This window comes from Pan paniscus, chromosome 9, assembly GCF_029289425.2.
Source record: "Pan paniscus chromosome 9, NHGRI_mPanPan1-v2.0_pri, whole genome shotgun sequence".
NCBI lineage: Eukaryota > Metazoa > Chordata > Mammalia > Primates > Hominidae > Pan > Pan paniscus.
Window position 1 is genome coordinate 57,487,741 of NC_073258.2, and position 72,089 is coordinate 57,559,829.

The window sequence follows — 72,089 nt, forward strand, 5'->3', positions numbered from 1 at the left end:
AGTGAATGAGAAACATTTGGCTGCTTGAGATAACAAGAGTTCTAGAAGCAAGGAGCCAGCAAGTCTAGCAGACACGCAAGCCCTGCCTCAGCTTCTCTCTCAACACTCAGCTTTTCTCCGAACAAAGGACTATTGGTAAAATTTAAACATTTCAAAGCAGTGACACTGTGGCTGCAATACTGAATTCCTTTGTTCAGTCCACTGCATCTCCTATTCTACAATAAAACCCTTTGAAGGCATACCCTGACATCTGGTAAGTTCAAAAGAATGTTTTCAAAAATGCTGGACTTACGGTTCTTACTTGTAAGGGAGGAAAGAGCCAGAAAGACAGAATGGAATTCAGTGAAGAAAGAACAAACAGTTTCATCTGGGAAGAATGGTTTCAGACAGCTTACCAATCTCCAGTCTTGCTCTCCTCCCCTGTCCTTACTTCCTGAGTCAGAACAGCAAGATCTACACATAAAACTAATCAGTTGCTGCTAACTTCCACAAGGTGAGAGTGCTCTAACTCCTCTAAGCTATAGGTTTGGACCTTAGGGTGGGCTCCCAGAAGGTTCTACTTGATAGTTGTGTGGGTTAAACCTGACATTCCATGAAGTTATAACTAAATTCTGTGTTTTATTTGACTGAATATTTTAAAATGCAACTACTGCTCGAATTGAAATTCATGCTTGCAGAGTTCCATGTTTTCACTGAAGAGAAACTGAATGGTAGAAGAGGAGAGACAAAGAGATTAGGCTAAAGCAGATTTTACTAACTTTAATCAGACCTGTTCCACTTTTTTTTGCTCATGTCCCACATTAATTAGATTAAATAGAGGACCAGTACTTATCACTGAAATGTTTGAAAATCACAGTGTAATGATCTGTATTCTATGGGGCAATATTAGGAATAAACAGTAATTTATATGTGATGTAATAAATGCTCAATGCTTTTAAATGCCCTCTAAACTCTGTTATTTTCACAGTGATATCTTAAAGGAAATAAAACTTATAAAATTAAATATTCATAATCCCTCTATATTGACATAAAACAAATATTTTAGTAGGAATAGATGCACATGTTGGTAATCATTAAGCTTATATTAGTTTGGGAGTTTTTCTTTTTTCTTAAAAAATAAAATTACACATTTAAGTTGAAATGTATGTAAATATTTAAAAGAAAAAATAATACAAATTTTGTCATAAACCAAAGGTCAAAAAATCATAAAATCTATAAATATTATTTTATTAATGAAATTCCAGACAAATCTCTGCACATTTGGTGGTAAGGGTGTTCTTAATGATCATTCCTACACCAAAAGAGATAGCATTATTTAATAATGTCATTGATTTTGAGCCGTATAAATATACCCATTAAACATCAATGTATCAGTAACTCAATCCTTTGTTAGCTGGGTCCTAAAAATGCCTGCAGATAAGCTAATGCACTGTTTTGTCAGATAAAGTGTGATGAAGTGGAAGTCAGAATATTAAGGGAAAGTGGTCTTAGTTGGTCATGGTTAATATATCTTTGCTTTGGGAATTTTCACAAAGACATATTACTTGTGAGTTTATTGTTAAATCCCTACCCAGAACGTGCAAGTGAGGGAAACTAAAATTTAAACTACAGTAGCTTCATGCTATCTCTATCTCACTTTTTAATAATATCACAATTCCATGAGAATTCTTTGGAAAATATGGAAGTATACTAGAAAAAAAACTGTGACGCCACTGTGTAGGTGAAATAAAGTCTAACATTTCCATATTAATAACTATATAATTTTGTCAATTGATGTGTTCCAAACATTATTGATATTTACAGTTTAACTTACTTCATAATTATATGTGTATTTAATATGGGTCCCTTCTTTTGATAGAAATTTTCTTGTTTTTTTTTTTTAGTTTTAGGATCAGATGTAAAAATAATGTTTATTACCTATCATGAATAACACCTTTTGTCTACAAATGTTATAATTTGTTTAGATGACATTACATAAAATCTTTTAACAACTGCTCTGTTTCTTCCTGGAAGAGATAACTGGACTAAATGGGCCAAAAGAATCTAACAGTGCTTACTGAATTCATTCTGATGGAAATCACAAGGTGGCTTGAGCTGCAGCTCCCCCTTTTTTGGGTCTTCCTCATCATCTACGCATTCACAGTGATGAGCAAAGAGTGCATAATCATTTTGAACAATGTGGACTTGGGTCTACACAACACTTGTGTATTTTTTAAATCAGGTACCTGAATTTTATTCATCTTGGTAATTCTATGGTCATTTATCCCAAGATACTGGTAAACTTTGTTGTGGCTCAAAATGCCATTCCCTGTTATGCATGTACCATGCAGATGGCTTTCTTCATTATGTTCATTATCAGTGAACTTTTCGTCTCATCAGCCATGGCCTATGACCACTATGTGGACATCCATAGCCTTCTGCTATAAAATGTTATGTCTCAGGAACTTTGTCATGTGCTGGTGGGTATTCCATACCTTTATAGTACCTTTCAAGCTCTGATGGTTACTATAAAGATTTTTATATTGACCTTCTATGGCTCCAATGTCATAAGTTATTTCTACTGTTAAGATGTTTCTTTGTTAGCCATGGTGGACTCAAATGCATGAGGAATAGAAATGTTGATCACACTATTTTCAGTACTTAATTTGATATTCTTTCTTCTGGTAGTCCTAATGTCCTCCATGCTGATTCTATTAACTATTTGTTGAATGCATTCTGCAGAGAGCAGTAAAAAACTTTCTTCACGTATGTTTCTTGTCTGATAGTGGTGGTTGTGTTCTGTGGGTTTCTATACTTTATGTACTTGCAGCTCAAATTCAGTTCCTTTTTTTTTGATAATAATAAAATGACCTCCATGTTTTCCTCTTTAGTGATTACCATGCTTTACCATTTGGTCTGTAGTGTAAAGAACAAAGGGAGTAAAAAAAATGCCTTCTATAGTTTTTTTATGAAGCAGTGAAAACTTTGTAATTTAATGGTCAATATGGAATATTGTTCTAGGAAGCTATGATAGAGGCAAATGTCACTAATGAATATTTCTAGTACATATAAATACATTATTTTGGGCTCCACAGCAAAAACTGGGTATAACACACACAAATAGGTTTTTCCTTTTCTTTAGGCAAACCAGTCTTCAAGTTTTATATCTCAATTAAATGTGAAGTTCTTATCAACATCTCTTGCTTCTGATTCAATGTTTTCTTTAGTTATTGTATAGAAGCTCATATTCCTTGCCATATAAACACTTATTAAACTCTACATCAATAAAATATGTGTTCATTTCTTTAAAAAAGGTATCTTCTCAATATTATTTTCAAAAAATAAAGCAACAATTTAAATTATGAGAATAATCTGCAGGAAGCATATATTTGGGTGATTTTTATTAAATTAATTCTGACAATTTCTGCCTCTTAAATGGATAATGTAATTCATTTACACTTAAAGTAACTACAGATACTGATTAGTCAGGAGAGGGGCAAAATGATTGATCAGACAAGCCAAGAAGTTCTGCTCCCGTTGGGAGAAACTAAATTATGAGTAAACCAACATAATATGAACAGATCTTCAGAGAGAAAACACCAAGAGTGAATGGAGAAGTAATGCAGGCTCTGAGGTTGAAGATAAAAGAAGCTGGAAACCCTGAGTGGAATACTTGAATGCTAGAGCTAGCTCCAAGTCACCAAATAGCTCCTGGGGAATGGATGAGAGAAAGGACTGTGGAATGGCTCACTCTCACTGTGAACCTCTGAAATCCTAGCTACAGGCAACCCCATCTCATGATGAACATTTGAGCTGGCAGGAGAATCTATCCAGACAGTAGACAGAGACAAGGCTTCATTGGAGTGGAGCTGGGGGCCTTTGTGCATGGAAGAGCTCCAGTGGAACATGGCCATATGTGTCCATCCCCTAGGGCTCTAAATCTCCCTTTGGGAAGCTCTATCCCCAGCTGACTGCTAGGCTCGGAGAAAGCAGAGCCAACTTCCCCTTGGAACTGGGGCCTATCTGTTCTGCAGAAATTTCCTGCCTTCTAGCCCCTCCCATGGCCCCTGCCTGGCTACTCCACAGAAGTGTATGCACAGTGCAAACTCTGTTGCCCAGCCTGGATGTTTTGCTCTATTTCAGTATGTAACTGGTTGGGTGGGAGCATTTTGGATTCTCTAGCACACTCAGAACCCAATCCCTAAGGTACAGAGAATTAAGCTGTGAACCAGTTCTGGTGCCCCAGGGCTAAGGCATGCAGGTTGGGAGCGCCAATCCAAGATCTGTGGCTTGTACTTGTCTGGGAGAGGACCCTACATTCTCAGAGGACTGAGAGGGTTGAGATGCACAAGTTCATAATCTGGCATGGTGTCTTCTGCAGAGCTGGTCTTGAAAGGAGGTGGACTACCTCCCTAATAAAGCTTCTGCCCAAGGGAGTCCTGTGGCCTGGAACACCTAACAAAAGAAATGCAGGTGTGGTTCCAATAATCAGAAGGGGCTCCTCTAAGGTCCAGGAGTGAAGCTAGTGAGAGGGGTCACTTCTCTCCCCTCCACACAGCAGGCACACACAAGAAAATACAAAAGAAGCCATGCAGCTGAGTCAGAGCTTATCTACTGGCCATTACTCCTAAGCATCATCTCCTGGATAGCAGCCCAAACTACAACACCAAAAATATTTTGCTATTATACCCTCCTGTGAAACACAGGGCAAGCATGTAGCCACAAATAAAGACTCTGTACAGAGCCTTGGCCCTCTGAAAACATCTAGAAACAAAGCCAACCGACTATACTCAATTTACATCACAATTAAAGGAACAACAGTCTTCCCAGATGAGAAAGAATTAGCACAAGAACTCTAGGAATTCAAAAAGCCAGAGTGTACCCTTACCTTAAAGTGAGCCCACTAGATTTCCAGGAATGGTTCTTAACCAGTCAGAAATGAATGAAATGACATGCATAGAATTCAGAATCTGGGTAGCAATAAAGATGATCAGGATTCAGAAGAAATTTAAAACCCAATCTAAGGAATCCAAGAAATTCAGTAAAATGGTTCAAGAGGTGATACAGACATTTTAAGAAAGAACCAATGTGAAGTATTAACAGCAGAATAGATCGAGCTGAGGAAAGCATCTTAGAGCTCAAAAACCAGTTCTTCCAATCAACTCAGTCTGAAAAGAAAAGAAAAATAATTTTTTTTTTGAGACGGAGTCTTGCTCTGTCACCCAGGCTGGAGTGCAGTGGCACAATCTCAGCTCACTGCAAGCTCCGCCTCCTGGGTTCATGCCATTCTCCTGCCTCAGCCTCCTGAGTACCTGTGACTACAGGCTCTTGCCACCATGCCAGGCTAATTTTTTGTATTTTTAGTAGAGACGGGGTTTCACTGTGTTAGCCAGGATGGTCTCGATCTCCTGACCTCGTGATCCACCCGCCTCGGCCTCCCAAAGTGCTGGGATTACAGGCATGAGCCACTGCACCCGGCCCAGAAAAGAAAAATAATTTTAAAAATAAACAAAACCTCTAAGAAATATAGGATTATATAAAGAAACCAAATCTACAACTTATTAGCTTTCCTGAGAAAGAAGGAGAAGGAATAAGCAACTTGGAAAATACATAAGAGGACATAGTCCACGAAAATTACCCTAAACTCAGTAGAGAGATTGATATGCAAATTCAAGAAATACAGAGAGCACCAGATAGATACTGTACAAGAAAACCATCCCAAAGGCTCATAGCCATAAGATTCACCAAGGTCAATGCAAAAGGAAATAAATCTTAAAGGCAGCCGGAGAAAAGGGTCAGATAACATGCAAAGAGAACCTTATCCGCCTACCAACGGACCTCTCAGCAGAAATCTTAAAGGCCAGAAGAAATTGGCGCCTATTTTCAGCAGTCTCCAAAAAAAGAAATTCCAACCAAGATTTCATATTTCACCAAACTAACTTCAGATGTGATTGAGTGATAAAATCTTTCTCAGACAAGGGAATTTGTTTCAACTAGACCAGGCTTACAAAAAGTCTTCAAGGAGGTCCTAAACATGGAATCAAAATAAGGACACTTATTGCACTTAAGCAAAAATGCACTTAAGCATACAGCCCACAGACACTATAAAACAACTACACAATCAAGTCTACATAACTACCAGCTAAAAGCACAATGACAAATTAAAATCTCACATTTCAATACTAATACTAAATGTAAATGGGCAAGCTGAATAAAAAGACAGACTCAACCATCTCCTACTTTTAAGAGACCTATCTCACATGTATTAACACCCACAGGCTCAAAGTAAAGGGACAAAGAGAGAGCTACCATGCAAATGAAAAAAAAAAAAAAGAGAAGGAGTCACTATTCTTGAATCAGATAAAATAGACTAAAACAATAACAAGGACAGAGACAGATATTACATAATGATAAAGTATACAATCCAATAAGAAGACTTAACTATCCTAAACAAATATGCAGTCAACTTTGGAGAACTGAGATTCATAGAACAAGTTGTACTTGACCTATGAAAATATTTAGCCACAAGATAATAGTGGGAGACTTCAACTTCCCACTGATGGCATTAGACAGATCTTTGAGGCAGAAACCTAACAAAGAAACTCTGGGCTTAAACTTGACACTTGACCAACTAAATCTAATAGACATCTACAGAACACTCTGCCCAACAACCACAGAATAGACATTCTTCTCATTGACCATATGTTCAGTAATAAAGCAAATCTCTACAAATTCGAAAAATCAAAATCATACCAAGCACACTTTCACACCACAATGCAATAAAAATAGAAATTAATATCAAGGACATCCCTCAAAATAAAAAAAATGACGATTAAACAATTTTGTTCTGAATAACTCTTAGGTTAACATCAAAATTAAAATTAAGGCATAAATTTTAAAAATGTTTTTCAAGTAATGAAAATAGGGAGACAACTTACCAAACTATCTGGGATATAGCTAAAGCAGTATTAAGAGGGAAGTTTATAGTGCTAAATACCTTCAATAAGAAGTTAAAAGATCTCAAACTAAAAGTCTAATTTTGCACCTACAAGTACTAGGGAAAAACAAACAAACAAACAAAAAACAGAACAAATCAACTCCAAAGCTAGGAGGAGAAAATGTAGAGTAGAACTGAACAAAGTTGAGACACAAAAATTTACACAAAAGATCAATTAAACCAAGTGTTGATTCTTTGAAAAATTAAACAAGATTGATAGACCATTAGCTAGATCAGAGATAAAAATTTGATATTACATTGTTCCCATAAAATACAAAACATCCTCAGAGAAAACTATGAACTCAATGCACACAAATTAGAAAATCTAGATGAAATGAATAAATTCCTGGAAACACACAATATCCCAAGGTTGAATTAGGACTATATTAAAACCCTGACTAGACAAATTTTTAGTTCTAAAACTGAATCAGTAATAAAAAAAAAAAAACCTGCCAACCAAAAAAAAAAAAAAAAAAAAGCCCTGGATTAGATGAATTCACAGCCTAATCCTACCAGGTGTACAAAGATCTGGTACCAATTCAACTGAAAATAATACAAAAAATTGAGGAGGAGAGACTCCTCCTTAACTCATTCTATGAATGCAGCATCTTCCTGATGCCAAAATCTGGCAGAGACACAGCAAAAAAAGAAAACTTCAGTCCAATATTCTTGATTAGTATAGATGCAAAAATCCTCAAAAAATATTAGCAAATTGAATCTAGCAGCATATCAAAAAGTTAAAACTTCATAATCAAGTAGGCATTACTCCTGGGATGCAAGGCTATTTCAACACATGCAAATCAATATATATGATTCAACACACAACCAGAATTAAAAACAAAAACATACAATCATCTCCATATATGTAGAAAATGCCTTTTATAAAATCCAATATCCCTTCAGGATAAAAACCCTCAACAGACTAGGCATTGAAGGAATGTACCCGAAAATAATAAAAGCCATCTGTGATAAACCCACAGCCACATCATACTGAAAAAGCAAAAGCTGGAACCATTTCCCCTGAGAACTGGAATAAAACAGGTATGCCCACTCTAACCACACCAATTTAACATAGCACTAGAAGTTCTAGCCGGAGTAACCAGGCAAGAACACCAACAAAAAAAGGCATAAAAGTAGAAATAGAAAAAGTCAAACTATCTCTTTTCCCTGATTATATGATTCTGTATGTAGAAAACCCTAAAGCTTCCACCAAAAGCCTCCTAAATGTCCAAGCTAAGAGTCAAATCAAGAACACAATCCCATTTACAGTATCCACAAAGAAAATGAAATACCAAGGAATCAGCTAATGAAGGAGGTAAAAGAACTCTACAAAGAGAACTACAAAACACTCATGAAATGAATCAGAGACGACACAAACAAATGGAAATACACTGCAAGCTCATGGACAGGAAGAATCAATATTGTTAAAATGACCATATTGTCAAAGTAATTTATGGATTCAATGCTACTCATATCAAAATACTAACATCATTCTTCATAGAATTAGAACAAAATATTCAAAAAAAAATCTAAAATTCATATGAAGTCAAAAAAAAGCCAAAATACACAAAGCAATCCTAAGCAAAAAGAACAAAGATCACTCAACTGAACTTCAAACTATAATGTAAGGCTACAGTAATCTAAAAAAGCATGATACTGTCACACACACAGATCACTGGAACAAAAGAGAAAACTCAGAAATAAAGCCATACAACTACAACCATGTGATCTTTGACAAGGCTGACCAAAAAAAAAAAAAAAAAAAAGATGAGGAAAGGACTCACTATTCAATAAATAGTTCTGGGATAACTGGCTAACCATATGCAGAATATTGAAACTGTACTCACTACTTTTCACCATACGCAAAAATTAACTCAAGAGGGATGAAAGATTTAAATGTAAAATTTCATACTATAAAAATCCTGGAAGATAACCTGGGAAATAACCTTTTGACCTCAGCCTTGGAAATTAATTTTTGGATAAGTCTGCAAAAGCAATTGCAACAAAAACAAAAATTTGACAAGTGAGACCTAATTAAACTAAATTGCTTGTGCACAGCAAAATAAACTATCAACAGTATAAACAGACAATCTTCAGAATTGGAGAAAATATTCATAAACTGCATCTGATGAAGGTTTAATATACAGACTCTATAAAGAACTTAAACCAACCATCAATCAAAAAACAACCCCATTAAAAAATGGGCCAAGGACATGAACAGGCACTTTTCAAAAGAAGACATACAAGTGGCCAACAAACAGATAAAAAATGCTAATCATTACTAATCATCAGAAATGCCAATCAAAATCACAACAAGATACCATCTGACACCAGTAAGAATGGCCATTACTAAAAAACAAAACAAAACAAAACAAAAAAACAGAGGCTGGCAAGTCTGCCAAGAAAAGAAAATGCTTATACACTGCTGATGGGAATGTAAATTATTTCAGCCACTGTGGAAAGCAGTTTGGAGATTTCCCAAAAACTTAAAACAGAGCTACCATTTGACCCAGCAATTCCATTGCCAGCTATACATTCAAAAGGAAAATGAATCATTCCACCAAAAAGACACATGCACAAGTATGTTCATCATCACACTATTCACAATAGCAAAGGCATGAAATCAACATACGTTCCCATCAATGGTGGATTGGATAAAGAAAATAAGGTACATATACACCCTGGAGTACTATGCAGCCATAAAAAAGAACGAAATCATGTTCTTTGCCACAACATGATGCAGCTAGAGGCCATAATTAAAACAGAATCAGAAAACAAAATACTGCGTGTTCTCACTTTTAAGTGGGAGCTTAAACATAAACATAGGAAAGATAGGCACTGTGGACTACAATAAGGGGGACAAGGGTGTCTGTTGAAAAACTACTTATTGAGTATATGCTTGCTTATGTGAGTGAAGGGACCCATACCCCAAACCCCAGCATCATGCAATATACCCATGTATCAATCCTGCACATGTATCTCTGTATCTAAAATAAAAGTTGAAAGTTAAAAAAAAAAAGTAATTACAGATGTTGGAAGACATACTTTCTACTTATTGCCATTTTTTTCTTAGATGTAATATTTTTGTTATTATTTTTCATCCTTTCCTCCATTTCAAGTTCTCTTTGAGTTTGTGTTTGAACTCTAAATTATGCATGGCTATATCAAATGTCCATAAGGCTTTTCAAAGAATGACCTAAGAATTTTAAGCTGAACAATTCATAGGTATCACACTGAGAAGGAAGATATTCTAGTTACAAAAAAGCTGGAACGTATCATCCTTGATCAACAACTGGGCACCCACTAGAGATTTCAGAGACAAATGTTACTCCAAATGCTTCTGAGGGCTTGAAAACAAGTGTCAAATACTGCTGACTAATCTTTGTTTAAAACATTTAATATTCTTTCAAAAAACAATGCAAAAATATACAGCACTGATTAACACAAAATTCACAATATTCAGCATCCAATCACAAATACTAGACATTTGAGAAAGCAGGAATATGTGGCCCTATCTTGAAGATAATTCAAGTAGATATTGAAATGGTATAATGATAGAATTAGCAAGCAAGGGCTTTAAGACAACTGTTATAAATATGTTTAGTAAACTAAATGATTTAACAAAAACATTAACACAGTGAGAAAAAAGTGAAGATTTATGAAACAACATATATGGGGCTTCTAGACATAAATATACAGTATTGGATATGAAAAATATATATTGAGTGAGAACAATGGCAGATTATGAACTGAACAAAAGATGACTTAAACAGTCAACAATGAAGACTACTGAAAATGAAGCCAGAGTAAAAATATACTGAATGAAAACCATGAAAATAGTCTTAGTGATTTGTAGAACAATAACAAGTTATTTAAGTCATGTTTAATTTTAAGTCTAAGTGTATAGAAGAGATTATATAGTGCAGAAAATACACAGTAAAAAATATTGGCCAGAATTTTTTTCTAAATGTATTTTAAAAAAACCAAAATCCTAGACATACAAAAAGCTAAAATAATTCCAAGTAGGGTAAATTGAAAGGAAATTATGCTAAAATGCATTATAGTCAAATTTCTGAAAACCAATAACAAAGAAAAATTCTTAAAAACAGCCAGAGATAAATGATACATCATAAAGAAATGAAGAAATTATTTGCCACTGATTTCTTGACATAAACAATACAATTAATAAAATATTATCTTAGCTTAATATAGTTTATAAGAAATTGTTTTATGTCAGTTTATAATCATATATTCAACAAAATATATGTGGTCAATGGATGTATTATCAAATATTATATAATTTTTTTCAAGAAAGTCATTATTTCACTTACTTGTGACTTGTTGGGGATTATATATGTAATATTTGCATGCAATGCTGAAAATGGCATTTGTGATTTCCAGTCTTTAGTGATATTGCATAATTTATTTTTTCAGTTAGACAAAGGCATAAGTATTTACGACTTTTTCTTAATGGAACATTCGGAGAATAATCAACAGATATTCAAGGCACTTTCCCTCAGGTAATTACGTAGAATTTGTTTAACCTTGAGTCAGGTTAACATTTCAACACAATGAGTCTCAAGGGAGGAGAAAAAATTTAAATCCATTCTGTAGCCACCTATGAGGCCTAAAGCAGTAGAAAGCAAAGCAGATTCTCCATTGAGGTAAGCGGAAATATTGGTCTTAGAAAATTTCAAAGGGTACATCCTTAAAGTAGGTTGTCACCAAAAATCTTGAAGGGTCCCATTCTCTGCAAAACTGTTGCCTCCCTTGCAATATACTGTTCTGTCATCAATAGGACAGATGTGCAGACAGACCTGTTATACAGTCTCCAATACTCGGGGCTGGTCATTATTTATGCTACCTTAGCTTTCAAATTACTTCATGCTTCAGTCATCTATTTTAACAAAGATCTTTATCATTATTTACCTTGTGTCTTTCCTGTCTCATTCTCACTTCCTAACAATGAAGGGTATCCCTAATGGAGAAGTGGTGTGTTAAGAGTGTTTATGAGAACATATTCTGAAGGCAGAATGGCTTTACTTGAATCCTTACACTACAACTTATAATGTGAAAGATCTTTGTTAAATTATCCAACTCTTTGTGCCTCAGTTTCTTTTTCTTTTAAATGGGGATGATATTACTGCCTACTTCCTAAAGTTATTGTGTAGATCATATGAGTTAATATGTGTAAGGCACTTGCAAAATTGCCTAGCATGCAACGGATTTCTTTAGGTTCTTGATATTCATTTGTATTTCTCTATCCACTGAGCCCTTTTTTATGATTCTCTCTTAAATGTTCATGAATTATAAGAACAGCCAGGTTTTTTTTTTTCCTGTAGAAGGATGTATAATTGGGGGATTATACATCCCCCAATTGCTCACTAGAAGCAGCAATTCAATAGGCAAAAAGTTCAAATGCAGATTAAGATATTATTAAAAAAATTCTCAAATCATGGCATAAAATTTCGTTTTTGGTAAACAAGCTGAATTTATAGACAGAAGTATTGACATGTATATAATGGTCAGAGATTTCCTACTGCCCTATTCACATCAATAGTTTTGAAAATCTTGTCTTGCTTCTTTCAATGATCAGCAAAAATGTAAAGTTTAATGTATAGATGTTTGTTTTACAAATTACCTGAAAATTGTGGTAAGCAGAAACAAAAGTGGTAGCTATTTTTACATAATTAAAATGACTCTGGGTCCAAAAAGTAGGTCATAGTAGCTACATCAAAACAACAACTTCAAAATATCTTGCCCCTTTTAATTCACACTTTACCACAGTTTTAATGAATGTGACTGTAGCTTTGTGTGGTTTTGACCTGATGGGAAGAGGAGACTCTATTTAGAATTTGAAATAAAGGAAATACCTCTATTGCTCATACATCAAATTGTTAATTTTCTTAGAAGATAATGTTTCAAATATAATAAATATTGATTTTCTAGTTTGCACAGTTACCAAGACGAATCATATGGTGAAACACAATCACACGGCAGTGACCAAGGTGACTGAATTTATTCTCATGGGGATTACAGACAACCCTGGGCTGCAGGCTCCACTGTTTGGACTCTTCCTCATCATATATTTGGTCACAGTGATAGGCAATCTGGGCATGGTTATCTTGACCTACTTGGACTCCAAGCTACACACCCCCATTTACTTTTTCCTTAGACATTTGTCAATCACTGATCTTGGTTACTCCACTGTCATTGCCCCGAAGATGTTAGTAAACTTCATAGTGCACAAAAACACAATTTCTTACAATTGGTGTGCCACTCAGCTAGCATTCTTTGAGATTTTCATCATCTCTGAGCTCTTTATTCTATCAGCAATGGCCTATGATCGCTACGTAGCCATCTGTAAACCTCTTCTGTACGTGATCATCATGGCAGAGAAAGTACTTTGGGTGCTGGTAATTGTTCCCTATCTCTATAGCACGTTTGTGTCACTATTTCTCACAACTAAGTTATTTAAACTGTCCTTCTGTGGCTCAAACATAATCAGCTATTTTTACTGTGACTGTATCCCTCTGATGTCCATACTCTGTTCTGACACAAATGAATTAGAATTAATAATTTTGTTCTTCTCAGGCTGTAATTTGCTCTTCTCCTTCTCAATTGTTCTCATATCCTACATGTTTATTCTAGTGGCCATTCTCAGAATGAACTCAAGAGAAGGGAGGTACAAAGCCTTCTCCACCTGTAGCTCTCATCTGACAGTGGTGATCGTGTTCTATGGGTCATTGTTATTTATGTACTTGCAACCCAAGTCCAGTCATACTTTGGCTATTGATAAAATGGCCTCAGTGTTTTATACCCTGTTGATTCCTATGCTGAATCCGTTGATCTACAGCCTAAGGAACAAAGAAGTAAAAGATGCTCTAAAGAGAACTTTAACCAATCGATTCAAAATTCCCACTTAATATCTTAATACTCAGTTGCATAGTTGGATACAATAATCTGTTTAGTACTCTGTCAAACCAATTATAACATAAAAAAAGTAGAAATACTCTATCTGCTTAGATTTTCCTCTTTTTCTGGACAAAACATGTCCTCTTAGAGCAACCTGTACTCTTTGCCACCTCAATGGAATAAATAAATACTATATTCAGGTAATATATGTCCTAAGCAATTTTCGAGATCATACCGGAACCGCTACTATTTATAAATAAGGCAAATTATGTCAAACTTAGAGTTGTAGAGTTAAAATGAAAAGCTTATATAGTTCGAACAGAGTAAAAATAACCGGAAAATTAGTAATAGATATTTCCCAGCAGGCACTAGGTATTAAATGTAAATAAGATTGAACCATGGAGAACATGTAGGCTAGATAGGAAGAAAGAAAGTAAGTAAATATGTGATTATAACACAACATGAAAAGGCTGTTTAGCCTGACCAACTTGGTGAAATCCCGTCTCTACTGAAAATACAAAAATTAGCCGGGCACAGTAGCATTCACCTATAGTCCCAGCTACTCGGGAGACTGAGACAGGAGAATTGCTTGAACCCGGGAGGTGGAGGTTGCAGTGAGCTGAGATCACGCCACTGCACTCTCCAGCCTGGGCGACACAGCCTGACTCCATCTCAAAAAAAAAGAAAAGAAAAGAAAGAAAAGGCTGTGTAAACATTAAAGCTAAGAACACAATAAAGTATGCTATCTCAGAATGAGGTTTTTCAATCAGATGAAGTTAGTATTGTATATCTTAGGGATAAAGTAGGTTTTTGATTAGGAATGATGAGAAAAATATTGGATTATTCTAGATCCTCCTTGACAGATTCTAGCACTATTGCAAACACTGGTTTATGAGAACTTCCTGATAAGCTGATTTAGAATTGGCAACCTGAAGATAAATAAGTTATCTCGTCATCTACTGTAATGGTAGCAATATAGAATTTTGAAAAATGTATGGAGATAATAACACAGATTAAAAAAACTTACACACTCGAGGGTTAGTTTCATCTTCATTCCTGTCTTCTTTGTCTCCTTCATGAGCCTGTCTACACAGTGGCATGGAATGTATTCTACCATAATGCTGCATCTACATTGTGTACTTTCACTCAGCAAATAAATTCCTTACATCTTGGTGTTCTTCCATTGTTTCGATGGGCCTCTATTTTTTTCGATTTTAAAAATATATACACTTTTCTAATTGTGTCTGTTTCAATTTAATCTAGTGTTCAAAGTAAAAATTGTGAGGAATTGAATCAGAAAATGAACCAAAGTGTCTTTATCCAGATCCATTTCTTTCATTTTTTCCTCTACTTTCACTTATGATGTATTTTACTTCATCTAAACATAAACTGAACATAGTAACAGTAATACAAAATTGCATTACCCAATCATATCAAATTTGTTTACTTCTGATTTTGATAACATCTGATCCTGCTCATAAGCATATTGATTTTTAGGAATCAATTTTACATTTGCACTGTAACATTTTTATTTTTTGAGACTAAGTCTCGCTCTGTAGCGCAGGCTGGAGTGCAGTGGTGCGATCTCAGCTCACTGCAACCTCCGCCTCCCGGGTTCAAGCTATTCTCCTGCCTCATCCTCCCGAGTAGCTGGGACTACAGGTGCACACCGCCACGCCCAGCTAATTTTTTGTATTTTAGTAGAGACCAAGTTTCACCGTGTTGCCCAGGCTGGTTGTGAACTCCTTAGCTCAGGCAATCCACCCACCTTGGCCTCCCAAAGTGTTGAGATTACAGGTGTGAACAACTGTGCCCGGCCTCATAGTAGAATTTTATATTATAATGCACAAATATAACTCTTTGGTTTTGTATATTTTCCCTTCCCAAATTCTACAATTTCTATCCCTTTCTATAATCCACAACTAAAATTAAATAATATTAATAGCATTCTGTAATACCATCCACACAAGAAGGGCTTTTAAAAAATCATGCTATATTATGTTCTCTGCAATTTTTTTTTACTTTAGAATTCATCAGCAGAATTTTTCTTGACCAATAAAAATTCTTTTTAAAAAATTTTTAATATCAGCATACAACTCTGGAAAATAGACAAATCACATTGTACTTAGCCATTCCTTGATTGATGAACTTTGGTTGTTGACAGTTTAAGTTATTTAAACTGCCACCTAAAACATATGCTGTAATAAATATTTTATGATTATAAAATAAAGTACTGGTAATTTTTATTTCTCAAATAAATGTATATGGTTATTCCACATTCTAATAATGTGTTGTTGGGTAAATATTTTGCATACATAAATTATAATTTTAAAATATTTTAATGAGAATAAATGCCATGCAATGTTATTGTTTTCTAAGTGGTGTTTCCTCTTTTGTCCATTTTTTTAATGAAATACTAACATTTTAAGAATGAAGTACTAACATTTTTATGAATACTAACATTTACTAATATAATTGTGTGATTAAAAATGCAGAATGACAATAATAGGTGTCTAAAATCAGCTATTTGATGTCATAGATAAAATATAGATGGTTTTCAAACATTACATTCTTTTCTACAAAAAGTTTATAATATTCCAGACTTAGTTGGACACTGTTGTTTTCCCTAATAACCACAAAACACACATTCTGCTTACAATTATAATCATGAGTAGTTGAAAAATAATGCTGCCAACCTATATAAAATTCCTTTAGTATTTATACATTCTCAAACTTCTTCCCAGAGTTAAAACCTTGAGCTTTATTTGATTTATTATCATTCCATGTCTAATTAATGACTTGGTACACCAAAAGCTTTTACCAAGGATATTTTAATATATCTGTACTTACTAATGTTTACATGACAAGAGTTGAAAGGTCCTAATGACTGGATTGTATCTCAGGATACATACAATTATTTTTTTTAATATATGTACACAGTTTTATATATAATGCAGCATCAAATATGGGCATTTTCTCCTATTTTACACACTCAGATATGTTTAAAACACTTCTTAAGGCTACAAAACAGAACATAGAAAAACAAATAAGAATATCTTCAACACTTATAAAAAGTGATATGATAAAGAATATAAAGTACTAGTTTTCTTTCAACACTTCAAACATACGTATATATACTTTTTTTTACAAATAACATCACAAATGATCACATATTCACATGCTTTTAAATATTATTTATACTCAATTTGAGGCTATTATCATTTTTGATACATAACATTTTTGTAGCTCTGAAACAATGCGAAATTTTTAATCCATTTCAGTAAGTAAGTAATTTTAATAACTACCACCAAAGGTGACTGTTTTAAGAGTGGACAGGTGTAGACCTACCCTCATGGCATAAAAGTAAGGTTCCCCATATCTGGCTTTAGATCTGCTTCTATATGACACAGAAAAAATTCAGAATAGCCAAAATAATCTTGAGAAACAACAAAGTTAGAGCACTCACAATAGCTACTCCATGGCCTCCTATAAAACTCCAGTACTGGAGATAATGCAGCACTTTATAAACATAGATAGATAGATTCACGGTACAGAATAGAGTCCAAAACACATGTACATATGGATGTTTGTTTGATTATCTACTAAAAAGCCCACTTAATTTATATGGGACCTTAGACACATATAAATATCACCTACAAGGCTGTAACTAAAAGGCAATCAAACAAAAATATGATAAAATATATTCCACATAGTAAGTATTAATGGTCAATATGCACATGATAAAGAAGCCCAACATCCTCAGCTATCAAGGAAATGGAATTACAGTAACAGTGGGATACTATTTTCCATCAACTAGTTTGAGTAAGATTTAAAATATTTCATTACCAAGGAGTGAGTGTCAACTTGATCAAGAGTATTAGCTCCTGAAATTATCTTACTTGCTGATTACCATGTACAATGGTACTTCACTTTGGAGAACAGTGTGGTGATTATAAATAAGGCTAAATGCATTACTACCACACGTTTCCAGAGTTCACCTTCTGGATGTTTATCAAAGGGGAATGAAAACATGTCTAAAAAATGTGTACATTTGTGTTATTGATAGCTCTATTCAAAATAGTATAAAATGGAAATATTTCAACTGTTTGTAAACAAAAATGTAAATTGTGCTATATTCCTAAAATAGAATACTACTCAGCAATAAAACAGAATGAGCTATTGCTATATACAGGAGCACAGATGAATTTCAATAGCATTAACCAGACACAACCTACTATATTATTCCTTTAACATGAAGTTCTAGAACAGGTAAACTAATATATGGTGATAAAAACCATAGCAATTTCGAGCATGTGAATTCCAATGAACTAAGGTTTTGCTACCAATTTCAGCCATTTACTCTCCCACTAATTGGGATTACTTTTTAAAAGAGGTCTTTTGCCCTGACATACAAGCTTTAGAAAATCTTAGAAGAGGGGTGGTTGCATGTCTTAATGCTGGGAAGCGGCAACTTTGGGTGGAACTTACTGAAATGGATTAAAAATTTTGCATTGTTTCAGAGCTACAAAAATTTTATGTATCAAAAATGATAATAGCCTCAAATTGAGTACAAATAATATGTAAAAGCATGTGAATATGTGATCATTTGTGATGTTATTTGTAAAAAAAAGTATATATACATAGTTTGAAGTGTTGAAAGAAAACTAGTACTTTATATTCTTTATCATATCACTTTTTGTAAGTGTTGAATGTATTCTTATTTGTTTTTCTATGTTCTGTTTTGTAGCCTTAAGAAGTGTTTTAAACATATCTGAGTGTGTAAAATAGAAAATGCCCCGTATTTGATGCTGCGTTGTATATAAAACTGTGTACATATATTAAAAAAAAATAACAATTGTATCCTGAGATATAGTATGGAGGAATTTACTGCAAAGAGACATTGGGGAACATTTCGGGATGATTAAAATACATTATTTAAATGTCAACTATATATAGTTGGCATTTTATTGTATGTAAATTATTGAACTTTTAACATAAACCAATATAATATGGCCCTTTTATTTATTTTTCTAAGTTTATTGAGTTATAATAGGCAAAACAAATTGTATATATGTAAGGTGTACAACATGACAATTTTTTATTTTGTTTTATTTATTTATTTATTTATTTATTGTAGACATGGGGGTCTTGCTATGTTGACCAGGCTGGTCTTGAACTCCTGGGCTCAAGCCATCCTCCTGCCTCAGGCTCCCAAAGTGCTGAGATTACAGGCGTGAGCCACTGCACTTGGCATCGTGATATTTTCATAAACATATATATTATGAAATTATTACCAAGATGAAGCTAATTTACATATCTATTATCTCAGGTAGTTAAGTTTTGTGTGTGTGGTAAGAACATTTAAGACCTACTGTGTCAGCAATTTTCAAGTACACAATACAGTCTTATTAACTACAATCACCATGCTGGACATTAGATCTCCAGAACTTATTTATCCTCCATAATTTACATTTTACACTTAACTTACATAATTTACATTACACACTTACATTTAACATACTACATTACATAACTTACACTTTATACTCTTTGATCAACATCTCCAAGTGGCTGCTACTCCTCAGCCCAAGCAACCACTTCTACTGTCTGCTTCTATGAGTTTGATTGTTTTAGATTCCACATAAAAGTGTGACCATAAAGTAAAACATTACCCTTTTAATACTATCTTTAGTATTAAGCCTCTCAGAAGCTTTCCTCAAATTTCTATATAATTTACATAAATAAAATTTTTAAAGAATATATGATTATATACTAAACATATCCCAGAGTTTACTTAACAAATTTCTACACTGTGTAGTTTTTATCTCACTGAAAAAATAATCTTATGAAGATTTTATTTATATATTTAAGTAACTCATATTACTTCTGTAGAACAGATTTCCAGAAGCGGGTTTTCCTCCCAATGAAGATTCCATCTTTTCAGCTGTTTTGGGCCTAACATAAGAGGTTTAGAATAATTATGTTCCTCTGTTCATGACAAATTTTCATTATTCAGCCAGCAAAACCTCTTTCTTATTCATGTTTTATTCTTTCTTGTTATGGACTGGATGGTCTATCTCAAAATTCATACGTTAAAGCCTTAATCACTAGTGCCTCAGAATGTGACTGTATTTGGACACAGAGCCTTTAAAAAGGCAATTAATTTAATTAGGGTCATTTAGCTGGGTCCTAATTCAATACAACTGGCATCCTGATAAGAAGAGAGATTAGGACAGAGAGAAGGAGATATACCAGGCACATAAACAGACTGAGGGACAACTATGTGAGGACACAGTGAAAAGGTGGCCCTCTGCAAGCCCAGGTGAGGGCCCCAGAAAAAACCAAACCTGCTGAGACCTTGAGCTTGAACTTCTATCCTTCAGTACTGTGAGAAAACAAATTTCCACTGTTTAAGCCACTCAGTCTGTGGTATTTTGTTACGATAGTCTTCAGTGTACCTTTCATCTTAATTTCTTTACCCAGTCCCAACCACCACCATCGGGAAACTGCCACAAAATAACTCAATGTGAATCTGTTTGTTTTCTTGTGCTCTTACAAAGCATACAATAGTTTTCTATGTCATGGATTTATACTGTACATAAATGTCATCATGCTGTATAACCCCATTTTCTGCTTTAATTTAAGGCCTGTAGAAGCAGATCTTTGGATCTACAAAGGGGACTTAATTCCTAAATATGATAATTTCCCCAAGGCATATTCCTTTCTAAACAATTCCATTAGTCATTACATGGATAAAAATGCATACATGCTAAATGTTTAGTGTTTCAAAAAATGCCTTTGTTCATCAGGGAATTTATGTTTTATACTTTGAAATAAGAGTTAAAGGGAGACAACACAGATAGTGACATAATAAATATATTATTTATAGATAACAGGTTTTGTAAAGCTGTGATACCATCAGCTTCTAGCTCTTACATATCTCATCTTGCAATAATGAATCTCCGAATGGAAGTGAATTACTTTAAAAGATGCAGTTTAACCCCCATGTCCCTTAGCTGTAATGAACTTGAACTCACTTCAATAATACAAAATAAACACAGACTACCAGAAGGACTCATGGGGTGTCTGATTGACTTTCTAGAGGGAGACCTTGTTAAGAAACCGGTCCCAGGAGGCACCTTCCCCAAAGACATGAAAGGCAATGTGTAGATACTAGAGTCACCTGTGCTTCAGAGTTAAGGTCTCAAAGGCTTTTAAAGCCCCACCAACTCTCATTGCCAGTCATGTATAGACTCTAAGAACCTGAAGCAGATTCTCCTCTAGAGGTGGGTGGAAAAGACTTACCTTATTTTTGTATAATGACCTTTTAAAGATCAAAACCATACTTAAAATGAGCCAAGGTATGGTTTTGGATCTTTTAAAGCTCATTATACAGAAATATGATAAGATAAATAAGTTTGTTTTTCAGATTTATAACTGTTTTTAGGAATAGAGGGCATCAAATATGATCAAGCTATTTACGTCTCCAAAATAGAAATGGCATCATTATGTCTCATGTACTTAAAAAATTATGTCACTACTGAAACTAGGAATTTCTGCTCATAGAGACTGTTTATATCATGGTTGTATTATTGCAATATTATTTACAATAAAAATTGTATATTGTACAGGATAGCCTATGAGAGAAAACTGGATAGACATCTACCCAAAGTCAAAATGATGCCCCTTTTTGAGAATACAAGTTTAGAATGCAAGTATTCTCAGAAAAATTATCCATTCAATGTGGTAATGTACAAGCAAATATATATAGAAGCATAATATGTAATCCACTGCAATAATGGAAAGTGTTTAGTTAAATCATCTATCTTATCATAAAATAAATCTGTTAGCATTTTACTTCAGAAGAAATTGCAAAGAAGAACTTCCTTTAGACATCAAAACAAAGGATTTCAATTTGCAGGAAGACATTTCCAAAAGCAGGAGCAAGACTTTAAGATAAACTACCCAACCCTAGATTCCTGGTGTAATGGGACAAAATCTCTATAACATTATCAAGAGGAATATAGAAAAAAACTCATTGCCTGGGTTGCTCTTAGTTCAACTAACCTAAAATAGCATGTTCAAAAGTAAGTTTACTTTCTTTTCATTCTCCCTGAGATTGTATAACAAAAGAAAACCCTAAGTACAATGAAAGTATTTCAAAAACACACTTTTTAAAAGGCTATTATTGCTGACTAAAACTAGTAATAGGGAATAAATATATATATATATTTAAATTAAAGGCTATTATTGTTACCCATTAGCCGTAAAACACTGTGCTAAGTTAAAGACAACTCATTGAGGACCAGGCACGCTAGCTTACTACTGTAATCCCAGCACTTTGGGAGGCCGAGGCGGGTGCATTACCTGAGGTCAGGAATTTGAGACCAACCTGGTCAACACCCCGTCTCTACTAAAAATACAAAAATTAGCTGGGTATGGTGGCACCCGCCTGTAATCCCAGCTACTAGGGAGGCTGAGGCAGGAGAATCACTCGAACCCAGGAGGCAGAGGTTGCAGTGAGCCGAGACCGTGCCATTGCACTCCAGCCTGGGTGAAACAGGGAGACTCAGCCTCAAAAACAAACAAACAAACAAACAAAAAACTCCAGCCTGCCTGGGTGACAGAGTGACTCCATCTCAAAAAAACAAACAAACAAAAGCTCATCTATCTTTCTATGCTCTCAGTTCATTTGCATTTTTGAAAAGATTGAACATGCCTAGAGAGTAATCAGAAATGACATTTTTAAATACTACAAAATTAAAGTTAATTAGCCTCATTTGATGCTACCCTCATTTCTGGTTTTTAAATGTATGGAGCCACTGCTACAAATGGTGGACAAACTTTGCAGAGAAGATTCTGCTTCTCACTAAAAAGAAAGTAATCTCAGAAGAATCAATACCAGTGAAGATATGGAAGGTCAGAAATAAAAATATGCCTTTAATGCATGTTTTGTAGGGTAAATGACCAGAAAAGTCATGTGAATCTGATGATAAATGAGGTAAAAGCATATTTCAATTATTCTAATGAATACCTTGGATAACATAACCTAATTGCACAAAAATCCTTAATGACTGGCATTTCTACCAGTACAACCACAAAGAATCATAACGTGGTGAACCAGAAAGGATACAATAATTAATGAAAGTATTATAGAAGCCTTGCTCTAAGGAAGTAGAAGAGAGAGGTGCATAGGATGGGAAAGTATTCATAGAAATTAGCAAATAGTGCAATCTTGAGATTTAAAAGAGAAAATTATAGGATGAATATGACTTTTGTGATTAAAAATGATTTTTTAATAATTAATTATTGAATTTTCAGGTAAATCATAAAGCCAGTACAGCACTAGGTTTCAGCAGAAACAGAGTATCTGATACAATCTGTAAACATTTATATTGGCTGATAGTTGGCATGTTTGCTAAGGGGGATAACAAATAGACTGAAAGCTACAGACAGAATATTAAAATTGGAAACCCAGGGAAGGCAAGGTAAGAAAAGGGCATGGGAGGGGACACAGAAGCACAACTACCTGTGGTGTAGTGTTTGGAAATAAAAGGAAAACTAGAGTCTCAAAACCAGGATTGATCTTCAGTGGGAAACGATGCAAACTGAATGAAGAATAAGTTAGGAATTTTGATTATAAGTTTTTATAAAATTTTGACATATGAAAAATACTTTATCATTGTCTAGATTGATGTTTCTCAAGCCTAAGCACATCAATATCCTCCAGACTTAAATATTAGCTTGCTTAAATTATTATTTAAATGTTTCATAAGCACATAAAGTTTAATATGTTCAAAATATCACTTTGCTTACTCCATCTTAAAACATATTGTCTCATATTCAAAAATGGCACAGCTGTTACCCCAGTCAAAATAAATCCCCCATCTGTCATTCTCTCATATATAAGTTATATAACTTATTATATAAATTACATTGAGGAGGTCATCATCTTGTTTCTGCTCCTGTCAGTGTTACCATGTTTTGATCATGAGTTTCTCCATTTTAGCTGAAGCCCACGTTATCTTATACCAGAAACCCCATATCAACCTCTAAACTCATTTTTTGTGGTTATTTTAAAATTTACATTCTTGCCCTGCCTCGAGCTTTTTCAATCCTATAATTCATTATCTTTATAACAACAAGAGTAATCTTTTTAAAACTTAAAGCTAATAATGTTTTTCACCTATCTTAAAATTTTGTCATGACTTACAATTCAAGGCCTGCAGGTCTCTGTCAAGCCGTGGGTGCGGGCCTCTCTTCAGCAGGACGGAGTTTGTTAAAGTTGTTAAAGAGTAAGGTCTACTTTAAGAGATATACCAAGTGAAATTTAGAAGACGACGAGAGGGTAAAACTGATTACAATGCTCGGAAACGCTTGGTGATACAGGATAAAAATAAATACAACACACCCAAATACTGGATGATAGTTCATGTAATAAACAGATATATCATTTGTCAGATTGCTTATGGCTGTATAGAGGGGAATGTGATAGTCCGCGCGGCACATGCACACGAACTGCCAAAATATGGTGTGAAGGTTGGCCTGACAAATTATGCTGCAGCTTATTGTACTTGCCTGCTGCTGGCCTGCAGGCTTCTCAATAGGTTTGGCATGGACAAGATCTATGAAGGCCAAGTGGAGGTGACTAGTGATGAATACAATGTGGAAAGCATTGATGGTCAGCCAGGTGCCTTTACCTGCTATTTGGGTGCAGGCCTTGCCAGAACTACCACTGGCAATGAAGTTTTTGGCACCCTGAAGGAAGCTGGGGATGGAGGCTTGTCTATCCCTCACATTACCAAACAATTCCCTGATTATGATTCTGAAAGCAAGGGACTTAATGCAGAAGTACACCGGAAGGACATCATGGGCCAGAATGTTGCAGCTTAGTCGCGCTACTTAATGGAAGAAGATGAAGATGCTTACAAGAAACAATTCTCTCAATATATAAAGAACAGCGTAACTCCAGACATGATGGAGGAGATGTGTAAGAAAGCTCATGCTGCTATACGAGAAAATCCAGTCTATGGAAAGAAGCCCAAGAAAGAAGTTATGAAGAAGAGGCAGAACCATCCCAGAATGTCCCTTGTTCAGAAGAAAGATTGGGTAGCTCAAAAGAAGGCAAGCTTCCTCAGAGCTCAGGAGCAGGATGCTGAAAGCTAATCCAAACAATTTTCTATGAGGATTTTTCAGATAAAGACAATAAACTTATGGACAGCAACTAAAAAAATTAAAAAATAAATAAAATTCAAATAATCATTGTGACCTAATTCTTCCTTATTATAATCTATTCACACTGTCCTTCCCCCTCAAAAACTAAATTATTTAAGTTATTTTCTACCTCATACCAGTATTTTCAGCATATACATTCTCCACTAGAATCCTTTAATGTTCTTACTACGATTCATTAAACATCTGTTTCTTTCAGATCCTTTAGGTCTCAATACAAGTGTCACCTTCTCAAGAAGGCCTCAACATCTTAAAATAAAAGTCAAAGAAAAAGAAATTAAAAATAAAAAAAGAAACTGCTAAAATCAAAAAAGACCTTCCCGTAACATACCAAGTGAAATATTCTCCCAAGTTATCATAATGTATCTTCTTGTTTAATTTCTTTATTACACTGATTGAAATGTGCAATAATCTTGTTTCTACGTTTCTTTACCAGATTTTTGTATGCTTCCTATCATTGGAATAGTAGGTCCGTAAAACAAGGGATAGCTAGTTTATCTGAAGTTTGCACGTTACCAGAGTAAGGAATTCAATAAACAGGTGGTAAATAAATAAATAAGAAGATTATTTTTAAAAACAAGAAAAAGTGTGATGTTTGGTTTGAGAATCAAACTGAGATCAGATATTAACAATGTTAGGAATTATTTTGGTTCACTTCATTCTTTTTTCACACTGCAGAATAGTTTTCTATTTTTCTTTTCATTTTATCTTTATTTTTAGAAGGAGAAAAAGTTTAAACAACTCTAGGATTTTAAAATTCAGACATTTTTAATGATATAGTATTAACTCTTTGTAACTTAACTCCACATTTTTAGATAAGGGACTATGACAGGATTTCTTTGGGCCAGGTGTTCACAACAGGGGAACTATAAATTATAGCAGAGACTGTAATTGGCTTAGTTAGGGGTGGAAGATCATCTTAAATATAAAGAACTCAAGGGAAATATTTAGCCATATTAAAATAGCATTTAAATTCTATGTCAAATATGAGCATTGTAGTTATCACAGAAAGTCTATAAAATAACAATATTTACTCATTACAATAATAAAAATATAAAAAATATAAAAAAGATGAATAAAAAGCAACAAAAGAGCAGATATACTTTATAAGTGGTAAAAATAATATCTAATTATATAAATAAAAATTGTGATTAAATATAAAATACAATGTGAAAACTATGAGGAGCTGTACAAACTTGTGAAACAGAACCAACAAAAGACATGAGAAAGAAGGAACAGGAAGTAGTATCCAGTAAAGCATAATGCCAAGAAATTACAAAAATAATAAAATTTTCACCAATATTATATATTGAAAGCTAAAAAAAAATTGACACCTGAAAAATAAATGTGAGGACATATCTCCATGTATTTTAGTCAGAGTTAATTTAAAAAAGAGAGAAAAAGCAAACAGACATGGATGGTAAAATGTATGAGTTAAATGTGCATAATACACATCATACAAGGATGAAATGATAAAGAAAATGGGTCAGGATAGTACCTAGAATCACCCATTTCTAAGAAAAAGCAAGAAGTCTCAAATTTAGAAATTGGATTATTTGCAGACATAAAATGCCCTCAAGCCTTTCTCATGCCTAATGCAAATGATATAAAATATTAATTGTGGCTTCAAATGTTTGCAAACTAAGAATATACTCATAATTCAATAAGACTGTGAGGAAGTAAATCCTCAAAATGTTTCATGATGCTGGATCATCTATTTAATTTACTATACATTTCCATACTTGATCTTTCTGTCTCTGAAATAATTACCAAGTTTACTTATTAGACCTAGAAGCTTGAGTTTAATAACTGAGTTAGAGTAATACACAATTCAAAGAAATGTTATCAGGGAATTGTCCTAGCCATATAAGGGCAGTCCTACAAATAATTCTTTAAAGTTTTTAACCTCTCTTTTCCCCCAAACAGATGAATTTCCAAACTCTGACATGGCTCCTGAAAATTTCACCAGGGTCACTGAGTTTATTCTCACAGGTGTCTCTAGCTGTCCAGAGCTCCAGATTCCCCTCTTCCTGGTCTTTCTGGTGCTCTATGTGCTGACCATGGCAGGGAACCTGGGCATCATCACCCTCACCAGTGTTGACTCTCGACTTCAAACCCCCATTTACTTTTTCCTACAACATCTGGCTCTCATTAATCTTGGTAACTCTACTGTCATTGCCCCTAAAATGCTGATTAACTTTTTAGTAAAGAAGAAAACTACCTCATTCTATGAATGTGCCACCCAGCTGGGAGGGTTCTTGTTCTTTATTGTATCTGAGGTAATCATGCTGGCTTTGATGGCCTATGACCGCTATGTGGCTATGTGTAACCCTCTGCTCTACATGGTGGTGGTGTCTCGGCGGCTCTGCCTCCTGCTAGTCTCCCTCACATACCTCTATGGCTTTTCTACAGCTTTTGTGGTTTCATCTTGTGTATTCTCTGTGTCTTATTGCTCTTCTAATATAATCAATCATTTTTACTGTGATAATGTTCCTCTGTTAGCATTATCTTGCTCTGATACTTACTTACCAGAAACAGTTGTCTTTATATCTGCAGCAACAAATGTGGTTGGTTCCTTGATTATAGTTCTAGTATCTTATTTCAAAATTATTTTGTCTATTTTAAAAATACGTTCATCAGAAGGAAGGAAAAAAGCCTTTTCTACCTGTGCTTCACATATGATGGCAGTCACAATTTTTTATGGGACATTGCTATTCATGTATGTGCAGCCCCGAAATAACCATTCACTGGATACTGATAAGATGGCTTCTGTGTTTTACACGTTGGTAATTCCTATGCTGAATCCCTTGATCTACAGCCTGAGGAATAAGGATGTGAAGACTGCTCCACAGAGATTCATGACAAATCTGTGCTATTCCTTTAAAACAGTGTAATTTTAAACAGTACAGGTAAATGAGGAGAGAGTTAATATAAGCTGCCATCATGTGAGAGAAAATGTAGGAAAAAGAAAGGGTAGGTAGCCGAGTTACAGGTTCGTAAGCAATCATAAGAATTACAACAAGATACAATTTAGGGAGATTTGAATTAAAAAATAAACTGAAACTCTTTGAGTTGTGAGGTTAAGTTAGAAAAAAAAATGTTATTTACCAATTCTGCCTGGGATTAAGCAGGTAGACAGTTTGAAATAAAAATGGTTTCCAGAAGTTAGAAAAAAAAATTAAAAAAAGTTAAATAAGTTTGAATGAGGCAAAATATTACGGTGAGAGAAGTAAAATTGACTTTCTTGTTCTTTGTCTTCTTTCACTGCCCTCCAGGTATAGTTGGGTATAGGCAATCAATTCATCTTGAAAAACTGAAATTACGGATGATTAAAAGATCCTCTTCTTCATCTAAGTTATCAAAATTAAACTAACAATCATATTTAAAATAAAATTTTCTAATGATTTCTTAATTTTGCTCTAAGAATGAAATGAATACTATCAATGAATTTATATTTTGAATGCTAACCAGAATAAGATTAAAATAATTTTATTCCACTTAATATAATTTATACGATTTTTAAATGAGAGACACAGAGTATCATATTTAATGTGCTTTCAGTCTGGATTTGATTTCAGTCTGGATTGTACACTCCACGGATTCTGTACAAATGTCCCTTTCTCCTTACTCTAAGTATTATTCTTATTTAGTGTACAAAATGAATGCCTTGTGTTATGATATTATTATACATTGAGTGAAACATATTAATGAAAGTTTCTTACATAATTGGAAATAAAAACAAATTCATTTTATAAAAATTTTTTTCTGCTTTCTGATAACTCTTGTTCACTGAGTGTACATTTAAATTTCTTGCACAGCTTTGAATATGAGGGGACGCAGCTATATTTCAGAATTATCAAATCAGAATCATAAGATAAAGGTCAATACATTTATATGTTAATAAGCTTCATGGGGAATTTTTGACATAGAACCCTTAAGAATGAATCTTGGGGCAGTGGCTCATGCCTGTAATCCCAGCACTTTGGGAGCCTAGGCAGGCAGATCATTTGAGGTCAGGCGTTTGAGAACAGCCTGACCAACATGATGAAACCTCATCTCTACAAAAAATACAAAATTAGCAAGGTACAGTGGTACATTCCTGTAATCTCAGCTACTCAGGAGGCTGAGTCAGGAGAATTGCTGGAACCCGGGAGGTGAAGTTTGCAGTGAGCCCAGATCTTGCCACTGCACTCCATCCTGGGAGACAGAGCAAGACTCTGTATTACAAAAAAAAAAAGAAAAAAGAAAAGAATGAATATACATATACTGGAGAAGATATATTACATTCTATGTGTATGTTCACCTTATTTATAAGGGTGTTTCAGTGTAGAAGAGTTTCTTCAATTATAGGGAGTAAATCTTCAGTCATGATAATTATGATATGTCAAAAGAAATGTAGGAGGGTGGAGCTAGATGTTTGAATAGGATTCTCCAGGGATCACTCCTCAGAGAACCATCAATTTGAACAAATATCCATGCACAAAAATATCTTCACAAGAGCTAAGGAAACCAGGTGGAGTTTGCAGCACCTGATTAGAGCGTAGTAATAAGAAAAGATGCATTGAGGAGAGTAAGAAGAGCAACTTTACATCACCCACGTCACCTCTCCTCCAAACCCAGGAAACACATCATAGACAGACACACCATTTGCTTTGTAAAAATAAAATAAAATGAGCATAGCATATGTTTTGGTCCCCAACACTAGGACTACTATAGTAAAATCTAGCACCTGGCAGCCCCTCATGGCCCCTGAATCCAGGCTGGTAACTCCTGACTGAGGTCTGAGCCTCCTGCAGACTGAGTCTCCTGGCCTGCCCTGGTGCCAGGCACGAACCTATAGGCACAGCAAAATGTACCTGATTTCTTGCCTCACTGATGGCTGACTACATTGGTCTTGGGCTCTGGGCAAATCAGGCCTTAGTGGCAGTAGACTTTGAGTATACTCCAGTGCTGCACCAGCCTCAATAGTCACCAGGATTCCAGCCCCAAGATGCACTGACCACAGCAGTCTTGGGTTTAGGGTACCACCTAGCACTGCAACAGCTGCCGTGGTCACAGGATTAAGGACAATGCCACCCAACCTGCCCAAAAATTATAAGCAAGCTTACAGTTTAAGACTGTTCCCAGAAAAGAATTTCCCAGACTGTGAAGACCAAAATAAATAATAAAATGCCTCCCATCAAAACAAAGCCCAGGACCCGATGTCTTCACTGCCTAATTTTACCAAACATTAAAAAGCAAACTAATAGCAATTCTGAAACTCTTCCAAAAGTTTAAAGATGAGGGAATATTTCCAAACTTATTTTACAAGGCCAGCATTATTACCCTTATATCAAAACCAGAAAAAAAAAACCACAAGAAAAAAAGGAAACTACAGGACACTATCCTTGAGAAACATACATGCAAAAATTCTCAACAAAATACTAGCAAACTGAATTCAATAGCATACTAAAAAGATAATTTACTATGATCAGTGGAATTATTCCAGGAATGCAAAGATGGTTCAACATATGCAACTCAATAAATGTGATACATCACATTACCAGAGAGAATGAAATCATATGATCGATTCAACATAAACAGAAAACACATCTGACAAAATTCAATATCCTTTCATGATAAAACTCTAAACATATTAGTATAGAAGAAATGTAACTGAACACAATAAGACTAATACATGATGAGTCCACAGCTACTATCAAATACCTAGCAAATACTAGATCTTATTCATTCTTTCTATTTTTTGTACCCATTAACTATCCTCAGTTCCCCCCTTATCCCCCTACTACCCTTCCCAGTCTTTAGTAATCATCCTTCTATTCTCTATCTCCAGGAGTTCAATTATTTTCATTTTTAGCTCCCATAATTAAGTGAGAACATGCAAAGTTTGTTTTTCTGTGCCTGGCTTATTTCCGTTAGCATAGTGATCTCCAGTTCCATTCATGTTGTTGCAAATGACAGGACCTCATTATTTTTTACGGAGAGATAGTACTTCCTTCATTAAATACAATAACTATCAATTTAAAAAATTATCATTTAACCTAATGTGATGATAAATTAATGAAATATCATTCTTATGTGTTCATGTAACCACATTGGACATTTCTAGGGAAGGAGAAAAATTATCCTTTGAAATAAATTTACAAAAAAATGTTTGGACCTCTGCACAAGGTGTGTACCTGGTGCTATGAAGAATGTCTCAGAAAATGCTTGATTTTATTTAGACCCTGAAGTAAAGAGTGAATGATAAACCACTCTTTGGGTAATGATAAAGTTGTATCTATGTTCCTTTCAAACAACTTGTGTTGAAGAAACTAACAATACAATGAGTATAACTTTTTGGGAAGAAATTTCTGAATATCTTTCTTTATTTTATTTTATTTTAGACAGGATCTTGCTCTGTCACCCAGGCTGTAGTGCAGTGGTGTGATCATAGCTCACTGTAACTTCAAATTCCTGCACTCAAGAGATCCTCCCGCCTCACCTCCCAAATAGGATGGCAGATATGCACCACCTACCATGGTTTTGTTTTTTTTTTTTTTTTTGGTAGAGATGGGGACTCACTATGTTGCCCAGGCTGGTCTCAAACTCCTGGTCTCAAGCAATCCTCCCACTTTAGTCTCCCAAAGTGCTGGGATTACAGGCATTAGCCATCATGCCCAGCCTGAGTACTTTTCTTAATCTTCAGAAGTTTCTTCATAAAAGCATTGAGTAGATATTTTCCAATCCTGTCTGTTTCATGCTTCCTCTCTCTTGTGAATCAGGGTGCATGGGTTCCATCTATTACTTTCCTTTATTGCTCTCCTTAAAAGAAAACATGTAAAAAATAACAAGATAATGCCTACAGCAATTAAATCATACACTGTGAATTTACCATAATATCTGTGAATATTTAAACACCACTATTACTTTTTTAAATAGAAAAAGGTGGTTGTGTAAAATAATTATTTATTAAAGGAAATGAGAAGACTTGCTTGAAAGGAGGGATGAAAGGGTGTAGTTAAATAGGTAAAACACATGGAATTATTTCCTGTAGTAAACTATTCAGTATGATATAATACCGTAATGGTAGATAAATGACACCATCCCTTTTTCAAATACTTATAGAGGTATACAGAACAGACAGTAAATGTTAATGAATGAAAATTTAAAAATAAATCATTTAGTAGGTCTGAGGAACCTGAAAAGGAGTGCAGAATGTGGCAAAACAATATATTGTGTTAAAAATGCACAAAACACGCCAGGCATGGTGACTCATGTCTGTAATCCCAGCGGAGGTGGACATATCATTTGAGGCCAGGAGTTCGAGTCCAGCCGGGTCAACATGGCAAAACCCCCTCTCTCCTAACAATACAAAAATTAGCTGGGAGTGGTGGCCTATGCCTGTAATACCAGCTACTCAGGTGGTTGAAGCAGGAGAATCACTTGAACCCAGGAGGCAGAGGTTGCAGTGAGCCAAGTTTGTGCCACTGCACTCCAGCCGGCAAGACAGAGTGAGACCCTGTCTCTCTCTCTCTCTCACACACACACACATGCACACACACACACACACACAAATCATGAAACAATTTCCCTGGAAGAGATGGGGTAAATGTGCTGACGTAAGTAACATCTAAAAGAGTGTGAAAATTAAAGGCAGAATGAACTAATGAACTATACATTACACTGTAATTATAAAGTTGTGTCTCATAGGGATATGTTTTAACAATTCTGAAACAAGTATGATTGTATACTAGAACTGAATAGTTAAATAAATGGATGGCATATGGTTGTTCCCACATTTCACATTATTGGAGTAGAAGGTTACAGATTAGCAAGGAGAGTATTCTAGAGTGATCCATGTGATCAGGGATTAGTGTTAATGATGAAATGAACTTATAATCAACTTAATATAAGTACTAGATAGAAATAGTTATAGATATGTATATACAACATATATGAGTGAGTATCCACAGTTCTACCTCCTTGATCTGTCAGCTGAGAAGGCCTAAATGTATGTGAACAATTCAGTGCAGCAAACAGACTTAGAACCCAAATAATAGTTTATAATAACAATATTCCAAAAAAGGAGCCAGAGCTCCTTTGAGACTTGACTAGGAAAGGGTGGGATATTTACGTAATGAATCCAGAGCATATTATAGTTTCAGAGGTTAAGGAAGCACTGAACGAACATGAGAGAGAGAAAGGTGGGGAAGAAGGAAGGAAAGAAGAAAGCAAAAGAGAAACACGATGATGGAGCTATGTCAAAATAACACAGGAGCAAAGTGAAAGGGTTTCCAATGAATAAAGCCAGAATAATTGGTGCAACAAAAATAAATAATGTAGAATATTAGAATTGAATTATTATCCAAAGTATAAAATAATTGTTATAACATATTGGTAGAAATAAATGATTGAACAAATTATAAATGGAAGAAAAGAGACAATTGTCCCCTACAAAATTCTCACTAATTTATGTAGCTATTCTGCCCTCAAGGAGGTGAAGCATAATTCCCCATTCTGTAAGTGTAAGTTGCACCTACTGACTTCCTTCTGAAAAGTTAATATGAAAAGGAGAGAAGAGTAACTTTTCAGTGGAGAAACCTGACAGGCACTATTTCAGCCAGATGATCAAGGTTAACATGAGCAGTGATAAGTCATACTGATAGTATGTACCTTCATTATGATTTGATTAGAATGTCAATTACAGTTATGATTTTCCTCCCCAATAACCAATTACCCCAATCTAATCATGAGAAAAATATCAGAAAAAGCCTAATTGAGGGACATTTCAGAAAACACTTAACCACTATCACAGTCATAAAAATAGGAAAAGTCAAGAGGGCATAAGAAAACATAATGACAAAATTCAATATTCTATCCTGGATAGATGCTGGAACATAAAATGAACATTGGGCAAAAACTAAAGAAAGCTGAATAAAGTATGAACTTTATTAAAAACAACAAGAATGTCTGACATTCATCAACATCACTCTGTTAGCTTAGACTTACTGTGGCCCATCTCCCTCCTTTTCCATATGAATAAACGGAATTTTATTTTAAAAATGAAAATCTGAATAACACAGTTTATGTTGCCAAGTCTAGTATGTTTTTCCCCACAAAAACCTCAGGCCTCTTTATTCTTGGGGAAGAAAGACAGATGAACATATTGTGTCATCAGCAACCATGGGCTTGACTCTGATAGAACCACCGAGTTTTTAGAAATCAAGGTACAGATACAAGGTGTGCTGGTTGCTACTAGGGTGTCACTCTTTTTAGTCACTTTCAGCAAATTTAGATAGGAATTATAAGCATGGATAATAACCCATTTAAATACACAAAGAGGGTGAGTGTGGTTGCTCTCTTCTTAACCCCAGCAATTTGGGAGGCTGAGGCAGGAGGATCACTTGAGCCCCGGTGTTCAAGATCAGCCTGGACAACATAGAGAGACCCCATCTTTATGAAGATTAAAAAATTAGCCAGATGTGGTGGTGGACACCTGTAGTCCCAGGTATTCGGAGGCTGAGGTGGGAGAATCATTGAACCCAGCTACTCGGAGGCTGAGGTGGGAGGATTACTTGAACCCAGGAGTTGCTGGTTGCAGTGAGCTGTAATCACACCAGTGCACTCCAGCCTGGGTGACAGATTAAGACCCTGTTTTTAATAAAACAAATCATCTATCTATCAATCTATCAATCTATCTATCTTCTATCTACACACACATACACATATACACACATATATATTAGATATTTTATATCTATCTCTCTGCCTACCTACCTACTTCACTATTATAACTATCTAGATAAGCTTAAGCACATAGTGATGACACAGCCTTTAATCTAGCATCACAGTGTTCATTCTAGTCATCCCCACTGATCATTTTCAACTTCTTTTTCTGAGAGTGGAATACACAGCTTCTTAGCTCTAATCTAATTGTTTATTTATCTGATCAAGCTTAGTATAAATAGTTTTAGAAATGTCAGCCAATGCTCATCTCCATAGAATTCAGATACATTTCAAAAAGCTGTCTGAAGCTGACAATATAATCTACACTCCCACCAAGTTTAGTAATTTTCTAACATTAATTCTCCAAGATGCATCCATAAATTCTGCTTTGCCAATAAAATCTTTATCACTAATACTGCCCTTTGACCATGAATGAATCTCCCCCTAAAACATTTAGAACCATGTAAACTTCAAACGTAGGGCCATATTGTTGACTTCAGTATCACTAAAAAAAAACCCAAGTTCACTACGGTTCTTCTGTCAATTATAAATCCTCCATTGGAAAAAATAAATTGTCAGCTGGAAAAATTTAAGATCTAGAAAGCTCATATTTCTTAGATAAATGTTTATTCTTCTTAGATTACAAAGATATATTTTATCTTTAATAATTTTCCTAGAGGAAAATTAGATAGTGAGAGTCATTTTGTGTGCCTGAGCTAAAATACAATTTCCTCAATTATTGAAATTACATTTCAATGACAGACTTGAGACTCTAGAAATTGCATATTTATTAGTAATTTCATGATTTTTCTTAACTATGAAAAAGTCTCTACACCATTTAATGTTTTTTCCTTTGTTTACATTGGCTCTACCTAAAGTTCTCACATAATAATTTCCCACAACTCAGGAGAAAAGGTGAGATTAATAGCAATGTCCCAATAGAGTCTTCTTTGAGGACATCAGATGAAAAGTACACCTTATTTTAAACTCTCTAGGGCCTTAAAATGAGGATTAAAACAAACAAATAAACCTCCCAATCTCCACCTACACAAGTCAAAGTGGAAAAAACAATGTTGAGAAAACACAAACTTTTCGTTAGAGGAGTGGAGAGAACACTGGACTTTGCTTCCAAGGATTAATGAGAACTACACTGTGGTGATGAGGGTACATTAGGCGGACCCATCTTCCACTTCTATCAATCAGTGGCACAGATGTAAGCACAGGTATCTCTGTTTGATTGCTTATTTTTTGTTTGATTGCTCATTGCAAGAGTCGAATCTGTCACAGTCAATGGAAAAATATCCCATACTATAGAAAAATTATGTATAATTTCAGCATTTTGAGGAATTAAAAAAACCCAGGGTTTCACCTTTTCAAAAATAAAAATGTAATCGACAAAACAGAGGAAACAATTGAGACTACAAAAATGTTATTTAGGGCTAGGTGCTGTGGATCATGCCTGTAATCCCAGCACTTTGGGAGGCTGAGGTGGACAGATCACTTGAGGTCAGGGGTTCGAGACCGTACTGGCCCACATAGTGAAACCCCATCCCTACTAAAATTAGCTGGGCGTGGTGGCAGGTGCCTGTAATCCTAGTTACTCAGGAGGCTGGGGCAAGAGAATCACCTGAACCTGGGAGTTAGAGGTTGCAGGGAGCCAAGATCATGCCACTGGAATCCAGCCTGGATGACCGAGTGAGACTCTGTCTCAAAAAAAAAAAAATGTTTTTTAGTAGAAATTTCATAGATAATACAATTTGAAAATTTTTGAAAGCATGTGGCATAATGCCTGACATATAATATACCTACTGAATGAGTATTGATGTTACCGAATAATTACAATAGTAATAATAATAAAGTTTAGTCTCTGATGGTAAAAGTAAATTCAGCCATCAGGATTCATCTACTTTTGAATATTATTAAAAGTTCGAGGAATGATATTTTTAATAACTCCATTAAATATCAAGCTTTGAGTGAACACTTGTCATAGCCTTAGTTGACTTTTTGTTCCTGAATCTGTCAAAAGTGCAAAGACCATGAAAGTATCTATTTCAACAAAATGGACACATGCTACAGAAGATTTATGTATTACAATCTTTTGAAAATATGTATTGGGTGCTTAATTTGTGCAAGATACTATTGTAGGCCCCAAAGGTACAGTAATGAACAAAACAAAGTTTCTTCTCATATGGAGTTTCTATTTGACAAGGAAGATGGATAATAAGCAAATATATAAAATAATATCAGAGAGCAAGCAGGGCTTGTGACTATGTGGAGGAGTGTTCCAAGCGGAGGGAATAGCAAGTACTCAAATCTTAAGACTAGAACACAAAGGCCATGCACAATGCTTAGTGTCTTCCCAGTACAAGTCAATATCGCTTGATCCATTCTGAACTTGGTAACATTTATATGCAACTGAGTTTGCACATCTAATTACATGACCTGGTAATATGGTTCATCTCTTGTGACCATACATTTTCTGTTCCAATATAATATTTATGGAATCGTTTAGATTTACTACATGTTACACAATGTCTTGCTTCTGTATATGGAAAATAACCAGAAATTAAAATATGTTGTAGTTACGGCAATAACAAACAAACAGACAAAAAGAAACTGCTAGAACGTCAGTGTGGCCGGAGTGCAGTGATTAAAGCAAGGAAGTTCAGGAATAATTCTGCAGTAAAAAACAAGTTCCTTTGAAAGGACAAAAAGAAGAGCCATCATTGTTGATCCACTGCTAAACAGCTGAGTAACATAAGCAACACGTTACAAAGCAGTAAGTTCCCTGTGGCCATTGAGTGTCATTATTATGTTGAAATAATTGTTCTGGAGGCCAACACACTGGTCAGCAAAGTTGAGTCTTTCACCAAGTAAATGGAATATAAAATCAATAATACTCTATTAATCATTTCTTTTATGCAATGTCTTTATCTATTGGATGATAATAGGAACAGATGAAACTATTAAAAGAAACTCTTGATTAATCAATTATTCTCTACTAATTAATGTTACCCGAAGGATTGCCTTCTAAGATCCCCAGTTTAGGAAGAAAACATATGAGGCCTCTTAAATAAAAAAGTTTTCCTTTATCACTTAAAATAACATTGTAAAAAATCCCTAAGTTAATATTGGACATCATTTCCTTAATTTTATTACAAAAAAATTGATGAATGGCATTAGTTGAAGCATGGCCAGCATTAACAGATGCTTCGGTAAGCAAGGAGGTGCTGCAGTTCTTCAGAATCTTTTTATTTTCCTGAAATTTAGAAAACTTAGGCATGGGAACTCATAGATCCGCTGAAAGTAAGAAAGAATGGAATTGTATAGTGACTTTTAGTATACACTCACTCACTGATCAACATTAAACACTGGTAAACAAATCTAGTCTAATGTGACAAGATTAAAAAAATTGCCACATTACATTTATCTGAACAGTCAAGTCTACTCTCTGGGTATGGTGTTAGTATGCGTTTACTCACAGACACTGTTTTCTAAGTTATGTTTGTGATGAGATATAAGAATGAGAAAAAGGATATTGTAGAATGGACTAAGCCATGAGTTACATATAGACACTTACAGTGCCAGTTACAACTCTGAATAAGAATTGTAAAGGCCTTTGTTATTCTCTGAGGAAGAAATGTATTAACTTATATTTCAAAATACCATCATTTAAAATACATACAACATTTTCTATATAAAGCGTCTGAACTTCCATATTTTACAAATGACAATTTTGGCTTTCTGTGGCCATCTATAAATCTGATTTTTCAGGCATTAAAATTATTTCATTATTTTATTGTTTAATCTCATATATTTTAAGACAAAAAATAAAGAGAATTGGGGAACCAAATGTAATGTTTAGAGTTTTAAAATATTTTTTATTCATTGGTAAGTATTTAGTGTCAAATGGCTAGTCCAGGATCAGGATCACCACTCATCCTCTGAAAGTTTTATTTTTTTGTGTGTGTGCGTGTGTGTGTGTGTGTGTGTGTGTACATGTGCATGTTGTACTGCACATATCGATTCAGTATCTCAATATCAAACCTCAAGTCATGGCATTTTGTACAAAATCACAGAGATGGAAAATTAAGCCAATTTTACTAGATGTATTTCTCATTTGAAAAAACAACTATGTACTCAAATAATTACTTAATATATTACACACACATATATAATTCTTATCCTAATTAATATTTACACCATTTAACTAAGTTGTGATTTCTAAGCTTTTGTCACTTTTCCTGTTTCAGTCAAAGTACTGTGTTCATAAAGCTAGTGTTATTGTTAGAAATTTACTTAACAGAAAACTACAGGGATGATTTTAAATTTATAGCCAATATGGAAAATATACAAATCCACTCTTCTTACTCACACAGTAATTTACAAGACATTTCTTATCCGTTGTCTAGTTTGGAGTGACTAGGACATAAGCACATGCCCAGAGCTTTTGCAAAATGTCTCATGCATAAAATATTAAGGAGTAGGTCCTTGGAAGAATTGGATACACATTTCATAGAAAGCTATTTGTGATAATTTTCAAAAAAGATAGTTAGCTACCTGCCTTTCAAAGCCAATATTGAAGATTGACACTAAATCTACAACAGCAAATATATTTTGTAAAACATAAAAATATAGTAATGTTTTTAAAGTTAGAGGACCCTTAATAATGTCATACTAAAAACATAGCTTCACATCTGCAGTTATTTAAAAACAGGTCAGATCAATAAAATCTTTAGCCTGCCTTGCAATTCCAATGAAGTACAGATTGTAATTTTTATGATAATCTTACTTGCTTCATACTCTGGAACAAGATCCTTTGGGTAAGAGACACTAACAAAACCCACATAGTCATTGCTATCTACACCTATTATGAGGAGAAATACAAGTATCCTCTTCCCAGGTAGAATAGAGCGTATTTCAAGATGGTGGGCTTTGACTCATTTATAGCTAATACATTTGCTATATTAACTCGAGATAAGTATTTTTAAGATTAAAGAGTGCCATACAATAGTTAGAGAAAAATCATTACAAGTACATTTTATAAAATAAAGTGTTTTCTCTGGTTTTATTTTAATTTTATATGTGGGTATGCATTGTGATTTTAAAACATTTCTTATTAGATTGAATTAAATAAAAATTCCTGTTTAGAATTTTTAAAAATGTTTGGAAATAAACAGTTCCATTATTGACCAAATTATATATTCTATGCCCAAACTCTGCTTTCCCCTCTTGCAGTAGCTAGAAATTTTACCCAGGATTAGTGGGGCATTCGTTAGACATTACTAGTATGTCTCTAGAGATATTTTCCAAAGAAAATAATATAACCTAGGGGCAAGGGGAAGAAATATTCAAATGTCATTCCAAAATTAATCTTTAATTCCCCATCATCTAACATCTAGAAGAGACTATATTAGGAAATGAATAAAAACAGCGTGACTTTCAACCACAAAGGGTCTAAAGTCTATCAGATATATGGAAGATATATGGAAACAGATGGTTGTAATAAGAGATGAAATATAGATTAGGTATGTCTAAATTGTTTTTGGAAGACAAATATGAAAGCTGTTAACTCAACATGGGAAGGACAAATTAAGTAGCTCTTCATAGAAGTGTGATATTTCAGCAGAGCTTGAAAGATAAGTAGGAGTTTCCATTTTCACTGTCTATTTTTCTGTAAAGAGAGAAACTAGGAATGGCAAGATTAAAAATAGAGAAGTATGGAAAGGCATATTGTTATTGACAAATTGAGACCAATCATTAATTGAAACAATGGATGCTCCTGCTGACTGGAGAGTTGAGTGGAACCGGGATAATAAAAATATTCAGAGATGATACTATAAAAACTCACATGTCCTTTCAAATATAATGCATGCTCTCCTTTGGATTCAAAGTAAAATAGTTTGTGTGCACACGTTTCAGGGTTTTGTGTTTTATAGGTGGAGAAAAACGAATGATAAGAAAAGAGACCAGAAAAATAGGGTAAATTTGGATAAAGCTTGCTTTCTTTCCAGCCTGGACTACTATCTATTCTTTCACTGCTCTATCTTCAGACTCTATGCACGCTCTGAAAATTAATAGTCCCCACTATATATTATTGAATAAAGAACTGAATGAATTGAAATAACCTTCTACAAGAGTAGCAGTTAGACAAAATCGAGGAAAATGTTAAGGATAGAATGTTCAGTCTTGGTTACAGATCACAGTGGGTGGTATAGCTAGGAACTGTTAAAGGTAAGTTGCTTATGTACTCATGTTAGTGAAAATGGTTCCGTGTGTGGGGACTAGTGTGTAGGTTTTGAAACTGTGCTTGTAACTACTAGTAGATCTTAAATCCACTTTTTAGGATCCGAAGAAGCATTGTTTGGATTAAATAGAATGGAATACAGATTACGCTAGAAAACGAAAGAATATGTAATACAAGTGGATGTCAAGGAAGCAAAAGTATTATTCTCAATATATCTATTAGTTCCATGCCATCTTATAACAAGTATTTATTTCTATAGTTTGTCATAAAAAAGTTTGAGTCTGAAAGTTAGTCTTCTTGAGAAGGGTTTGGTCTGAGCAGTGCAAAGACCAAAAATTCTCTTTTTACTTACCTCCCTTTTCTCTTTTCTTTTTCCTATTTTAATTCAAAATTGACGTTCAGTTTTTAACATGCAATTAGAAATTTGGAATTTATGGGTTCCCATGTCCTTATCCATCAATTTCCATGTTGCTATAATTAGACATTAATGTTCCATCTGTATTAGGGTTTTAGGATATCTAGTATATACTTACATATTGTATATCTAATATGTATCTTATACATATAATAAATATAATTTATTTAGAATAAAATTAAGGTAAATAAGTATTTTTTGAAAGTTACTACTTACCACATAATGTTGCTCAATAAATATGTTTATTAATACAAAACACAAATAACTGAAATGGATTCTTTAATTGAGCAGAAGTAAATACACAAGAGCTATTAGTAAACTCTGAAGAACAGTGAAGAAACACAGGCTCTTATTTTATTTATGTATTTATTTGCATAGTAATTTTCAGAGCGTGAAATTTATAAGTTTTTAAGGAAAGCTCTATTTTCAATTACTAGATATAATGGTGGGAGAGAGAGAGAAGAAAAAGGAGTTGGAGAGACATGATATTTGATACTATTTGGGTATTCAATAATTCAATTATAAAAATTATTCAAAATGAATAAGAAAATGATGATACACAACTTTAAATAGAGTAGGAAAACAAAAATTAATGCAAAAAATGTAATTAAATCAGTTTTTTAATAAAAGATTAAAAAAGCAGACATAAAATGAATTGTAAAGAAACATAAATTTCCAAATCTCTTAGAAAGCAAATATCAATTTTACTCTAATTTACAGGATAAGATTATGTGAGGATTCATTCCCTACATTCATGTAAGTTCATGCTTTAGATATAAAGATGTTTATACAGTGTTATATTCTTTTTGCTCTCCATCACATTTCCAGAATTCCAGTATGCTAACAATCATTATATTAGTTAAATAAATTAATAAATAAATCTAATTAATTAAACTGTACAATACAGTAAATATAAAAACACCACATATAGGACTTACAGTATTAAAATATGACTTAGACTTAACTCTTTTCTCTACTTCCACATTTAGATGGCCAGAAAAGATATGGCTCACATCAATTGCACCCAGGCGATAGAGTTTATTCTTGTGGGCCTCACAGACCATCAGGAGTTGAAGATGCCCCTCTTTGTGCTATTCTTATCCATCTACCTCTTCACAGTGGTAGGCAACTTGGGTTTGATCCTACTCATTAGAGTGGATACAAGTCTCAACACACCAATGTACTTCTTTCTTAGCAACCTAGCCTTTGTTGATTTCTGTTACTCTTCTGTCATTACACCCAAAATGCTTGGGAATTTCTTGTACAAACAAAATGTTATATCCTTTGATGCATGTGCTACTCAACTGGGCTGCTTTCTCACCTTCATGATATCAGAATGCTTGCTACTGACTTCCATGGCCTATGAGCGATATGTGGCCATTTGTAACCCTCTATTGTATAGGGTTGTAATGTCTCCAGGAATCTGCATTCAACTTGTAGCAGTTCCTTATAGCTATAGCTTCCTAATGGCACTATTTCACACCATCCTCACCTTCCGCCTCTCCTATTGCCACTCCAACATTGTCAACCATTTCTATTGTGATGACATGCCTCTCCTCAGGCTAACTTGCTCAGACACTCACTTCAAACAGCTATGGATTTTGGCCTGTGCTGGTATCACATTCATCTGCTCTGTTCTGATTGTCTTTGTCTCCTACATGTTCATTATTTTTGCCATCCTGAGGATGAGCTCAGCTGAAGGAAGACGCAAAGCCTTCTCCACCTGTAGCTCTCACATGCTGGCAGTCACCATATTCTATGGCACTTACAACCAAGCTCAAGCCATTCTCTTGATGCAGACAAGATGGCCTCTGTCTTCTACACGGTGATTATTCCCATGTTGAACCCCTTGATTTACAGTCTCAGGAACAAAGATGTAAAAGATGCCCTGAAGAAAGTCATCATCAATAGAAACCATGCTTTTATTTTTCTGAAACTGAGAAAATGAGTTCAATAGACAAAAATGGGCATTCCTTCGTAACCAGGTTTTCCCCCACATTAATAAAACTATTGGAATACCTTGCTCTTAATTGGTAAGCAATAAAGATCTGTTTACTGAAAAAAATTATTCTTTGCATTTTTGTAATTTTTTTGACTTAAAATCATATTTCATATGTAGAAAGTACCATGAGAATTTACATCATTCCTCACAGGAAAAATGTATTTTTAAAATGTATTATCTCTTCTGATAGTTATACAATTAGGTGCTGCCAAGAATGGAAAAAATGAAAGCACTCTGAATGCCCAGTTCAGGGTTATAAGAGTTCTTTAACAATATGTTAAGACTATTTTATAGTATATTTAAAATTAAATTTAATAACATTTAATTAAATTACCTGCAACAGTATCTCTACATAGAGGTAATTTTTCTCCCAGGGGAACATTTGTCAATGCCTAGGCTTATTATTGATTTTCACAATGACAGGATACTGTGAAGGAATGCTATTGCTATCTAGAGGGTTGAGGCCAGGTGTGCTGAAAAATATTTTACAATTCACAACATGGCCCCTCACTCAAAAAAATTATACATCCCCAAATGATAATAGTGCTGAAGTTGAGACAGCCGGTGTTAAATAATTTTTTTTTCCTCTAGAGTCATTCTGTAGATTCATTCAGATCAAGCTGGTTGATAGTGTTGCTCAAGCCTTTTTTAGCTTAATGGTTTTCTCTTTATTTGCTCTATCAATTATTAAGACTGATGTTAAAATCCCAAGTTAAATTATGTATTTACATTTATTTTCTGTCAGTTTTAATTTTAAATGTTTTGGGGCTCCTTTGTCATTTGTGCATGAATTTCTAGTTACTTAATTTACTGATTTTTTCCTTATTAGCATTATTAAATGCTCTTCCTTTTTTGTGATAGCATTTTATGACTAAAAGTCTATATTTTTCTGACAATATAACCACTTCATCTCTCTTGCGGTTATTATAAGCATGGAAGAGTATTCCATCATTTTACTTTCATTATATTTGTGATGTTAAGTGTACATTTTGTCTCTTGTAAACAGCTAATTGTTGGATTTTTGTCTTTGTAATTAACTCTGAATAGCTCTCCCTTTTAATTAGAGTATTAAGTCCATTCATTTTTAACGCAATTACTGATATGGCTGAATTTACGTCTTTCATGTTGTTAATATTCTAAATAGTTCAGTTTTTTTTTATTTCCTTGTTTGAGTTCTAATGCCTATGTTAAAAAATTTTAAGTTAGAAATTTAATTTCTGATGTGTTAAATATGTACACACACAAACAGACACACAGACATGCATTAGTAATGGTTGCTCTAAGGATTTCAATATTGATTTTAACTTATCACCATATACTTCAGATTAATACTAGCATAGAACTATGTAAATACATACATACATACACACATATGCAGTGTCTACTTATAAACCTCAAGACAGTATTATCATAATTGAATATGTATGCAATTTTATGTCATTAGGAGGACACAAGAAATATACAATTGTATGTCACTTATATAAATTAAGAAGAGAATACTTATGTAGACTATATATACACAGACATATGACTATTTATATCAATAATAAGATGATACGTCAATAAATATAAAAAATGATTGACATATCTGCCATTTCCAGTGTGCTTCGTGTATTTCTGTGATTGAAATTATCATACAGAATAATTTCTTATCCTCTGAAAGACATTCTTATGTACTTATTATAAGGCAGATTTGCTAGCAATGAATTATCTTAATCTCATTTACCCAGGTCTTTAAGTCACCTTTATTTCTGAAATATAATTTGACTGGATATAGTATTCCCTGTAGACAATTGTTTTCTTACAGCAGTTTGGACATGTCATCCCACCATATTCCATATTTTCCTTGTAAGAAGTCATGTGTTAAACTTGTGATTTTCTATAGAATTAATCAACAACTTTCAAGATTTTTCGCTGTCTTTGGCACTCAACACTTTGACTTTCATTAGCCTAAAGATTCCTTGGTGTTAATCTAACTTAAGTTTGGTTGAGTCCCTTAGATCCACATGTTAATGTTTTTTTTTTCCTCAAATTGGAGAAGTTTTCAGTAATTTATTCAAGTATTTTCCCCTTTATCTCCCTTCCTTCCTTTTCCGACTCCCACTTATTTTTACTGGTACACTTCATATGGCACACTTTATTGGTACCACTTTCTGGTGCCCCAGAAGTCGCCAGGACTTTCTTCATTTTTCTGTAATATTCTTCTTCTCTGTTTTCTAGAATAGACAAGTTTTATTTACCTATTTTCAATTTTACCAATTCTGTCTTCAGCTTTATCACTATTCTTTTTGGTCTAACCAGTACATTTTTCATTTCAGGTATTGTATTTTTATCTCCAAATATTCTTTTTTTTCCAAGAAAAAATTGCTAGAAGGATTTATTGGAGAAATTGATGAAATTTGAATATAATCAATATATTAGAAAATAATGTTGCACAAATGTTTTCTAGTTTTGATAATTGTACCTTGATAAAGTGACATGATATGTGCAACTTATTCTTTTTAAAATTATTATTTTTTTCAGTATTCCTCTTTTTTTTATTATTATACTTTAAGTTCTAGGGTACATGTGCACAACGTGCAGGTTTGATACATATGTATACATGTGCCATGTGGTTTTATCTCCAAATACTCTATCTGGTTCTTTAAGAAATATATATTAAATTTTTTTTCCATTTGGTAAGATATTGGTAAGCTAATGACTGGATCCCAGGGTTTGTATCAAATGTCTTATTGGCCTTCTCATTTATGTATTTTCAGCTGACTGTGTAAACTCAATTGTGGTTTTCACTTCCTATTTGAAATCTATAAAAGACATATTTGGGGAATCTTGTCCATCTTCATCCTTAGATAGCAGAAAAATACACTAAATTTGGGGGGGAAAAAAGTGGTTTTATAATTGCTTTCCACCCCTCCTCTTCCCTACCACCTTCCCCCAACAAAGCCTTTCCCATTGTAGAGGATTATTTTGCTTTTTCAGAGATGCTCTCCTATTCAACTCAGGCTACAGTAAAAAACAAAGAAATAGCAACAACAAAAACCTCAAAACTTAGACTGGGTAGCCTAAATGACAGAAATTTATTTTCTGACAGTTCTGGAGACAAGAAGTCCAAGATCAAGATACTTTCTGATTCAGTTTCTAGTTAGGTCTCTCTTCCCAGCTTGTAGGCAGCCACCATCTTCTGTCCGCTCACATGACCTCTTGTTTGTGAGCATAGAGGAGACAGAGAAAAAAAAAAAAAGAGGGAGAGTGAGTGAGCATACACTTTTGCGTCTCTTCTTATAAGGGCATTAACCCCCTCCCTTATAACTTTAATCTTAATTTTCTTCCAAAGTTGTTGTCTCTAAATATCATCACACTGGGAGTTAGAGCTTCAATATATGAATTTTGAGAGATACAATTCAGTTCCTAGCGGATGCATTGTTCTGTAATAAGTATTACAATAATGTTCTTCTCTTGCTATGGCCACAGATTGGCTAAAAAAATAATCTCAAAGGCTATTCCATAGACCAAGGAACTATAAAAATTAAGTAAGAACAGATAGCAACAGCCTTAAAAAAGACACAAATATTTCATGAGCATTTCAAAGAGTAAGCCAAAGAGAGAGTACCATGTCTTAAATTATTCTGTAACAGATTATTGGGAGTTCCAAATTAGTTCTTTGGAAGATATGTTGTAAAAATTTTTGCAAGGTAATTTTTATTTTTCTTTTAAAAATAAATCTAAACTTTATCACTAAGAAACAACAAAAGGAAAAGAATACAAATAAATAAATAAATAACAAGAACAACAATATGAACAAGTAAAATATGAATAAATAAATAGCACTATTAATAATAAAATTATCAATCAATAAATAGCATTCCAAAAATAAGAACATTACAGCAATAATGTCATGCTAAGACAGAGCTATAGATCTTTGGTTCCTCAAAGCTTGAGAATGATGTTAATTTATCTCTAGCCTGCTTTGGAATCCCTTAGGTCATTAACTATTTTTTCTGATAATTTTACTTGCATCATTCTCCTAAATAAGATCCTATGGGACAGAGGGGACAGAGTGACTGTCAAAACCCTATATTCTGTTGCTGCCCAAACCCACTTGGAGAGGAAATAGGAACACCCTTTACCCAAGTAAGTTCAAATAATATGTTTCAAAATTAAGGTCAAGATAAGCATTTTAAAAATAAAGTAGCATAGAATATAATGAACTTTATAACATTTTAGATGGCATTTTCTGAAATAAGGCTAATGTTTTCTATAATTTTATTTCTGTTATATATGTATGTGTTATATAAAATATATTTATTATTGGTATGTGATGAAAAAAAAAGTTTGGGAATACCAAGATAAAATGTATTAGGCTGCTTGGAAAAGTTGGACACTTAATTGACTAGATTGCAATTTACATCAAAACTGTCCTTCCTATTTTTGCCCATATAAAAAGTGAGCACATCAAAACCAAGTCATCAATATGTCATTTAATGTGTTTGTTATAAGTAAAGAACATTAATTGTGAACCAGTGAAATAAATACTGAAAGATTATTGCAAAAATTTAATTATTAATTTCCCATTACCAAGCATCTAGAAGGGGCTACATTAAGACATTAATTAAAATTTCATGGCTTCCACCCATGGAGTCAGCAGTCTATCAAAATAAAATATATGAAAACAGGTGTTTGCCATATATGTAATATAGGTAAATGAATTATGTATACAATGTTTCTAGAACACAAAGATGAAAGACGGTAACACAGCATGAAAACTAGAAATCAGGGAAGCCTTGAAGAATAAATAGTTTTCATTGCAGCTCTCCATTCGCCATTCATCTGGTAGAGGTAAGTGTAAGCAAAAGCACATATAAAGCCTGGGTAACGTGTAAGGGCATGTTGTATTTGAGGACTGTAAAATAAGGTTTTTAATTGATCACTGGGTGTTGTTTGAGGAAGAAGGGAAGAGATGTGGCTGGAATTTTGATGGAAAACATCATGGACTATATTGTAAAAGGTCATGTATAACATTTTTTCAAATATAATGTACATTCTACCTTTGAGATGAGATAAAGTGGTACTTCAAGGTGAGATAATAAATGTCTTATAGTTGTCAAACAGTGCAGCCTTACCTGAAATCTCCAGACATGAAAACTAAATTTCCTATCAAATTGTTGCTTAATCATCTCAAAGCAAAATTTATGTATTTGTATGAACACCAAAAAGTCTTTAAAAACTTTGATGATACACATATTTCATGTAACAATAAGCAGCAGCAGCAGTAATAATAAATATTATCTGTTGTTATCTTCTTCATAGAAAGTGGTAGAAACATACGTGCACACATACTCAAAAATATTCATTTTTGATTTTCATGTCCATGATTTATAAAGAACATCTAACTTTTCCTGATATATTCCCCTGCTGTTCCCTGAAATAAAAATATATCAATTAGGTTTCTTTTGTTAATTTATTATTTGCTGAGATTATATTTCAGGAACTAAAATTTTAAGACACTTTTCTCCGTAGTCAACTTAAAAGGTACATTACGTGTAAAAGTTTACCTATACCAATCTACTTGCATTACTTAAGGATTTTCCATGTGTTCTTACTTTTTTGTATTTATTTCCTCAGACTTCTCTATGTTCAAGGCCTAGAGGTATATTACCTTGACCACCCATACATACTATGTATGTAGAAGTCAGCATAATCACTTTTAAAATTCATTGACAGCTGGGTGGTAAAGTGATTCTGCTGACTTATACATACCTGTAACTTTTAATACATCAGGGAAGCAAGTTTTACGGTTTAATATTATTTTCTAATTTAAAATATATTTACACCTGTTACGTGCAGGAGATAACTTTCTTTTGATAGTAATAATGATTATTTCAGATAGAAAATAACACCTTTTATAGATTAGGAAGCTTAAAGAACAAACTGAATTTTTGATGTGCCAAAGTTTATGTAACTAAAGAATGACAGAAATAAATTCCAGGTCTCCCAGTTTTATCTAGAGTTCTTTCCACTGTATCCTGCTTGACTTAAATACCTACAAAATGCCATTTTTCAATAGTTACCTGCCATTAAAATGCAACTGTTTATCACAAAAATGCTAAGTTTGTCAAAATTCACTATATTTACTTCCTCATAGCCATAATGGCAATTTACATTCACTTTTTAAGGGTAATTGAATACTATTTGGCCACAAAAAAAGAATGAATTTGTGTCTTTTGCAGCAACATGGATGGAAATGGAGGCCATTATCTTAGTGAAGTAACTCAGAAAGTAAAATACCACATGTTCTCACTTAAAAGCGAGAGCTAAATAATATGTACACATGGACATAGTATGTAAAGTACCTTTATAAATATAATAAATTTATGCAGAGAGAAATATGTGTTCCCACAAAATAACCTCTTTTACCTTTCATCCCATCCCATCCCATCCCCAGACCTCAAGTGAGCTAATAATTTTAATACTAAATTAGCACTTACATATTAACAATAAAATTGATTTTAAGGATATTAAGGTATTAAAAAATTACACAAATGTTAAGCTTGATTAAACTCTCCTCTTTTTATCCAGACAACCTGAAGAGGTATGACTCAAATCAATTGCACCCAGGTGACAGAGTTTATTCTTGTGGGCCTCACAGATCGTCAGGAGTTGAAGATGCCCCTCTTTGTGCTATTCTTATCTATCTATCTTTTCACAGTAGTAGGCAATCTGGGTTTGATCCTACTCATTAGAACAGATGAAAAACTCGACACACCAATGTACTTCTTTCTTAGCAACCTAGCTTTTGTGGATTTCTGTTACTCTTCTGTCATTACACCCAAAATGCTTGGGAATTTCTTATATAAACAAAATAGTATTTCGTTCAATGCATGTGCTGCTCAGTTAGGCTGTTTCCTGGCCTTCATGACGGCTGAGTGCTTGCTACTGGCTTCCATGGCCTATGACCGATATGTGGCCATTTGTAACCCTCTGATGTATATGGTGGTAATGTCCCCAGGAATCTGCATTCAGCTTGTGGCTGCTCCCTATAGCTATAGCATCTTGGTTGCACTGTTTCACACCATCCTCACCTTCCGCCTCTCCTATTGCCACTCCAACATTGTCAACCATTTCTATTGTGATGACATGCCTCTCCTCAGGCTAACTTGCTCAGACACTCGCTTCAAACAGCTCTGGATCTTTGCCTGTGCTGGTATCATGTTCATTTCCTCCCTTCTGATCGTCTTTGTCTCCTACATGTTCATCATTTCTACCATCCTGAGGATGCGTTCAGCTGAGGGAAGACAGAAGGCTTTCTCGACGTGTGGCTCCCACATGCTGGCAGTCACCATATTCTATGGGACCCTGATTTTTATGTACTTACAGCCTAGCTCTAGCCATGCCCTGGACACAGACAAGATGGCCTCTGTCTTCTACACAGTGATCATTCCCATGTTGAATCCCTTAATCTATAGCCTCCGGAATAAGGAGGTGAAAGAAGCTCTGAAGAAAATCATTATCAATAAAAACTAGACTTTTGTGTTTATAAAATTAAGAAAAGAAATTGAGTAAGGAAAAATGGACTTCTTTCATGGTATGATTTTTTTCCCAGTATAAGTTATCAGGATCCCTGTTTCTCAATATGTGATGTATACATATATTTTCACTGTGTAATACAATTTTCTAGAGAATTTCTCTTAGAATGTTAGGTATAAAAGTAACTATAAGAATTTACAACATTTCTCTTATTTTTCAAGTGGAAAATATATTAAAATTTTTCATTTTCTTGCATAATATTTTATACCAATTTTCCTATTTCTCAAATGAAGAGTGCATAAAAAGTCATCATCAAGATATATAATTAGTTATGTGCAGAGCACAGACAAAAGTTAACTCCTCTCCCCATCCATCCCCAGTTCAGGATTCTGAAGCTGTATTTACAATATCCCACGTGAAAAATAAAGACACATAGTCTAAACATTTTCTTTCTCAATTCCTAATTTTTTGAAAAAATACATGACAATATAAAAATGTCCTATATTTATGCATTTAACATATTGTCTTTATTAATACAAAGAGTACTGCTTTCTAACCTCACCTATGTTACTGATTGAATGTACCTTCTACTTCCTGGAAGTCTTGTTCTGTCTCTGAAGACTAACTCTCTAAGAGAACTGCTTTTCTTATGCCTACAAGATCTCATTATACTTTTTCCCAAAATGTAAATAATGTAACTCAGGGATAGAATTCTGGAGGGAGGAGGGGAGGGCATTATAATTCAAACAAATATATTCACAGTCATTGAAACATCAAAAATCATTTTGCCAGTAACAAGGATTATATACAGTTGTGCACAGCAAAGCTCAGGTAAGCTGGTCATTATTTATTAAGGTATAGCTTATAACACAATGAACCCAGTAGGCAATGTAGCCGAGTGAATAAGCCACATGCCTTATAGTCAAAGTATGTGGTTAGATCCCAAACATGTCATTGTGCTCTAGGTATGCTCTTATGAGTTTACTCATCAGATAAGTGAGAATAATGTTACTCAGTTTAGAGACTTTTATAGGACTAAGCAACATGGAAAGGGGTAATAATTCATGGTAGGCCCTTGAATATCATTTCCCTTCCTTCTGTGAACCTGCAGACCTGAGTGCTAGTCTACTAATTATAAGTCACATAAACTTGAGGGAGCAATTTATAAATGAAGATTATTGTACACCACAGCAGATAAATTGATGAGAGAGAGAGAAAGAGACAGAGAGAGAGAGTAATCATTTTAAAGTATCTTTTTAACTTTTATTTTAAGTTCAGGGATACAAGTGCAGGTTTGTTACATATGTAAAGTTGTGTCAGGGGGTTTATGGTACAGATCTTTTCATCACCCAGGTATTCAGCCTGGTACCCATTAGTTATTTTTCCTGATTGTCTCCCTCCTCCCAGCCTCCAGCATCCAAACGGCCCCAGTGTGTGTTGTCCCCCTCTATGTGCTCATGTGTTTTCATCATTTAGCTTAAGAAAGATTTGATTTTGTGAATCATGCCTATCATTTAATATTTTTGCTTCACTTTTTTTCATCTGTAGCCCACTTCCATACTTAATGGCAAAAGATTAGAAATATACTATTAATGCCCACTGAGAGATTATATTAAAATAGAAATAATTCTTAACCTGCTTTACGTTAGTGTCCATTTTCAATAATTTTCTTATATATTTGTGAGGTTGTAGAGACATAGGAGTAGTATGATCCACAGTTCTCAAAAGTTTATTTCCTCATTTTTTCTTTAAACACATTTATCTACTACATGAACATTTCAGTGCCTTCCTATTGTCTCACATAGGATTAAGCTCTGGCAGAAGATGTTAAGTCTGTCATCTATATATTGAAAAGTTGTAATTAATGTTCTTAAATGCATAACCTCTTGGCTGGGCGCGGTGGCTCACACCTGTAATCCCAGAACTTTGGGAGGCCGAGGCGGGCTGATCACAAAGTCAAGAGATCGAGACCATTCTGGCCAACACGGTGAAACCCCGTCCCTACTAAAAATATAACAAATTAGCAGGGCGTGGTAGTGCATGCCTGTGGTCCCAGCTACTCAGGAGGCTGGGGCAGGAGAATCGCTTGAACCCAGGAGGCGGAGGTTGCAGTAAGCAGAGATCACTCCACTGCACTTCAGCCTGGTGACAGAGCGAGACTCTGTCTCAAAAAAAAAAAAAAAAAGCATAACCTCTTATCTTAGCAGGCTGGTACATTTTCTGTGCATCAGCCATTCTACTACATTCTACTAAAGGGCATAGATATTTTGGGGAATAAAAGCCTGAATGTGAGTTCTAAATCTAACATTTGCTGACTTGGAAGTCCTCAACAGTTTATTCTATTTATGTATACTCTAGTTTCCTGATCTTATAAGAAAGTATGAAATATAAAAAGTAAAAAGAGGTGAAGAAAATATCAGCTATTAAATTCATATAATGAAGCAGTATGAAGATCAAAATATATCAGCTGTTAAATTAATTGTCTCAAAATCAAAAAAGATTATGATTAAAAACTTTAGAGTGAAAAAATTTTTAATTGTAATTTTTACATTTTTATACCTAATTTGAAAAAGCTAAACATTTGGAAAATTATCCAATCACAATTAAAGCTTAAAATTTTCAGGTACAAACTGAGGATTTGTTATAGAACTGTTAATATAGGAGAAAAAGATTTCTCATGATTTCCGCTTAAATTTTGCGGATGATTTTGTTAAGTTGGTTTTGTCCCTTTTGAGGACAGTCACGTTTCATTTGACAAATGCTTCAAACTCGTTAACAAATTAGTCCAGCTGTGGAACATATCACAACAAAATATTTCCAAAAAATGTGAAAGTATGAATCTGTATTTAATGGCAAATAATTGGCAAACAATCTTTTCTTTAACTTTTATTTTTGATCGGGCAAACAATCTTTAGTAGCAAATAAATTGATGCATCCCTACGGGCACCAGACAAGCACAAATTATAGAAACACCAATGTGAAAAATTAAGTTGTCAAAGTGCATAAGCATCTAAGGTATTGAAACATGGAAATATGCATATAAAATTAAAGTCAAGTTTATGAAAACAGAGGATAGCATAAAATGTAAAGAACCATTAAAATTGAATGGGAAGGCAGGAAGGAAGAAAGAAATGGAAAGAAAAAGGAAAGATCAATCTCAATATCACCACATAGGTATAACTACTGTTAACATTTTGTCATATTTTATTTGAGTATTTCTGTGCACATATATATGTATACATACATGCAATATCACCTGTATATATTTATATATGTAATCCTTTTCATGTCAATAAATGAAAACCTATATCAACTTTTAAAGGGTCATTTAGTATTTTATGAAGAATTTACAGTTACTAAATATCTATTAGAACGTATTTAGACAAATTCCATCTTACGGTAACTGAAATTAAACAATATATGTACTTGCATATTTTTATTATTTTCTTATGGACTTAGCATTGAAATCATTGCATCAAGTGGCAGAAATATTTTAAACAATTTTGATGCTTACTGTTAAGCTGCCTTCTAGAAAATTGAAGATAAATTACATCTTTACAGGATGTTCATGAGGATATCCATTTCCCACACCTTTACCAACATGGATATTTTCATCCTTTTAATTTGATCAATCTCATGTAATCTAGTCCTTTGATATTTAATAGAATTAATTATTTCCCTTTGTAATTAATAAATATGTTACATGGAAAGCAGCTAGAGATTCATTATTGATTTTGTGTTCTGCTTTTAGCATATTGCTTAATCATAAAATATTTGTCATTTACTAATTTTTGTATTATATTATTTATAATATTAACCTATGTTTATATAACTACCACCAGTGCTGTGCTGGAGGCAGCCCGTACTAACGTCCAAGAACTATATCTGCAAATCTCTTTTGAACTCATGTTCATGACTCTAGGTCAGTAGCTTAAAATCAGCTAAGATGGGAGTATTTACAGCATGGAAATCACAAAATCAACAGATGTTACAAATTAAATCTTCCTTTTTCTTTTAAATTTGAAAGCCAGTTGATAAACATCCACTGGAATGCCATTGATCTCCACCCTGCTTTGCATCCTACAGTTTATATTTTACTTTCTGTAAGAATAAGTAACCTTTAATTACTTTAAGAAATATCTTGTTTATCTTGCAAGTTTAATAAATCAATTTCAGTTTATCTTTCTTGCATTATGAATTTGAATTAACCTGTAAATAATTTTTTTCTTCCCCAAATGCCACCCCACTACAAAATAATGTGAATCTATAAATTTATTTAAGTTAAGCATAAACAATATGCTTAACTTCTGGAGCATATTGTTATGTATGCTTAACTTATATATGTATGAATATATAAAGCCAATATTTTGCCAAGTTTAATAGTAAATTAAATTTCAGGTTTTACTTTTTCCTTATTATTTAAATGGAATCTTGAAAACTATCTTTTCACTTCTACTTGAAGCTACATTTTTATTATGGTATTATTTTCATTACGTAGCTTGGTAACTGAATGCTTCACAACAATCATAACAAATCTAATAATATTTTTCCACTGAGCTTATTGGTTCAGGTACCAATAAGCTGTAATATATACTTCAGAATATGTACCAATATAGTATAATACATACTTTAAAAATAATGATATTTTTACCACTGTTTTTGTTGCATGGGCTAGGATACTGCGTAATGTTTAGTCAAAGCCATGGTTGTCTTGAATCTAAGTTGAGTAGCAATATCTAGTATTTTGCCTTAATGTAGTATTCTAAAATATGTCAGCATTTCTTTTATCATCGAAGTATTTATCCTGCTTTTCCTATAACACAGAGTTTTTATTGTATATATAACATTCCACATTTTAATTCAAGATATTCTGTCTTCTTTAACAATCCTCCAGACTACTAAGCATGTTGGAATATCTGACTGGAGCAAATCCCTTCTGATAATAAGCAGGGAGAATGACGTATAGGACAAGAGAGAGTTATCTTTCTAGTATGATCACCGTAAAATAAGTGTGAGTCAAGTCTTTAATCCAAGAAATGGAAGATTATCCAGGATGGATGTTTTGAAGATAATGGTATGAAATACTTCTACACATATTTCATGGCCAAAACCAGTAGTTCAGAAGTTACTGAATTCATCCTGTTGGGACTCACAGACAATCCAGAGCTCCAAGCCCTTTTTTAGGGGGATCTTTCTAGTGATCAATTTAAGTAGTGTCATGGGTAGCCTTGGGTTAATTATGCTAATTCCTATCAGTCCTCAGCTTCACACAGCTATGTATTTTTTTCTCAGCCACGTAGCTTTTGTTTATTTTTGCTACACCTCCTCTATCACCCCTAACAGCCTAGTGAACCTCCTCCAAGAAACTAAAAGAATATCCTTACCTACTTGGGCCTCACAGTTGCATTGCTTTATCATGTTTGTGGTTTGTGAAGTGTATGTGCTCTCAGCCACGGCATATGACAGGTATGTGGCCATCTGCAACCCTTTTCTCTATAGTATCATCATGAACAGAAGGGTCTGTATTCAAATGGTGGGAAGTACATATTTGTATGGCTTTTCTGTGAGACTCCTGCAGGCAATTCTTACATTCCACTTGTCTTTTTGAGATTCAAATATAATAAATAATTCCTATTGTGATGATGTTCCCCTAGCATGTCTACCCTATCATAAAAACCATTACAAAGATGTAAAAGAACTGATATTGTTCACACTTGCTGGTTTGAATACACTTTTCTCCCTTCTTATGATCCTCATCTCCTACATATCAGTACTGTCTGCCATTCTGAGAATTAATTCAGCTGAAAGTAGACAAAAGGCATTTTCTACTTGTGACTCCCACCTGACTTCTATCATCATATTTTATGGTATAATTACCTTCATGTATATGCAGCGAAAAACAAATAATTCTCTGGATACAGACAAAATAGCTTCTGTTTTCTGTATTGTGAAAATTCCTTTAATATATAGCCTGATGAACCACGAAGTCAAAGATGCTTTGAAGATAATTATGGAAAATCTATGTCTTACTACAAGATAAAGGACCATGGGTCTAATCATAAAGCCCTTTGAATTGGGAGGCAAAATAAAGCCAGACTTCAAGTATTTTTGCACTAGCACACCATTAGTAACCTGCTTTTTAATGTTATAATATCAAAGTTGATATCGACACAGAACATGCATTAATTTTCATATTTCATTATTTGAATTGTTAAATGTATATATTTAATTATTATGAATACATAATAGTTGTACACATTTATGGGGTACATCTAATATTTAATACAAGCATACACTGTGTAATGATCACATCAGGGTAAATGGGATATCCATAACTTCAAGTATTTATCATTTCTTTGTGCTAGAAACATTCTAATTCCATTCTCTTTGTTATTTTGAAATACACAATAAATTATTGGAAGCTGTAGTTGCCCTACTGTGCTACCAAACACTACATCTTATTCTTTCTATCTAACTGTATTTTTGTACTCATTAACTATTTCCTCATTATCAACTCTCCTCCCCAATACACTTCCCAGTCTCTGCTCTGGCAACCATCATTCTACTCTATCTCCAGGAGTTTTATATATATATATATATATATGTATACACACACACACACACACACATATATATACACACACACACATATACACACACACACGTATATATATAAGAACACATGATATTTGTCTTTCTGTGTCTGACTTATTTCACTTATAATATCATTCATGTTGTTGCAAATGACAAGATTTCATTAATTTTATGGATCAGTAATAATCCATTGTGTATATGTACCACATTTTCTCTATGCATTCATCCACTGATGGAAACTTAGGTGGATTCCATATCATGGCTGTTGTGAATAGTGCTGCAATAACATGGAAGTGTAGACATCTCTTCAATATACTAATTTCCTTTCTTTTGGATATATATCCAGCAGTGAGATTGCTGGATTATATAGTAGTTCTACTTTTAGTTTTTTGAGGAACCTCGAGATTGTTCTTTACAGTGACTGCGCTAATTTAATTTACATTCACACCAATGGTGTTTGAGGGTTCTCCTTTCATCATATCCTTGCCAGCATCCATTATTGCCTGTTGTTTGGATAAAAGCCATTTTTAACTGGGATGAGGTGATATCTCATTGTGGTTTTGATTTGCATTTCTTTGATTACTAGTGATATTAAACCATTTTTCATATACCTATTAGTCATTTTTAGGTCTTCTTTTGAGATATGTCTAGTCAGGTCTTTTGCCAATGTTTCAATTGAATTTTTTGTGGATTTTATTTTTTCCTATTGAGTTGTCCGTACTCGTTATATATTCTGTTTATTGATCCCTTGTCAAATCTGTAGATTGCAAATATTATCTCCCATTCCCAGTTACTTCTTCACAATTCAAAGTGGAGAAATGTTATTTTAAATCATGAAAGTAATCTGTCTTGATATTATGAGAAGTGAAAATGACATTTATTCAGTTGCAAATAGTAGGCTAAATTTTGTTTCATGGAACATTTAAAAATCAATCTTTTTTTCCAGTGAAGACTTTGACTTCAATACTTTTAATATATAAACCTTGAATTGGTAAAAATTATGTCCACTTTATATCACTAAAGCAGCTTTGAGTCATTAACATTGTCTATAAAATACACATACACACACACACACACGACCTATTAGTTGAACCCCAAAAGAGTTATTGGTTCTGATGACATGGCAGGGACACTGGCATTAACACCTAATTTGAAAAGACTGGTGCAAAGCCTTATTAAAAAATACTAAAAGAGCAACTTGAATTCTAACAAATGAAACAAAAAGTACCTTAGTGTCAAAAACAATTCTATCGATGAGGTATATTTATAATTGCTAATTTGCTGATTTTTATAATAGTAGCATGGTCATTTAAGAGAACATTCTTGCTTTTAGTAAATATAACAAGCATATAAAGGTAAAGAGGCATCATGTCTTCATCTTATTATCAAAAAGCTCAGAAAAAATGTGGTAAAATGTTAACATCTGGAGAAGCTGGGTGAACGGTGCAAAGTAATTCTTTGTAAAATGTTAGCATCTTTTCTGTAATTCTAAAATTATGCCAAAATAAAAACTCAAATTAAAAAAAAACCTGTTTAATAAATGGTGCTGGGAAAATTGTAGAAGAATGAAGCTGGATCCCTATTTCTCATCATATACAAAAGTCAACTCAAGATGGATTAAAGAGTTAAATGTAAAACATGAAGCTATAAAAATTTTATAAGAAATCCTGGGAGAAACTCTCCAGGACATTGGCCTTGGCAAAGAATTTATGTCTAAGATACCAAAAGCAAATGAAAACAAAACAAAAAGAAATGGGACTTAATTAAACTAAAAACCTTCTGCATAGCAACAGAAACAATCATTAGAGTAAACAAACAACCCATAGAATGGAAGAAAATATTTGCAAACTAGGCATCCACCAAAGGACTAATACTAAGAATCTAAAAGGAACTCAAATCAAAAAGAAAAAACAAATAATAAACAAATAAATAAAAGTGGATAAGTTACATAAATAGACATTTTTCTAAAGAAGATAAACAAATGGTCAACAAATATATTTAAAAAATGCTCAATATCACTAATCATCAGGGAAATGCAAATTAAAACCACAATGAGATACCACCTTACCCCAACCAGAATGGCCATTATTAACATGGACATCTATTAAAAAAAAATAGATGACGGCATTGATGTGGTGAAAAGGGAATGCATATACACTGCTGGTGGGAATGTAAATGAGCACAACCTCTATGAGAAACAGTATGGAGATTTCTCAAAGAACTAAAAGCAGATCTACCATTTGATCCAGCAATCTCACTACTGGGTATCTATCCAGAGGAAAATTCCTTATATCAAAAGGCTACCTGCATGTATATGTTTATTGCAGCACAATTTACAACTGCAAAGATATGGAACTAATCTAGGTGCCCATCAACCATGAGTGGATAAAGAAAATGTGGTATACAAACACCACGGAACACTACTCAGCCATGAAAATAACAAAATAATGTATTTTGCAGCAACTTGCATGGAACTTGAGATCATTATTCTAAGTAAAGTAACTCCAAAATGAAAAACAAAATACTGCATATTTTCACTTATAAGTGGAAACTAAGCTATGGGTATACAAACACATACAGAGTAGTATAAAATGGACATTACAGACTCAGAAAAGGGGTGGGTGGGTGGGTTGAGCCATAAAAAACTACATATTGAATACAATGTACACTACGTGAGTGACCTAAAATTTCAGGCATCATCACTATACAGTTCATCGATGAAACCAAATCCGCTTTTACTCCTAAAGCTATTGTAATTTAAAAAATTAAAAATTAAAAATAAGTCTTCATCATTTAATTTTAATTTAATGTTTTAATTGAACAATATCTTTTAATATAGTATTTTGTTGGCCCAATTCCAAATTCATTGTAACTTTTAAAAAAGATTTTATTTATAAGAAATACTTGTATCTGTTTTTAAGAAAATTGTTAAATAATACCATCTATTCATCTTCAATAAAGTTTAGTGTAACAAAATCGACTTTGTTTTATAAGTGCTGATTAACTGCTATTTTTCACCTATTATAAGTTAAAACAACACTGAATACTTTTAAGAAAACGTTGTCACAATTTTGTCAAAGTTCTTAAAATATCTAGAATTTTGTTAATTACTTTACGACCAGCCATTAATTTACACTCAAGTTTCTGAAAGATATCAATGTGTATGTAAGGATTCAACTCTTCGTTGAGTCAGGAGACTAGATCTGGCTCTTTCGTATTCAATTCAATGTTTACACATTTGGAAGTGGGGCAGTTTACAGGAATGTCATAGAAAAATACACCTCTGTATCAGTTCAGTCATTTTCACTCTGTCTGGAGTGAACCGCGGCCTTAACAGAGTATGCTTGAATCACAACCACCACTATCAAATTTCTAGCCACCTCCATTTCAAATGCAGCCAGATTCTCCTGCATCACTGTCACCAGTGTTGCATAGTCCCAGAGCAAATGTTCTCAAAAATGTTATATGGAATATTAAGCCCATAGTAATACTCCACAAAAAAGGAAATTTTACATGATAGCCCTTTGCTTGAAGATATAATTCCCATTGGTATAAAAAAAGGAACTTGGCCGGGCACGGTGGCTCATGCCTGTAATCCCAGCTCTTTGGGAGGCCAAGGCGGGCGGATCACGAGGTCAGGAGATGGAGACCATCCTGGCTAACACGGTGAAACCCTGTCTTTACTAAAAATACAAAAAAATTAGCCGGGCGTGGTGGCGGGCGCCTGTAGTCTCAGCTGCTGGGGAGGCTGAGGCAGGAGAATGGCGTGAACCCGGGAGGCAGAGCTTGCAGTGAGCCAAGATCGGGCCACTGCACTTCCAGCCTGGGCGACAGAGCGAGACTCCGTCTCAAATAAATAAATAAATAAATAAATAAATAATAAAAAGAGGAACGGACAAAATATCTTTCAATCTGTTTAACACTCATTTGGTTAACATTTTTGAAAGCATAGAACTTCCAGAATTTTCCCTGCCAATATTCAGAAGAAATCCCCGTTTGGCTCCCAAAACCTACTTACGTGATCTAAATCCTCTGAGCCTTATCAGAGAGACAGTTTCCTTATCTTTAAAGTGAAAGTTAATGTAATGATTTCCAAGAGTTTTCCCCTCACTGATTGATCTAACCAAAAATTATTAGAATTTTCATTCTGCCAAAAAAGTGTTATACTTTTGTTGTAGAAATCCTGATGTCAAAAAATCAACTTTATAGGTACAAGAAAGGAGGAATAGCATCTAGCTAAGAGTCCTTTCAACTTAAAAATAAAATACCAAGAGATACTATTTTTCATTTATGAGGATTTCAAAATGCAAAAATTTGACTAGACTTAAACTAAATAAGAACCCCACTGCACTCCAGCGTGGGCAAAAGAGTGAGACTCTGTCTCAAAAAACAAACAAACAAAACAAAACAAACAAACTAAAAAACTTCTGTGCAGAATTATTTGGCAATATCTAGCAAAGTTGCAGGTACCCAACAATCATACTTCTAAGAAAGGAATTCAAGTATTCAAAGGAATACTGACACAAATACTAATACAAGCTAATACATGTGCACAAGGTAATTTACTGGGATATTATTTAAATTAGCAACAGATTTGCACCTGAATATCCATGAATAGAGACAGCCCTTCCATGTATGAGGAAAGATTTCTAGGTATGATATAAAGTAATTATCAGAATATAATATTGACAAGACAAAAAATGCAGAAAAGAATTAATACTACACATTACACTGTGCAAGAAAAAAGGAAGAATATAGAATGCATATGTGTAGCTTTTTATATTTGATTAAAAATTGCAGGCTCATGCCTGTAATCCCAGCACTTTGGGAGACGAAGGTGGGTGGATCATTTGAGTTCGGGAGTTCGAGATCAGCCTGGCCAGCATGGTGAAACCCTGTCTCTACTAAAAATACAAAATTAGCTGGGTATGGTGGTGAACACCTGTAATCTCAGCTACTTGGGAATCTGAGACAGGAGAATCACTTGAACCCAGAAGGCGGAGGCTGCAGTGATCCGAGATCTTGCCACCACACTCCAGCCTGGGGAAGACAGACCAAGACCCTCTCTCAAAAAAAAAAAAAAAAGACAAAAATAACGGGAGGATAAGTTAAAAAGAAAAAGAATGATTGAAAGAAAATGGAACAAGTACAGATAGGGACAGAAGTCAACCCTTAAAAAAATAAATATTACTATGTTGTTTTGATTTGAAAAACATTACAAGTTTAAGTAATTAAAAATAAAATTAAGTCAAAAGTGAAAAAAAAAAAGAAAACAAACTTTTATTCTGGAAATCCATTTTATTCAAAGCAAAAGCCAAAGGACTTGCAAGGAGCCACAGAACTCTGAATTACCTGACCTCATGCTAAATCTCAGACCTTGTCACCTTAACCTTTATGCGTTTCCCTGTTCCCACCTCCTTGCCCTTACAACAGCTGCTGTATGCTTTCCATAGCATCTTTGCATAGGCCGTCTTTTGGCCTGGTGTTCTCTTCCTCAGATATCTGTTTTCTCCTTCAGTTCTGTGCCACAGTTGGTTCTGTGCAGAAATAGAGAAAGGGCTTGTTATAAGAATAAGGGCTAATATGAATGTTGGAACATCTCAGGAAATAAAGATTAGGGAAATATTGAAGACAGGGCTAGGAAAGCTGTAGCTCGAAGGTGAGCAGAACAGATAATGAAGACCTTAGCCCTAAACAGTGATGCAAATGCCCCCAGGAAACTGCATGTATAAGAATCCCTGAGAAAGCTCCCATCCCAAGTAGCAGGGAAGCTTGCACTGCAGTTTGTGACTGTTTAGGAGTTTCCATATCTTCTCTGTGTCCATTCACAACTGGAATTACGTAATAAAATGTTTTCTATTGAAACAAAAATGATGAATTTAAAAATCCAAAACAGAGTGGCTTAAACAAACGCAATGCATTATTTACCACGTGTCATAGGACAGTTTCTGCTCTGGGCCATGCTTGGCTAATCTTGTCTGCATCCACTCATGAGTTCATCCTCAGCTAATGTGTTGCCTGGAAACAAGCTGATCTAAGATGTCCCCACCTGTGAAAACTGGTTTAGCACCACATGACTTCTCATCTGCCAACAGGTTAGCATGAATCTGTGGTCAGGGCAAAGGCAGAAGAGCAAGACAGGAAGTTGAAATACACTACACCTCTCTCAAGCCTACATTTGTGTCAAGTCTGTTATCAAAACATTGGCTAAAACAAGTCACATGACTGAGGCCAGAGGCAGAATACAGAAGTACTATACATTTATAGAAAAAGAGCACGATTACAGAGAGGCCTTTAACTGGGGCTGTTAATACAACTAATTGATCTACTGTGCCTGACAAATAAGCTAGAGCATCATTCTCAATTATGAAGTGTTAAGTCTCTGATATTCTCACATGTTCATATAAAAAGCACTGGGTATATTCCTTTGGAAAGGATCTGAAAAGGAGCTATTATATCGACATGCTGTATTTTAGAATGGTTCAAAGAAACTGCTTCAAGGAAATTCAGTTCTCATTTCAATAAAAGAGATTTTTTTTTAATCTATGATCGGACTTAATTTCGAAAAAATCTTAAGGAAAAAAGTTGTTAATTGTGACTGCTGTTATTAGTTTTTTTTCTCACCAGCTCCATATTTTGTCTAAATACACCAATGGACCAATATTTTAAAACACTATGCTTTATATGTCTTGTACAACTATAGAATTATATACAATTATTAAACAACATCAGCTGCCCATCCGTCTAAATCCAAGAACACCATAATCCATAACCCATTACCATAGAAACCGGGTTAAAGTACCTCAGTTGCAGCCTAATCAAGTATTGTAACCCAATACCACTGTTGCATCCACCTTGTTACTCTCATTCTGGAATAACAACATCCCTACTATTATTAGGGAGCACAGACCTGTAGGTCCACTCCATTCATACAAGCTGAAGAGCACAGCCACTATTGAGCCTCTAAAAAAATACCAGTTTCCTCTACACTAGTGCATTCCTTATTGCCCAAACAATGAAACTGTCTACTGTGACTTCCTAAAAATATAGACAGGTGGAGAGTTTTTATTTCTACATAATAAATTAATCATCATACTCTACATTCCTCAAGTTTCTTCCTGTGCCTTCATTATTATGTGAAAGTATTTCTAGCTTATCTGTTGCATATAATGCCAGGCATCTTTCAATACAGACTTTAAAGAGCCATCTCAGAAAATTTATAGAACAAGCTTCAGATATTACTGCTAAACATTCTCCTGGATGAAGGAGTCCATCTCTTTCCATGGAATGAGAACAACTAGGTGTCGATTAACCTATGATGTGCATGCATTTCTCTCCTAGGGAGGACAACAAATTTTAAAAAAATAATTAATCCTTACTGTTGAACTACAACGCCAATTATAACAACACGTTGTGATATTAATCTCAGAAGGCAGATTTGAGTGTTATTAACTGGAAAAGTTATTTTTCATCAAAAACTTTATAAAATCTGCTGCTAAATATGAGGCCCACAAGCTCAACATTTATTTTAAATAAATTCATAATTGCCATTAAAAGCCAATACAGCAAAACTAAAGCAAATGTAGCAAATAATCAAAGTAGATATAGCCATTAATCAAATTGCTTTCCCAAAAGAGATCATTAAAATATTCCTCTACTCCCTATTCGTTTATTGACTAATAGTTGAAAGAGTGATCTACCATTTCAAGGGAAATAGCTCTGTCCCCAAACACTAAACATCAAATAATTGCCTGTTACTGAATAATCATTATTTTGTTTTGCAATGTTTGTTTAACAAAAGTGACAACAGAAAGTTTCCAGAGGAACCACAAAAAAAAAAAAAATTACAAAGCTGTCTCACGTCTACATAATTTTAAATGTTACTGGCTTCACAAACATTGCTTTCAGGTGCAATGTACTATTTGGAGGTTTGTTGTTGAACTGAAAGACAGCATTTTGAATATAGAAAGACACTGGGTCGTAGAAAAAACAAAAAACTCAAACTGTGGGAAAGGCATCAAACTTATATGGCTATTACTTCTATTCAGTTAATCATTTAACAGGAAATTATTGATGATCTGTTTATATTAGACACTACTAGAGGTAAGTAATTAAAATGGGCATAAAATAATTTAAGAATTAAAACTTGCTTAAAAAGAAGACTTTCAAGTTTAGGGTGTGTTACAGACAAGTGTTAACAGTTGGTTGCAATATAGCGTGGCAAGTGCTATCGTAAAGCAATCAGTGGATCCAAAATAGTGAATACAAGAAGCACTAATTTTGGCCTGGAAGGTCAGGAAAGCCTCCAGGAGGAAATTATTCAACAGAAAAATTTAAAGTTAACCAGAAGAAAAATCAGGGATAGGTAATAATAGCAGAGCAAAAGTGTTCTGGGCACAGAAGGAAACCATATAAATATGTAGATTATATTTGAATAACTGCGATAGTTGATCATATCTGGAACATGAAGACCACATGGAGAATGCTGCAGAAGATGAGCCTGGTCTGAGATGCAGGGCCTAGGTTTTCAAGAGCTATGTCAGCCATGTTTAAAACAAACAAACAAACAAACAAACAAACTATGACCTTATCTTAAGGGCAATGGAGAAGGCATTACAAGATTTAACCAGGAGAATATTGGAATAAAGTTTGTGTCTGTAAAATGTTTATTTAAACTGCAATGTAAGGAAGAGAGAGAAGTAGGAAAGACTGGGGGCAAGAATATGAGTCAGTTGCCAGTTACAATAAAGAAAACAAAAGTTGCATCAAGAGAGGAATGTAAGTTAACAGATTTGAAAAGTATGTCAGATATAAAATTGTTAGTAATTGGGGACAAATTAAATATTGGCATAAGGAACAGGAATGCATAGTAAAATATAATTGGTCCCTGGTTTGAAACACTGAGTGAATAATGTCCCTATTCATTTAGAGGAAGTATATATTCCAGGTTTTGAATATTAGATTTAACACGCAGAGATACCAATAGAGAAAATAAATCTGAAATAGAAATATATATGTGTGCATAGCCAGAATATAGATGCTTACTGGAGACATAGGATTGGATAAAATCACTGAACAAGATGTAAAGAAGAGAGCACGGGGGCTTAGAACCTGAAGTACATGTCACCTGAAGCATATATAATGGAAGCAGAGCTTCCAACATACAGAATCAAAGTAAACAATCAACCTAGAGACTGCTTTGTTTGGGAAACTTAAGGTGTATTAACAGAGTCCAGTGCTACTACCCTGCCAAAGAAAAATAGGCTGGATTGGATTTGGAGATCGTGAAGTCAATAGTGAAGTTGGTGAGGAGATTTTTTGGTTTAATGGGAAAGGAAGGCAAATTACACTTGATTAAATTACGAATGTGATTGAAAAAGTAGAGTCCTACTGTAAGATGTTTGGCTGAGAAGTGAAAGTGACAGAAAAGAGAAGAGACTAACCAAGATAAAATTTCTAAGGAGATGACAAAGGTTATGGGAAGGGGTGTTTTTTATATTTTATTTATTTTTTTACCTTCCTCGAAGATCTGCAAGGTACATGTAAAGCAACAAGAGACAATATAACTATAAAAAAGAATCAAGTTTACTTATCCCCTCTCTGCTTAAGAAATGCAGGGATCAATTTAACTCCACCAGCTTTCAAGCATTCAGAGCCCAGTTTGGGTTTGAGAAAATGGTCTGTAGAATTTAGTTCTTCAAAACACTGCCCAAATGCTATACACTTTGGACCACTTAGACATCTAAACATAGAAGTTAAATAAGGTTTTCCATCAGCTAAAGCTTTTTCATACTCTGTAAAATTGTTCACTGGTGTGTACTCTTCCAAAAAGACAAAGCCAGGGTATTCAAAATCCTGCTATTCTTTAATATCAACATGAAATGTCTATAAAGGAAAAAAAAGAGATAAGCAAAAGGAAGAAAATTTTGAAATCACTCCAACTTGGATGCCCAAGATGATAAATAGTGTTAATATTTTGATTTTGACCTTTTATGTTATATTTTCCTCATTTAATTCTGTTAATTTGTGATATCCTTATGAACTAATATATCTGTGTATAATTTCATAAAACAAACTTACAATTTAAGAAATAAATTTACATATATTGTCAATGTTACTCACATTCTTAGCATTGCAATGTGTTTTTATTTTTTGGTTTTTCCAGAAAAGTACAACATAGATTTTGCTGTTGTATTGACTACAGTATTTTACTTAAAATACTTTTTTCTTTTACAACTCTTTACTGAATTTTCTATCTTGGAATTTCTGCCTGAACCAAATTATTTTACCTGGAAAGCATAAGGAAAATTTATGTATGATTCAGAGTACTTATCAGAACTTTAATTTAATTAAACTTAATATAATACACTGGTAGGTCATGGCTATCTTCTCACATTTAATTGGTCATTTCTTATAGAGTCAAGATTATTCAGAAGGTGTGCTCTGGAGTTCATTTTAGAAGAATCCTGTATCTATTACATGGAAAAAGGCAATCATTCATCAGTGACTGAGTTCATCCTCCTAGGGCTCACAGATAATCAGGAACTTCAAGTCATTCTCTTTGGTGTATTCCTACTGATTTACTTAGTTACTGTGTTGGGTAATCTTGGTTTGATTGTGCTAATCCATATCAGTCCTCAGCTTCACACACCTATGTATTTTTTCCTCAGCCATCTGGCTTTTGTGGATTTTTACGGTACCTCTGCTATCACTCCAAACACCCTTGTCAACTCTTTGCATGAAATTAAAAGCATGTCATTTTATGCATGTGCCACTCAAGTGTGTTGCTTCATTACATTTTCAGTCTGGGAATTATTGTTGCTCTCTCTCATGGCATATGATCGTTATGTTGCCATCTGCAACCCTTTACTCTATGTAGTTCTCATGCCTAGGAGACTCTGCATTCAAATGGTCACTGGCTTATATATTTATGGATTCACTGTGGGACTCATACAAGCAGTGGCCACATTCCACATGTCTTTTTGTGACTCTAATGTGGTCAACCAGTTCTACTGTGATGATGTTCCTCTGATTGCTCTGGCTTGTTCTGATACACAAGTCAAGGAATTGATGTTGTTCATCATTGCTGCGTTCAATGTTTTTTGTTCTCTTATCATTGTTCTCATCTCCTATGTATTCATCGTCTTTGCTATCTAAGGATCCACTCTGCTGTAGGAAGACAGAAAGCCTTTTCTACCTGTGCTTCTCACATGTTTTCTATTTCCATATATTATGGGACCCTCAGTTTTATGTACCTACAGCCTAAATCAAGCCACTCACTAGATAAAGAAAAATTTGCCTCAGTATTCTATGCAGTGGTGATTCCCATGCTAAACCCATTGATCTATAGCTTGAGGAATCAAGAGGTAAAAAATGCTATGAAAAAAATTATTGAAAAAATGTGTTCTAGTAATCAATAGTAAAATTTGTTGGTACTAAAAGAAATACTACATACAGAGTCAGGACATTTTGAATCAAGGTTTGTACAGTGCTAGTATATGTAGAAGCCTTTGTCCTCTGGAGCTTATTTTCCTTGAAAATATGTCTTTTTATTGCTTTGGCTTACAAATGATAGGTGTTTTATAAATGTTTGCTTCATTGTTGAACTGCAAAAGAGAGATAATAATCTACTCTCTTTAACCATGAGATGCTTCAATACTAAATAGAAATAAAGAAGAAAACACCTTGAAATTATGACTTTATCTTTTTTCACTACAATATTGAGAACTTTAGGTTATCTCGAGAGACATGTACTATTATTGTTATTGCATATAATATTGCAAATACTAGGTAAGGTTTTCTTCCATAGCTGAACTGAGGGAAAAATGGTGAGATGCTTGGCTGAAAGATTTTGGTTTGAATATCCCTTACAAGTTAGATTATCCTTCACTTTACAATATCTCTATTGATTTGACTGAATATTTTTACATGATCATTCAAGCATCATCCTCCATATTACCCTCACATTCAGCCAGCACATTTGCTGAACTGATGCATTAGCTATTTGTCCTGGTGCTCTTCCTACCTCACCCCACACCCCATGACAAACCCCAGTGTGTGATGTTCCCCTCTCTGTGTCCATGTGTTCTCGTTGTTCAACTCCCACCTATGAATAAGAACATGCAGAGTTTGGTGTTCTGTTTATGTGTTAATTTGCTGAGGATGATGGCGTCTAGCTTCACCCATGTCCCTGCAAAGGACATGATCTCATTCCTTTTTAATGGCTGCATAGTATACCATGGTGTATATGTACACATTTTTTTATTCAGTCTACCATTGATGGGTATTTGGGTTGGTTCCATGTCTTTGCTATTGTAAATAGCACTGCAGTAAATATACATGTGCTTGTGTCTTTATAGTAGAATAATTTATATTCCTTTGGGTGTATATCCAGTAATGGGATTGCTGAGTCAAATAGTATTTCTGGTTCTAGATCCTTGAGGAATCGCCACACTGTCTTCCACAATGGTTGAGCTAATTTACGTTCCCACCAACAGTGTAAAAGCGTTCCTATTTTTCCAGAGCCTCACCAGCATCTGTTGTTTCTTGACTTTTTAATAATCACTATTCTGACTGGTGTGAGATGGTATCTCATTGTGGTTTTGACTTGCATTTCTCTAATAATCAGTGATGTTTAGCTCTTTTTCATATGTATGTTGGCCACATACATGTCTTTTTTTAAGAAGTGTCTGTTTTTTTGAGAAGTGTCATTTGTTTTTAATCCATCTTGAGTTAATTTTTGTATAAGGTGTAAGGAAGGGGTCCATATTCTATAAGCAAAATGATTGTCAGTGATGAGTACATGTTGAGACCATTCATTATATAGCATGATCACATCAAACTTTCATTGCTATAAAATGTATTATTTTCTTCTGAAGCAATATTGTAAATTGTTGTTGAATATATGTATAGGCTCATTCCTGACATTGTTTGCTCTGCTCACAGTGCCATTGCATACATGTCAAAGCCCTGAGGTTGCAAGAGAGGAGAAAGGATGACTGCCATCTACAGGACAGGTTATCCAGTCTTCATTGTTACAAGCCTCCTCTGCTAGAGCTAATCTTTGGGAGTTAAAAATGAAACTAATGTCTTGTGCCCACTTCTACAAAATTATCTAAAATCTCCTTTCCAAGGATACCACGTTCTTTCAAATGTGTTACTCCCAGTTCTCTAACCAACTGGCCAGTATTATTTCTTACTGCTTATGAATCAGTATATATCCATTTCTTCAGGCCACCTTTTCTCCATACGAAGTGGAAGACCAAATATTCTACCCACTGGGACAGTTTGCTTTCACCGTCATCCTTCAAGGCCACCTCCTAGTGGGACTATAAAGTGGTACAACTTTATATCTGATTATTTTCTACATGATGTAGCAACCCTTATTTGTACTGGGCACAAATCTCACTTGGAAACTCCTCAGTTGGAACCTCTAGCCCAGGAAATAATAGCACATATTGACAGAAAAGTGTCTATGCAGCAGGAATAGGTGATAAAAACCGTGAACTCACTGTTTATATAATTTGTTAATGCCATCTCAACCTGATTTAACCAGGTTGTATATGAATAATTTCCATTTGCAATGGATTGCTGTTGTGCCTGCCCAAACTTATAAGTTGGTGAATCTTATAATATCAAGTACAGAATAGACAGCTGATGCTTAATGTTTACTTGGTGTCCCTTCATCTGGCACTTTGTTTCAGACAAAAAACTATTTCATGTATTCATCAGAATGTCTGGCTTTGCTTCAATGTCTGTGCTGTGATGCTGATTTGGTCTTTCCAGAGACCAAGTATCATTATTTCCCAGCACAGATATCTCCAACATCATTGGATCACTTTCCAAATCTACTCTTCCTCTGGGACTGAGGCAAAAGAGGTAGTCTTCTGGAATACCCAGTAAATGGCTTACAGCTCTAGACCCCAGCATAGTATATTGTTTATGGCAACCCTAAATCATTCCAAAAAGTGCTACACTTATTTCTGAGTTGTACTAAACTTGTGGCACAGCAATGTGTTTTCTAACTTGGAGGAGATGAGCAAAAACTACCACAGATAAAAGAAAAACTTCAGCCGAATTAAATTTAAAGGGGTTTAATTCAGCAATGAACAATTCCCAAGTCAGGCAGCCCCCCAGAATCACACCAGATTCACAGAGCCTCCAGGAGTGCCTCGTGGTCAGAATAAATTTATAGACAAAATAGTTAAAGTGACAGTGAGTTGGAATTGGAAGTGAGATACAGAAACAGTGAGATTGGTTACAGCTCAGCATTTGCCTTACTTAAACACAGTTTGAACATTCAGCAGTCTATGAGTGGTTGAAGTATGGCCACTGGGATTGGCCAACACTCAGCTATTATTACGGGTATGTATTATTAAGTTAGGTTTTCAATTTTGTCTGACAAGCTAGGTTACAATTCATCTACAAGGACTCAAATATAGAAGTATGGAGTCCTTCTCAGGCCATATTTAGTTTT

The 72,089-nt window shown here is 34.3% G+C and overlaps 4 protein-coding genes and 2 pseudogenes across 4 annotated transcripts; all 6 read left to right on the forward strand.

Moving 5' to 3' along the window:
• The first annotated feature begins 12,944 nt into the window (after positions 1–12,944).
• LOC100969317 (olfactory receptor 8K1) lies at positions 12,945–13,902 on the forward strand. Its single transcript, XM_003806069.5, has one exon. The coding sequence runs from the start codon at positions 12,952–12,954 to the stop codon at positions 13,900–13,902; it is 951 nt and encodes a 316-aa protein (XP_003806117.2). The 5' UTR covers positions 12,945–12,951.
• A 7,240-nt stretch (positions 13,903–21,142) lies between these two features.
• LOC100969667 (olfactory receptor 8J1) lies at positions 21,143–28,453 on the forward strand. The gene is made up of 2 exons (XM_003806070.5): positions 21,143–21,177; positions 27,050–28,453. Exon 2 carries the CDS (start codon positions 27,070–27,072, stop codon positions 28,015–28,017), a length of 948 nt encoding a protein of 315 aa, XP_003806118.1. The 5' UTR covers positions 21,143–21,177; positions 27,050–27,069; the 3' UTR covers positions 28,018–28,453.
• LOC100975467 (large ribosomal subunit protein uL18-like) lies at positions 24,187–25,349 on the forward strand (annotated as a pseudogene).
• A 14,044-nt stretch (positions 28,454–42,497) lies between the features above and the next one.
• Positions 42,498–43,441, forward strand: LOC100970000 (olfactory receptor 8U8). Its single transcript, XM_003806071.3, is given in 2 exon segments — positions 42,498–43,257; positions 43,260–43,441. Coding segments are annotated over 2 exon segments (942 nt in total).
• Positions 43,442–50,086: 6,645 nt separating this feature from the next.
• LOC100970342 (olfactory receptor 8U9) lies at positions 50,087–51,016 on the forward strand. Its single transcript, XM_003806072.4, has one exon. It carries the CDS (start codon positions 50,087–50,089, stop codon positions 51,014–51,016), a length of 930 nt encoding a protein of 309 aa, XP_003806120.3.
• A 17,040-nt stretch (positions 51,017–68,056) lies between these two features.
• LOC112438845 (olfactory receptor 5AL1-like) lies at positions 68,057–69,033 on the forward strand (annotated as a pseudogene).
• Positions 69,034–72,089: the final 3,056 nt, after the last annotated feature.

What these genes read in the sequence shown, in the direction of transcription:
- LOC100969317 (XM_003806069.5), top strand. Translation starts at nt 12,952, where the DNA reads ATGGTGAAACACAATCACACGGCAGTGACCAAGGTGACTGAATTTATT.
- LOC100969667 (XM_003806070.5), top strand. Translation starts at nt 27,070, where the DNA reads ATGGCTCCTGAAAATTTCACCAGGGTCACTGAGTTTATTCTCACAGGT.
- LOC100970342 (XM_003806072.4), top strand. Translation starts at nt 50,087, where the DNA reads ATGACTCAAATCAATTGCACCCAGGTGACAGAGTTTATTCTTGTGGGC.